This window comes from Mercurialis annua, linkage group LG5, assembly GCF_937616625.2.
Source record: "Mercurialis annua linkage group LG5, ddMerAnnu1.2, whole genome shotgun sequence".
Lineage (NCBI taxonomy): Eukaryota > Viridiplantae > Streptophyta > Magnoliopsida > Malpighiales > Euphorbiaceae > Mercurialis > Mercurialis annua.
Window position 1 is genome coordinate 53,221,004 of NC_065574.1, and position 72,089 is coordinate 53,293,092.

At 32.8% G+C, this 72,089-nt stretch overlaps 4 protein-coding genes across 5 annotated transcripts; 3 read left to right on the top strand and 1 right to left on the bottom strand.

Moving 5' to 3' along the window:
• The first annotated feature begins 448 nt into the window (after positions 1 to 448).
• LOC126680209 (glucan endo-1,3-beta-glucosidase 11) lies at positions 449 to 2,958 on the top strand. The gene is made up of 3 exons (XM_050375269.2): positions 449 to 792; positions 1,190 to 2,262; positions 2,539 to 2,958. The coding sequence occupies exons 1-3, from the start codon at positions 726 to 728 to the stop codon at positions 2,623 to 2,625; spliced, it is 1,227 nt and encodes a 408-aa protein (XP_050231226.1). The 5' UTR covers positions 449 to 725; the 3' UTR covers positions 2,626 to 2,958.
• A 29,492-nt stretch (positions 2,959 to 32,450) lies between these two features.
• LOC126683466 (uncharacterized) lies at positions 32,451 to 34,678 on the top strand. Its single transcript, XM_050379373.2, has 4 exons — positions 32,451 to 32,613; positions 32,700 to 32,887; positions 32,984 to 33,146; positions 33,560 to 34,678. Exons 1-4 carry the CDS (start codon positions 32,536 to 32,538, stop codon positions 33,797 to 33,799), a joined length of 669 nt encoding a protein of 222 aa, XP_050235330.1. The 5' UTR covers positions 32,451 to 32,535; the 3' UTR covers positions 33,800 to 34,678.
• On the top strand, positions 34,659 to 36,417 carry LOC126683467 (uncharacterized). The gene is made up of 5 exons (XM_050379374.2): positions 34,659 to 34,792; positions 35,121 to 35,258; positions 35,354 to 35,593; positions 35,685 to 35,744; positions 36,131 to 36,417. Exons 1-5 carry the CDS (start codon positions 34,682 to 34,684, stop codon positions 36,233 to 36,235), a joined length of 654 nt encoding a protein of 217 aa, XP_050235331.1. The 5' UTR covers positions 34,659 to 34,681; the 3' UTR covers positions 36,236 to 36,417.
• A 1,591-nt stretch (positions 36,418 to 38,008) lies between these two features.
• LOC126682395 (uncharacterized) lies at positions 38,009 to 43,760 on the bottom strand. 2 transcript variants are annotated; one of them, XM_050378054.2, is made up of 11 exons: positions 43,494 to 43,760; positions 43,056 to 43,205; positions 42,890 to 42,939; positions 42,139 to 42,204; positions 41,901 to 42,008; positions 41,718 to 41,784; positions 40,869 to 40,953; positions 40,184 to 40,344; positions 39,632 to 39,733; positions 38,718 to 38,940; positions 38,009 to 38,488 (listed from the first exon to the last, which is right to left on the bottom strand). In XM_050378054.2, the coding sequence occupies exons 1-11, from the start codon at positions 43,530 to 43,532 to the stop codon at positions 38,355 to 38,357; spliced, it is 1,185 nt and encodes a 394-aa protein (XP_050234011.1). In that variant the 5' UTR covers positions 43,533 to 43,760; the 3' UTR covers positions 38,009 to 38,354. The 2 variants fall into 2 exon arrangements, with proteins under 2 accessions (XP_050234011.1, XP_050234010.1); XM_050378053.2 differs by having other exon boundaries at positions 43,056 to 43,232.
• Between the last annotated feature and the right edge of the window lie 28,329 nt (positions 43,761 to 72,089).

Genomic DNA, 72,089 nt, shown 5'->3' on the forward strand with positions numbered 1-72,089 from the left:
TTAATTAGTTATTCCATTTTGGATTCCAAAGAAAAGGATTAAAACTAAAGAAATTAAGGGCCATTTGCAATTGTTGCATATAAAGGGTAATTATTGCCCTTTGACATAAAGAAATGGACTAATATTCAAAGTTTCCTCTCCCTAAAAGTATAAGAATCAATAGAGAAAGATAATAAAAACTAAAAGCAGAATCTAAATGGTAATTATTGCTAATAAATTTTCACCACCCAAATTTTTTGGATCCTCCAATTGCCTCCCCCTCTCCTCCCTACACCTACATAAATTATATTTATACATTAAACAAAATAGTGGGATTTTGCCTTTAGACTTTACTTTTGCATGAAGAAAGTGGCTGGGGGTATTTTGGTCATTTTAAAAAAATTCATGGACTTGGAGGAATGAGTTGGAAAGGGACAATGTTAGAGCAGAATAAAAGGCATTGTGAGGAAGTAAAATAAGAGAAACAAAAACCAGAGACAAACATCAAACTTGAACCCATAAAGAGGCAAGAGCTAGCCAAGCACATTAAGGCAGCTAAAACCCTAGCTAGCAGCATTTGCAAGAAATCTTAAAACTCTTGTCTCCTCCTAAATAAATAGAAAAAAAATCCTCACAACACAAGCAAAGAAAAGAATTCCACACATTAATTACATTCTCTATATCTGCAAATTCTCGATCTCTGGTTGGAAATAATTCAATTAAGCTTCTTCATCTTTTGCTCAGCCATGGCGTCAACTTTTAGCAGGATTGCCATGATTTATATCTTTCTTGGATTTTCTTTAACTTTATCAGGTACCCTTTTTATGATCTTTTGTTTTAATGGTTAAATATTTTTACGAGTATTGAACTATGATATTTTTGACTAAACGGCATGTTTAATTTATTATATTTTGGTAACTGAATTTTCATTTTTCCAACGACGGAAGCTTACATACAAATAATTGCCTATGTGGCCATGTAGGCCATCCATCAGCCACATTAGCAATTATTGACGGAATTGATTGTGTAATCTATCGTTGGAAAAATGAAAGTTCGGTTATCAAAATGTATCAGATAAAACATTAGTAACCGTTTTATAAAAAGTGTTTCAGTAACTGTAATAGTACTCAACCCTTTATTTTAATCATTTGTTTTATTTTTCTATTTTGATTTATAACGAATAATTGAATATTTATGTTAATTATTACAGATTATGGTTTTCTACAAGGGGTGAAATCTTTTGGCATCAATTACGGTCAAATAGCCAACAATTTACCACCGCCGGAGAAAGTTCTTGATCTCATGACCTCTCTTAGACTCACAAAAGCTAGAATTTACGATACTAACCCTAAAATTCTAACAGCATTTGCCAACTCCGGCGTTGAAATTATTGTCACGGTAGAAAATCAAATGCTAGCTGTTTTAATGGATCCTCAACAAGCACTTCAATGGGTCAATACTCAAATCAAGCCATATTTTCCGGCGACAAGAATCACCGGAATCGCGGTCGGAAACGAGATCTTCACCGACGATGACACATCATTATTAGCATATCTAGTTCCAGCCATAGTCAGCATTCATGGGGCATTGGTCCAATTAGGGCTAGATAGTTACGTGCACGTGTCAACGCCTAATTCGCTAGCCGTTCTAGCCGAATCATTCCCGTCTTCAGCCGGAACATTTAAGCCGGAAGTGGCCGGAGTAATGACGCAGTTTTTGCAATTTTTATCAAGCACTAAATCACCATTTTGGATCAATGCATACCCATATTTTGCCTATAAGGGTGACCCAAATAGGGTTCCATTAGACTATGTTCTATTCAACCCTAATTCAGGAATGGTTGACCCCTTCACCAAGTTACACTATGACAACATGCTTTATGCTCAAGTAGATGCTATAATCTTTGCAATGGCTAGATTAGGGTTTAATGGAATTGAAGTAAAAGTTTCCGAAACGGGGTGGCCATCGAAAGGAGATTCGGATGAAATCGGTGCAACAATTGAAAATGCAGCAGCTTATAATAGAAATTTATTGAGAAGACAAATGGAAAATGAAGGTACACCATTGAGGCCTAATATGAGATTAGAAGTTTATTTATTTGCATTATTTAATGAAGATATGAAACCTGGACCGACATCAGAAAGAAACTATGGGTTATATCAACCTGATTGTACTATGGCTTATAATGTTGGATTGTCTGCTCTTACAAGTTCTTCTTCTACTTCTACTTCTACATCATCAACTTCGTCGGCTTCAATTTCTCTCACATCCTCTGCCACTAAGGTAAAAACATAGGTTTTGTTTTTAAATATATTCAAATTTTTTATATTTTTTACATTTAGTTAGAGTGAAAAAATAATAGAAGAAAAAAAAATATAGAGAGGGAAAAAAGTGTACATATTGTGATGTCACTCATGATGAAATGAGCAATTTGTAATGATTTATATAATATAATACTATGTATTAATTAATAAAATTATTGCTTTAATGAGAATTGTCTACTAATATTTTCTTTTAAATTTCCTTTTTCTCCTTAAATGGAATTTTGTTTTGAAACAGGCTTCAAACAAGGAATATCAAAGCTTGATGTACTGGATGTTTGTCTATTTGCTGACCTTCCAAGTTTTTATGAGAAGACATTATTAAGCATGCAATTGGACTTCAAATTAATGTACATATTTTATTGCATTATTTTGGTAAGAATTAATTTACCTAGGGGTCTTTTCTTTTCTTTTCCTTTTTATTTCTTTTGTATTTTTTCAACCTTCAAAATCTATAGGGAAAGACCCCATAATTAATCAAGCCCAAATTGCTCATATTAAGCATATAATAGTTCCTAAAAAGATGTAGACAATTTCTTCACATTTAATTATTTAGCCATGGCTATTTAATTAACCTTGATTAATTGATTTGTTAGAGGAAGGAACAAAAGCTATAATGTATATCTCCATTTATTGAAATGAGTTAGAAGAAAATTTATTCCTGGATCTACTTTATCATTGTAGGACATTAATTTTTTACTTGAAATATATACATATAATTATATTGTTTTGAATGATAAAATAGAATAGCATAGAGACAATAATAATCTTGTCAATGCCACCTTATTGGTCGCAAAGAAAGGTACCTCTCTTTACTTTTTGGACGTGGATTCCATAACTGTTTCTTGATATACTAAGATTTCTTAAGTTTTGCTTTTCATCTTTTCTATTTCCCTCTTCGGAAATAGCACTAAAGAGGCATAAAAGGGATGATTCATTCACAAGCTACTCAAATTATCCCTTCATTTCAATTTCATGACCAAATTTTGATTCGTTTAATTTTAGTTACTAAATCTTAATTCCATTTCAGCGAGAAATCTCTCGGCGAAAAACACATACGTGGCAATCGGCTTTTCCTAGTTACATTTTCCGTGCGATCGATTTTTGCTTATTTTTATCATATAGTAATCGAATTTTGCTTATTTTAACATGAAAATTTATCAAATATGCATACTTGCATTTCATCGGAACGTTTTAGAGCAAGTTATACATATGTGGTAAATTTTCAGACAAAAATAAGTAAAAAACGGTTGCTATATTTGCATTTTGTATTGGAAACCCTCATATGTTGTAATGAAACTAAAGTATAATAACCAAAACGAGACGAAGTAAAATTTGATCATCGAAAAGAACTAAGGCGAAATTTCGAGTACTCTAAAAAACAATTAACTAGCATAAAAAGATAATGAATTCTCAAACTTAAATAAGATAATGTGGGGGAGAGTATAAAAGGTTAGAATTCTTTAATTATCCTGAGGAGAAAAATGGGCGGCTGAGCTTTATTGCTTTAGGCGGAAATAGCGTCAGCAATGGGTCATTTTAGGATTCTTTTTGCAAAGAAGCTTTTGGGTTAATACTTTGTGTTTATATATAGAGATGATGAAGGGGACAATGTAATGTCAGCCTTAGATCAATCTGATTAGGATTGGTCTCACTGTTTCATATCAGCTAACGTGGTGCACATGCACCCCAATTCATTGGACCCCTTGCTGACAATTTTTTTTATCTTCTCTTCTTCTTATATTTAATTTTTTTTAGTTATTTTAAGGGTATTTAAATGGAAAGAAAAACGAAAATTATGATGGAATGAATGAAGGAATCTTATTATTCAAGGTATGTGTGGAGTTCCATGTATGAAAAGAGCAACTTGATTTGTTTCGGTTACCAGTACACTCGGCAAAGAGTCAATTCGATCTCTAAATTTATAATTGAGGTCAAATAACTCATTTTAATTGTGGTCACTTAAAAATAATTTATTTTTTATTTTTAGATCAATTAAAATTATATAATATAAATTTATGTAGAGACTAAATTGATTCTTGCATTTGTAAAAAAAATGGTCCTGTAAAATAATCATAAAAAATACCCTCTTGAGAAGTATGCTTTTATTTGAAAAAATATTTTGCTCCACAGTTCCAAAGATTTCATACTTTATATTCCAAATCAAAAATAATCATAAATCCTCCGGAGAAGTACATTTCTGCTGGAAAAATCCTTTTATTCCAACAGTTCCAAAAATTCCACACTTTATATCCTAAACCGAATACCATGTATTTGAGTACGAAAAAACCAGTTATAGAGACTTTTATTAACATCTGAAATCATCAATTATTTGAAATTACACATATCGACGCAAACTTGAAAGAATCAATGCGCAAACTGATCTTGCAAAGACACAATACATGAAAATGTTTATATTTGTTCAAAAACTCTTCTTCTCATGCACCACTGAAAAACAAGTGATTAGCGATGAGATTTTTAGTCGCTAATAAGTTTTAGAGACAAATTAGCGACGGATCATGTCCATCGCTAATAAATAAGTCGCTAATAGCGACAGAAATTTATTTTTGTCTAGCGACAAACAGTTAGTCGCAATTTTTTTAAATTCGTTGTAAAGAGTCAAGCCAGGGGTCGAGAACAGAGCCTCTTTTGCAAAGGATTTTTGAATTTACAACAGATTATGTCCGTCGCTAAAAGTAGACAATTAGCGACGGACAATATTTGTCGCTAATTGTCTGGTTTGATGACGGACAATATTGTCGCTGATTGTCTGGTTTAGCGATGGACAAATCTATCGCTAAAAAAAGACTTCATCTTAGTAGCTTTACGCAGTAAAACATGCATATTCAGCTTGATGTATTATAGCAATAATAGTTGCTATATCAATTTCGTGTCAAAAATAGTAATCAGCTCTTTACAATTTCAATTATTAATTTTTAGTTGAATCCACAACCTCTCAATGTATTTAAAGTTGTTTTATATCCGACTTAGCCTTTGTTTATGTAATGGAGGGTAGTTGTATTTTGTCGAATTTTTGTTCTTGTGACACGTTAGGGTCTCATGAACATGTACATATACCATCAACATGTGAATTGCCTCCGGATGGAGAAATACTTGTGTAAACCTAGTTCGTCATGTAGTATTATGAACCATCCATTAAATATATGACACGTGGCGTAATTAAATGTTATAGCCGAATCAATAAATATAACATTAATTAGTGATCATTTAATTAGAATTAAATGCTATTTGTGATTGGCTATACATGTCATATATTTAATGGATAATTCATAATTCTACGTGGCGAATTAGGTTCACCTAAAATTTCTCCTCCGGGGTGATATTATTACACTCATTATTTAGTGAATTTGTTTAAATAATGTGAAAAGAAAATATTACCAATGATAATAAATGTAACACAAATATTGTCAATTAAATGGATACAAATAGAATATATTTTTGTTTTATGTATAACAAAACATGATCTCGAGAGAAAAGACAACCCCAATTGTCTATGCTTGCCTTTGAGAAAACATACCATTTCCTCAAATTCCCATCCTTTTTCTTTTCAGCCACAAACCAATCTTGGTGAAATGCATGAAAACTTATAACTACATCCAAATTGTCTATAGTCCATGTGACTAGACCTTAATATAATTAACCATTGAATTTGTCTTCGAAATTTTCATTTGCCTTTTTAATTGATGTATGATTGAGGCTATATCGATCAATCTAATGCATATGTGATGTCAATCTAACTCCTTGAGTTTTATAACATCAATTGTTTATAATTTTTTTTACATATAAATTAAAAAATAATTAAAATATTACAATTACAAAACTATTTAACCAAATACTCTATTAAATTTCACATAATTAGACTTAAAAGTTAAAATATATATTTATTTTTATATAATTAACATGAGGTAGAATATTTAAAATAAGTTACTAAATGATAACGTGCTTTTATTTTATTAAATTTACCTTCCAGTCATTATTGAATTTGGACTTATAGAAGGTATATTCCAAAATGATAACATGCTTTTAGGGCTGTAGTTGAAAATAATTTACCAAAGGAAATGAATTTATGCCACTAACTAAATATCGTTAAACGAATTATTAATTGATTAATCAACAAGCGGTATGATTAGAAATTTTATATTGTAAAAATTATGTAGGTATTAAATTTTGAATCCTTATAAAATCATATTCATTTATATAGATGAGAGTTTTTTTTTTGATCAAAAGGATTATGATATTAAGGTAAAAACTGCCGCATACAAACCTAAACTACTAGACTATCCCTAACTAAACAAACAAACACAAGAACGTTTACAAGATTGAGCTACATTATGAGCTTCCTTGTTGAATTGTCTAGGGATAAATTTAAACTGTGATTCTTGAAACAAAGAACGGAGATGCATAATATCCCTGCAAATGCCCCAAACCGAAGAATGACAAGGTATCTGTAGATTAAGAGTCTGAGAAATTTGTAAGGCATCTCCCTCAAAAATCACATGTTGCCAGCCATTTGATAGAGCCCATATCATTGATTGCCTAAGAGCTAAAAATTCCAATACACCCGGGTCCCAAATATATCGAAAGAAAGCTGAAAATCTTGCTTTAATAATTCCAAAATGATCTGTTACTACTACTCCTATTGTGCCAAATTTGAGGTGTTTATTGGAAGCTGCATCAAAATTCAATTTGAGAATACCTGCACCTGGAGGAGTCCATCTATGAATCTGATGCCTTGATGTTGCCAAATGATTAGAAACATGATCATTGGTAATAGCTGAAGCAGAAATATAATCAGTCATGGCTTGAACAGCTTGCTGCACTGTTTCTGTAGGATTAATCTGCACATTCTCAAAAATTGCTGCATTTCTTGATTTCCAAATTTCCCAAAGAAGAAAACAAAATAATTGAATAGCAGTACTTGGAGAATTCATTTGTTGCAATTGATGAACAATCTGAAGCCAGCTCTGTGCAAACTGCATTTGAGGTAAATCTGAAACTCGCAAAGACAGAGGACTTGCAAACCAGGTTTGAACAGCTTTGGGACATTGAAAAAGAACATGCTCAACAGATTCAGATATATCACAACAGTAACAAGGACATTCTTTCTGTAAACGTTGTTCTAAAACTTCTCCACAAGGTAATCCTCTTCTAATTGCCCTCCATAAGAAAATCTTTATCTTATTAGGAATTCTTAAATTCCAAAGATATTGCCACTGAGAAGCACTAAACTGAGGAATTGAAAATTGTTGAAATGGAACATTAACACGTAATGCCACATGATACCCAGATTTAACTGAGTATTCTCCAGTCTTTGTGTGAGCCCAAATCAACCTATCTGCAATATTGAACATAGTCAAAGGCATTGATACTATCTTATCAGCATCCTCCTTAACAAAAAACTCAGAAATTTTAGTTGAATTCCAGATTGAAGATGATGGATAAATAAGATCAGCAACTTTGAGATCCATCATTGCAGGAGTAATTGATTCCTTAATTATTGGAAGAAAAGGAAAACTGGATGGAATCCAGGGGTCTACAAAACACTTTACTTGTGATCCTGAATTTATCTGCCAATGTAGACCCTGTTTAAGCAATCTTAATCCATGAATCAAACTTCTCCAACCCCAAGAAGGTGATCGACCAATGGTAGCATTGAGAAAATCTGATTTAGGAAAATATCTAGCCTTAAGGACTTTGAACAATAAAGAGTTCTCTGATTGCACCAATCTCCAAGCTTGTTTAGCAAGTAAACTTTGGTTAAAAGAGAACAAATCTTTAAACCCTAAACCACCAGTCCACTTACTTTGACACATAGAAATCCAAGATATCCAATGAATTTTATGTTTATCACCCTGCTGTCCCCACCAATAAGATGCTATTAGCTGGTTGATTTTATGACATAGGGATTTAGGTAATTGAAAACACATCATAGTGTAAATAGGAATAGCTGTGAGAATTGCTTTAATTAAAACTTCTTTCCCTCCCAGGGAAAGGAATTTTTCCTTCCAGCCATTGATTTTATGATGAATCTTGTGTAAAATATGACTGAAGGTTTTTGTCTTAGAAGCTCCTATAAATGTTGGAGTACCCAGATACCTCTGAGTTGATATTTGCTGCTGAATATGAAGTAAATCTGAAATGTGCTCTCTCATTGGAATTGGAACATTGGCACTAAAAAACACCTCTGATTTGTTTAGATTAATTTGCTGGCCACTTGCTAAAGCATACCTCTGCAGAAGATCTTGAATTGACAAAACAGATGCAATATCAGCTTTGGAAAAAATAATTGAATCATCTGCAAAAAGTAGATGGGAGAGCAAAGGTCCAGTCCTTGTTAACTTAATGCCGGAAAGCTGTCTTGAAAGAACTGATTCTTCAATCATATGAGTTAACCCTTGTGCACATAGAACAAATAATAAGGGATATAACGGATCACCTTGTCTAATACCCCTTGTAGGTTGAAAATACCCTTGAATGTGGCCATTGATTTGAATAGAAAAAGAAACCGTAGTAACACATTGCATTATCCAGTTGATGAATAAAGCTGAAAAACCCCATTTCTTCAGAATAGTATAGAGAAAATTCCATTCAATCCTGTCATAAGCTTTACTTATGTCAAGCTTTAAAGCTAATTGATGATTGGATTTTGTCTTCTGATGTTTAAACGAGTGAAGTAATTCATGTACCACTAGAATATTTTCAGAAATGATCCTACCTTTAACAAAGGCATTTTGAGTTGGAGAAATAATCTGGGGCAGAACCTTTTGCAATCTGGTAGTTAGAATCTTAGAAATAAGTTTGTATATAACATTGCACAAACTTATTGGTATGAAATCAGAAACTAACTGTGGCCATTTGACCTTTGGTATCAAAGCTATAAGGGTATGATTCAGACTTTTCACCAATCTTCCCTTAATGAAAAAAGACTGAACAGCTTGAGTAATTTGTGTTCCAACAATTGGCCAGTACCTCTGAAAGAAAAAAGAGCTGAAACCATCTATGCCAGGAGATTTCCAGGAATTCACAGAGAGAACTGCCTTATACACATCCAAATCTGAGACAGGACCACATAAATCAACATTCATATCTTCAGTAATAACTGCTGGAAAATTAGCCAAACAACTCTCAATCCCTATAGGATGACTGGTCTGATAAAGTTGTTCAAAATGGTGAAGAATTTGAACATTGATAGCGTCTGGATCTGTTTGCCAAACTCCTTGATTATTCAATAAACCAGTTATGGTATTCCTTCGATTTCTGTCTTTATATTTGGCATGAAAATACCTGGTGTTACTATCTCCACATTGAAGCCATTGTTGTTTAGATTTCTGTGCCCAAAAAATTTCCTCCTGAAGATGAGTCTGCCTTAATTTGAACTCTAAATGTCTTATAGAATCCCAATCAATATCACTAATTGGCTTTTGTTTAAGGGAACTAAGACAATTTTGAATCAAATATTGTTCTCTGTTAGTATTTCTTTGTGTACGAAATTTCCAAGATTGAAGCCTGTGTCTGGTTTGCTTTAACTTTGTAAACACTTGAAACAATTTAGATCCAGAAACCGACCCTTGCCAAATTTGATTAATGATATCTAAAACTTCAGTATTTCCCTCCCATCTTCTATCAAATCTGAACAAATGAGATCTCCTAGGTATGAATGTTTGGGTATTAATGAGCAAAGGGCAATGATCAGACCCCAAATCTTGCAAATGAAGCACATTCACATGAGGGAACAGAGTCAACCAATTCTCAGATGCAAGGACTCTATCTAACCGAAGGCGAATTGAATGTGGATAATTTCGTCTATTTGTCCAAGTAAAATGTGATCCAGTATATCCCACATCAATTAATGAAAGATTGTGAATGAACTGCAGAAACTGGAAATGAGACAATGGAACATAAGGAAGACCTCCTTCTTTTTCAGAAGGGTACATTATATCATTAAAGTCACCACATAGTACATAATTATTTAACAACATTGCTTGTAGAGTAGTAAGCTGTTGAAACTGAGTACATCTAACAGCAGCAGTACTATGGAGATGGCAAAAAAACATATCAAACACTGATCCATTCTGCAAATGGATAGAGGCCACAACAAAAAACGAAGAAGTCATCTGAATATGTACATCAACTTCCTCTGACCATGATAGGTGCATTTTACACCTATGTTTAGGAGTTGTTTTCGCTTGTTTTTAGTATACTTTGAAGCGCTTTTTCCCCGTATTGATGTGCTTATTTTGTGTATTAGCGTTTCAGGTAAAATGAAGCAATGCGAAGTGTTTTGGGCTTAAAGAATGAAGAAATCAAGTATCGGAATAGGAGCGAGTTGAAAGAGCGAAGAAACGAGCAAGATATGGGCATTTAAAGGAGGGGCTCGATCGAGCCCTTCACTTATGAAGGAAGGCTCGATCGAGCCCTATGAACAAAGCTGTCCAGAAGTTTCTTCAAAGCATAAGGCTCGATCGAGCCCTCACTCTTAAGTGGATGGCTCGATCGAGCCCCTTAAAAAGAAGCTCAGAATTTGAATTTCGAGACAAGACAAAACTCAAGGGCTCAATTTCTATTTTAGGCCCAACACTCCTTAGAAGGGTGTCCTTTGTTTACCTCATTTGTAACCCATATAAATAGCACATTATCTTTTTTAGGGTACAACAAGTTGTAGACATTTTGGAATTATTCTCTAGTTTTTACCTCTTTTAGATTAGCCATCTTCTTCTTGGAGATTCCTCCATTGTTGGAGCTTGATGCAAGTTTTATTTGCTTTATGATAACAAGATCTTCATTTTTATTACAAGCTACTTATTGTGAATCTTCATTATCTTTATGGTTGTCTATTCTATTTATTTAATCAAGGTAATTCTTCTTACTTGAATGTTCTACTTTACTCATTCCTTGATTGTTTGTGATAATCTAAATATGAGTAGCTAAATTTCCTTTGTTAGGGGGTTAGTATGATAATTTAGGGGTTTGCTTGATTGGTTGGTCTTTAGTGTTGTATGCTTTTGTTTCTTCCCTATTACTCATTGCTTGATTAGGATTAGCTACCTTAATCATTGCCATAGTTTGATTGACGCACCGAGAGGTGGTTGATTAGATCGACCTCTAGGTTAGAAAACCTAGATTTTAGAGCTCCACGAGAGTGGGTTTGAATCTAGGTGACCTTGGAGCGGATTGATTAATCGTTTGATATTGATTTAGTTTGCCTTGTAACACGAGAGTGAGCTTGGTGTGATTGAATGACTAGATAGCGGTTTTGGCATTCCTTGAGGCTCGAGAGAGCGGGAATGACGTTTTAGGCCTCGCTCGGTCCTTAGTAGTTTACACTTGACCAATCATGATTGCATAACCTAGGTTGGATTACTAACTCCTTGACATTCCCCTTTTATTGAATTAGATTCTTGATAATTAATTCTCTTTACTTGTTTAATTGCAATTTCACGTTAGTTTAATTCTTAGTTAGTAATTGGATACTTGAACCTTCAATTGATCGTTGCTTTCCGAATTGAATTTCCATTTACGTGTTCGCTCACTTTAAACCTCTTGTCTTCGTGGGATCGATTCCGTATTTCCGGATTACTACAAGTTAGTATTTTTGCTAACAAGTTTTTGGCGCCGTTGCCGGGGACAAGGTTGCGTTTAATTGATTGAAAGTATTGTGAAATTCGGTCGAGTTAGCGTTATTTTCTGTTTTTGGTTTATTGTTATTAATTATCTTTCGTGGTTTACACTCGGTGTTCTTGTTGTTGTTTGTGTAGGGAACTTGATTTTTGTGTATGCACAATACGCGACGAGCAAATCTACCACTAGAACCGTTCCAAGATAACCTCGGTAACTACGAAAGAGGTGTAAGAAGAAGAGCCCGTATACCCGAAGTTATGAATAACGAGGGAAACAATTATGATGAAGAGGGGAGGTTCAATCCTCTAATGGATGGAGGGGAACAACAATATCCACCCGCTCCTCCATTAGGGAATGTGAACCGACCAAGGCAACAAGACCACCCAAGGGTTGATCGACCCCAAGCGCACGTACAAGTGCCAAACCAACAAAGACAAACTTTGGGTGAGTTTTTCTTGCCGGATGTGGATAATGCAACTTTTGGATGCTTCGCAATGCCGGTTCAAGCGGCAACTTTTGAGATCAAGCCGAGTACCATTCAACTTTTGGAAAATCGTTGTGCCTTCTTTGGGTTGAGTCATGAGGATCCTAATGAGCATATCGCCAAGTTTTTGGGTGTTCTAAACACATTCAAGCTTCATGGGATAACGGCGGACCAAATTAAGCTTAGGATGTTTCCTTTTTCTTTGAGGGACAAGGCTAGCATTTGGTTGCACTCTCTACCTAATGAGTCCATTCACAATTGGAGGGAGTTGGCTCAAGCCTTCCTTAACAAATATTTCCCTCATGGCAAGACTACAAAGTTGACTAAAGACATACTTGAGTTTGTCCAATTTGAAGGAGAGTCACTTCATGAGGCATGGGAGCGGTTCAAGGATTTACAACGAAGTGTACCCCATCATCGGCTCAATAGAGAGCATGTTATACAAATCTTCTATGATGGGACAAATGTCACTACCCGAGCTACTATCGATGCGGCTTCGGGGGGTTCACTTATGCAAAAGACCTATGAGGAAGCCCTTGAATTGGTGGAGAAATTGGCCGTGGTTAGTAGTACTTGGGGACCTATGGAAAGAAGAGCGCCACCTACTCAAAAGTCACTCATGACTCTTGATCAAGTGAGGGAGATGGAGTCCATAAAAGCCGCAAATGCTTCGCTTCAAGCTCAAGTGGATGCTCTCAAGAAACAAGTCGCTCCTATGCAAAGAAACGCTCCGGTGGCTTATGTTCAAGTAGGTTGTGAATTTTGTGGTGATTTTGGCCATTCGGGAGGAGAATGCCTAGTTACGGGTCAAGCCTTGAGTGAGCAAGTCAACTACATCGGAGGACAAAGGCAAGCTAATGACCCTTACTCTAACACCTACAACCCCGGATGGAGGAATCATCCAAACTTCGGATGGAGGAATCAAGAGGGCCAAGGCAATGTGCAAGCAAATCAACAAGCGGGTCCTAGTTTCCAAGGAGGAAATAGGCCCCAACAACAAGGTCCTTATCAAGGCCCTTATCCTAACCATCAAGGGCAAGGAAACAACTATGGTGGTAGACCTCAACACCCTCCGGGATTCCAACCACAAAAGAATATGGATGAGGGAAATGTGCTTTCCAAGGTGCTAGAGAAGCTAGAGAAAATGGAGCAAAGGGAGAAGAATCAAGCTTCTACCATTCATCATTTGGAAACTCAAATTTCCCAAATGGCGATTTCGCTTCAAGGAAGACAACAAGGGGGATTGCCGTCTACTACGGAGAACAATCCTAGAGAGCATGTTAAGGCGGTAGAGCTCCGAAGCGGGAGAAACCTTGAGAAAGCCAATGGAAAGAGACAAGTTGTCGAGGAGGATGAGCCTCAAGTGGTAATTGACATAGCTAGTTCAAGTCAAGAGTTGCCAAAGGATTGTGAGGAAGTGGTTGTCGAGGTTGAAGAGCCCTATGTGAGGCCGCCACCACCTCCACCATTCGTACCACCGGTTCCATTCCCAAGCCGGTTGAGGAAAGCTCAAGGGAACGAGAAATTTCACAAGTTCCTTGAGATTTTCAAGAAATTGCAAATTAATTTAAGCTTGGCGGACGCACTAAGGGAGATGCCCCAATATGCAAAATTCTTGAAAGATATAATTATGAACAAGCGTAGTTGGGAGCAAGGTGGGACAATACCGCTCACGGAGCATTGTAGTTCCATAATCCAAAGCAATTTACCGACAAAGCTTAAGGATCCAGGGAGTTTTTCTATACCTTGCACTATAGGAAATATGAATGCTATAAATTGCTTGTGTGATCTTGGGGCAAGTATTAACTTGATGCCATTGTTTCTTTTTAGGTCTTTGTTTGGTGATCAACCGGTAAAGCGCACCTCGATGGTATTGCAACTTGCCGATCACTCTCTCAAAAAGCCGTATGGGATAGTGGAAGACGTACTTGTTAAAGTGGATAAATTTATCTTTCCGGTGGATTTTGTGATCTTAGACTATGCGGTGGATAAAGAATGTCCTATGATCCTTGGTCGCCCTTTTATGAACACCGGGCGTGCTCTTATCGATGTTCATGCCGGCAAGCTCACCTTGAGAATTGATGAGGAAAGTGTAGAGTTTGATATGAAGAGAGTGATGCGGAATGCCATCGAGGAGGAGGATTGCATGAGGATAGACTTGATTGATGAGATTGTGCAAGAACAACTTCAAGAAAATGTGCAAGTGTTGAATCAAGCAAAGGAAAAAATCTCTGCTTCCTTTAACACTAAGGGCTCGATCGAGCCCTCCCTTTTAATGAAAGGCTCGATCGAGCCCCATGAGTTAAAGGGGGCAGAAATTTTTTCTCAACACATTTCTCAAGTCTCGTTTCATTCCGAGTCGGGGGATGATGAATATACTAGAGAGGATGAACCGAAGCCGGAAAGTTTAAACAAGAGCAATGGTGTGACTCCACCATCTTCGGAGTTACCCCCGAAGGTTGAAATGAAGCCGCTTCCGCCACACCTCCGGTATACTTTTGTTGGGGAGAATGAGACCTTGCCGATAATCATCTCAAACAAGCTCTCCAAGGAGCAAGAAAGGAGGGTTGTGCAAGTGGTAAAAGAACATGTGTTAGCCATGGGGTGGCAAATCTCCGACATTCGAGGAATAAGTCCTCAAATTGTGATGCATAAGATTAATCTCGAAGACGAGTCAAAGAAGTCGGCTCAAAGGCAACGAAGATTGAATCCAAATATGAAGGAGGTAGTGCACAAAGAGATCGTCAAGCTCCTCGACGCCGGTATAATTTATCCGATTTCGGATAGTGAATGGGTTAGTCCCATACAATGTGTGCCTAAAAAGGGAGGTATGACAATGGTGGAGAATGAAAAAGGAGAGCAAATCTCCACAAGAACGGTAACCGGATGGCGAGTATGCATCGATTATCGGAAGCTCAACGAGGTAACCCGAAAAGATCACTTTCCGCTTCCATTTATCGATCAAATGTTAGAAAGGGTAGCGGGACACAAGTTTTATTGTTTCCTTGATGGGTACTCGGGTTACAATCAAATCTTAATCCTCCCGGAAGATCAAGAGAAGACGACCTTCACATGCCCCTACGGTACCTTTGCATACCGGCGAATGCCTTTCGGACTATGCAACGCACCCGCCACATTTCAAAGGTGTATGACCTCAATCTTCAACGATATGATTGAAGATATTATGGAGGTGTTCATGGATGACTTCTCCGTGTTTGGCGATTCATTCGATGGTTGTCTAGCGAATCTAAGGCGGGTTTTAGCGCGATGTGTGGAGACAAATTTAGTGCTAAACTGGGAAAAGTGCCATTTTATGGTGGATGAAGGCATTGTACTCGGGCATAGGATATCGGAGGCGGGAATTGAAGTGGATAGGGCAAAAACAGCGGTTATTGAAAAATTAGTCGCTCCGACTACGGTCAAAGGAGTTCGGGCATTTTTGGGCCACGCGGGTTTTTACCGGCGCTTCATTAAAGATTTTTCGTCGATTGCTCGACCTTTGACAAGTTTGCTAGTAAAGGATGCATCGTTTGATTTCACAAAGGATTGTCAAGATGCTTTTGAGAAGCTAAAGTCGGCACTTGTGACCGCCCCCATTATTTCATCTCCGGATTGGAGTTTGCCCTTTGAGCTAATGTGTGATGCTAGTGACCAAGCATTGGGTTGCGTGTTGGGGCAAAGAAAGGACAAGCGGGTGCATGTGATCCATTACGCTAGTAGAACTATGGCGGGAGCACAACTCAACTATACCACTACCGAAAAGGAGATGTTGGCGGTAGTGTTTGCCTTGGATAAATTTCGGCAATACTTGCTCGGATCAAAGTCCATCATTTACACCGACCATGCCGCTTTGAGATACCTTTTTACTAAGCAAGACGCCAAGCCAAGACTTATTCACTGGATACTTTTGATGCAAGAGTTTGACATAGAAATCCGGGATAAAAAGGGCACGGAGAACGTGGTAGCGGACCACTTATCAAGATTTGAAAACCCGGAGCCGATTCCTATCGGTATGGAGATTAATGAGCGATTTCCGGATGAAACACTTATGATGATTCGGGAAGTAGAAACGCCGTGGTATGCCGATTTCGCCAATTATCTCTCATCGGAAGTCATGCCTCCGGACTTGACATCGCATCAACGGAAGAAGTTCTTATCCGATGTTAAAAGGTACTTGTGGGATGAACCTTTCTTGTTTAAAATATGTGGGGATGGGATGTTGAGACGATGTGTGGCTTTGGGAGAAATGATGCCCATTTTGAGTTCATGTCATGAGACCGGACATTATGGTTCGGCAAGAACCGCCGCTAGAGTGCTTGAGAGCGGGTTCTTTTGGCCAACTTTGTTTCGTGATGCCAAGGAGTTTGTTGACCATTGTGATCGGTGCCAACGTGTAGGCAACATCTCGAAGAGAGATGAGATGCCTTTGACTTCGGTTCAAGAAGTGGAAATATTTGATGTATGGGGTATAGATTTCATGGGGCCCTTTCCGGTTTCATTCAAAAATCAATACATTTTGGTATGTGTGGATTATGTTTCGAAATGGGTAGAAGCGGAGGCTTTGCCCACTAATGATGCTAGAGTGGTGTTGAGTTTTCTTAAGCGGCTAGTGAATCGGTTTGGGACTCCTAGAGTGGTTATTAGTGACGGTGGTTCGCATTTTTGCAATCGGCAATTTCAAGCTCTTATGAGGAAGTATAATGTGCATCACCGGGTCGCCACACCTTATCACCCCCAAACGAGTGGCCAAGTTGAGGTTTCGAACCGTGAGTTGAAAAGAATTCTCGAGAAGACGGTGAATGGATCCCGGAAAGATTGGTCCTTGAAGTTGGATGACGCATTGTGGGCATATCGGACGGCCTACAAGACTCCACTCGGTATGTCACCATTCCGTATTGTTTATGGGAAGGCGTGTCATCTTCCTCTAGAACTTGAGCATAGAGCATATTGGGCTATTAAGAAGTTAAACTTTGACTTCAAGAAAGCGGGGGAAAAGAGATTGCTTCAATTGAATGAGTTGGATGAATTCCGATTCATGGCATATGAAAATGCCAAGCTTTACAAAGAAAAAACGAAGCAATGGCATGACGCCCATATTGTCCCCAAGGTGCTAGAGGTTGGTTCATTTGTCCTTCTCTATAACTCTCGTTTGCGGTTGTTCCCGGGAAAGCTTAAGTCCCGTTGGAGTGGCCCGTTTAAAATCCGAAACGTGGCAAATCACGGTGCGGTAGAATTGGAGAATTCTAAGGGTGAGACCTTCAAGGTCAACGGACAAAGATGCAAGCCATATCTTGGGCCCTTGACCAATCGGGTGGAAGATGAAGTTTCTTTCACCACTCCTACTTGAATTCACCGCGAGATAGTCGAGCTTTCGACTTTAAACAAGCGCACTCGGGAGGCATTCCCGAGAGGTTCGATTTTCTACCTTTATTTTTTGTTCTTAGCTTTTAATCTTGTGTTTTTGTGTTAATCGTTTTTGTTATTTATGTTCGATTTGATGCCGGGTATGTTTCGTTTTTGGTGTGTAGGAATCAAGTGGAAAGGAAAAATTTTCTGCCCCCTTTTACACATAGGGCTCGATCGAGCCCTCCTTCTTAAGTGAAGGGCTCGATCGAGCCCCCTTTGTAAACGGAAGCAGGGAATTTTTCCCACATAGGGCTCGATCGAGCCCTTCACTAAAATTCAAGGGCTCGATCGAGCCAAGCCATTTAAAGAAGACATGGATTGTTTTAATTTGATTGGTTCAAAGGTGGAGGTTTGGATTGATGATGTGGCATGATCTCAAGCCATTAAAAGAAAACACAAATCACATGGATGGGTGAGGTGGCTTCATCTTAAGCTTTCAAATTCAAAATTCAAAAATCAAAGGTGTTTCCCCCTCATTTTTGCCATAAATGTCCACATTCATTCATCTTCTTCCTCATTCTTTTTACCCCATTTAGAAAACTCCATAGCTTTCCTCCTCTTCTTCAAAAATTCGGCCACCACCTTACCCCCACCATCCTCCGGCGAACCTTAAATCTAACCACACTTTCAAGCACCCTTTTCCTTACTCTTCTAATGGGAAAATCCGGGCAATCATCCCAGTCCGCTAAAAATCCACCACCTCAAGAACAAGCTCCACGCACCTCCACCATTCGTTCTCGCCGGAAAACTACCGCCTCCGGAGCAAGAGAAGTAGGGGTTAACACTCCGGCATCTCTCACAAGACGTTTCAACGCACCTTTTCAAATCCGTTCCGAAGAGGAAGGCTTGCTCTATGAGAAACTTAAAGCAAGAGGTATTACCAAGCCATTCCAAATTGATTGGGAAACCATGAAGAAATTAGGAATTGAAGCTATGGTGAAGAGCCTTCTTTGGCGCTTAGACTTGCTTGAATTGGCACAACTTCCTCATGACTATTGTGAAGCTCTCGTTTATGAGTTTTTCTCAACTTTGAAAACAAGTGGAGAATCGCTTACCGAGTTTGAGTTTCGATTGGGTGGAAGGCGAGCTCATTATGAATTGGATGAGTTGACATGGGATTTCAAAATGAGCAATGAAGGTTTGAAATGCATTCCGGGGGTGGGTTTTGATGAGCACGCCATTTGGAAGGAACTCTCCGGGTTGGATCATTACAACTCCAACACCTCCAAGACCAACGAAGTGATGGATACCGCACATGTGGTAGTCCTCAAATGGTACGGTCACACTTTTTGTGGTCGAAACGAATATAGCAAGTTGGCTAAGGAGGATCTTTTGGCTTTCAACGCCATGTTACACCCGGAAGTGGAAGCATACCGAGTTAATTCGGCATATAGGCTCTTGCGCAATATTGGTGAAATACCCGAGCTAAGTACGAAGAAGATTGGTTTTGGGTGGTTTGTCACTATGCTAGCTAAGAGGGAGACGTTGCAATTCGGTGACTACAAATGGGAAAAGCCGAAAATGATCAACATGGAGCACTTGCGGGCGGCTTCATATGTCAAAAAAGGGGAAATTGTGCCTTACTATCGAAGAGCCGCTTATGTGAGTCGCCATGGTGCTAGACCTCCATCACCGAGTGATGAGGAAGAAGACACCGAGCAAGAACAAGAGCAAGAAGTTGAGGCGCCGAGGCAAAGGCCTCAAAAAGAACAAGTGCGGAGGAGAGACAAGGGTGTAGCGGAGACAAGCGCTCAAGGAGAGGAGCAAGGTGCCGAATGGGGAAATTGGCCCGAAACCGAGTTCCAAGGGGCCCAAGCTAGTCATCAACAAGCTCCGAGTGACTTTGAGGCGGAACAACGCCAATTCATGAAGGAACAAAGGTATATGATGAAATACCTTCGGGCTAGGCAAAGAAGGCAAGAGGAGAAATTGAGGGATTATTTCAACGCCCAAGGCGGGCCACGTTACCCATCGCCCACACCATCTCCGGAACCCCCGACATTCGATTAGCAAGATTTGATTTCTCCAACTCTTTCTTATTCAATTTCACGCTTTATTTTTTCTCTATTTCATGCTTCGGGACTAAGCTAGAAATAGTGTGAGGAGGGTTGGTTGTGAAATTGTATCTTGCCTTTATGTTTTTTTTTTTATGCTTTATGCTTTCGTTTATTGTATTTTTTTTTTAGTTGTTTTTAGTGTTTGCGCTATTTATTTTGGGTTGTTTAGAGTCACCTTAAGCACGAAATCTTTGGCTTTAGTTTGTTGAAAGCATGATTAGTGGCCTTGGTGTATTTTTGGAATTTGTCAACTAATGTATTTCCCGATCAATGAAGTCATCAAGTGTGTTTCTAGTTTAATCAATCAAATGTTGATGCTTGCTTAATGAAATGCAATGTGTATGACATGTTTCAATGAGATTAGGGTGAATTCAATTAGTTGGTTCTTGTGATTTTGGCAATTTTCGTGATACTTAATGCGGATGCATGATATGTGCTTAAAATTGTAAAAATTGGTGCCATTTTGAAATTTGATAGCATGATTGGCATGTGTTCATAGGAATGAAGTATTTGGCATGACACCACCCTTATTTGAGTGTTTGATTGAGCCTAATTATTTTTGATGAGTGTCGTTTGCTTGCTAATTCCTAGAACTTGCTTGGTGTCCGTTCGAGACTATATGGTTGAGTGTCAATAGCTAAATGAGTATGGCATTAGGACTAACCCCATTTTCGGATAAGACCACTTTAAAAGCCTACCTTTCACCCTTTGAATTCACCATTTGAGCCTAACCCTTCCTTGATACACACCAATTATACACCATTATCCTTCAACATTTTACCTCTTAAACACCCAAATTTGATTTGAATAACTTAATTTTGAAAAAAAATTGTGACACTAGCTTGATGATTAAAAAGAAAATCAAAAGAAAGAAAGAATAAAAACAATATCAAGAAGAAAAGAAAATATAAAAAAAATATAGAAGAAAAATGAAGAAAAAGAAAAGAAAGAAAGAATAAACAAAGGTAATAGAAAAAACAAAAAAAAAAAAAAAAAATTTCACAAGTGTTGGAAATCCGAGTTAGGTCAAAAAGTGCATAATAAGTTAGTTGTTCAAGTCAAGTTTTAGCCAATTATCCAAATTTTCCTACCCTTAACCCCTAGCCAAGCTACAACCCTTACACAAGTCCATATGATAGTTGTTGATTACCGAATCAAGTAGTGGAGTTCGGGACTAAGAGCAAGCTTATGGTGAATTTTCGCATGTAGTGAGCCTAATTGTTTACCCGAAACACTTGAGTGTTGGAGTGCCATCTTGAGAGAATTAAATTGCTTTTGCTTGATGTCTATGAACAATATGCCGTGAATTGCCAATTCTTGTGGACCAATGTGTGCATGTCCCGTAGATGATTGTAACTTCGAGATTGCTTGACATGATGCCATATCGATAGTATTCTCAATGTCATTGGACTATGTCATTATAATTGCATTCCTCATTTGTTTGCATCGCTTGTGGTTGATAATACTAGATGATCGTACTTGTATCTTCATTGATTGGGAGTTCGGTTGTTGACATGAGTTCATAATTACCAAGGTTGTTAATGTTGTTTTGTTAGTAAGATTCATTTCTTGCTTGGGGACAAGCAAAGGGTAAGTGTGAGGAGGTTTGATAGGTGCATTTTACACCTATGTTTAGGAGTTGTTTTCGCTTGTTTTTAGTATACTTTGAAGCGCTTTTTCCCCGTATTGATGTGCTTATTTTGTGTATTAGCGTTTCAGGTAAAATGAAGCAATGCGAAGTGTTTTGGGCTTAAAGAATGAAGAAATCAAGTATCGGAATAGGAGCGAGTTGAAAGAGCGAAGAAACGAGCAAGATATGGGCATTTAAAGGAGGGGCTCGATCGAGCCCTTCACTTATGAAGGAAGGCTCGATCGAGCCCTATGAACAAAGCTGTCCAGAAGTTTCTTCAAAGCATAAGGCTCGATCGAGCCCTCACTCTTAAGTGGATGGCTCGATCGAGCCCCTTAAAAAGAAGCTCAGAATTTGAATTTCGAGACAAGACAAAACTCAAGGGCTCAATTTCTATTTTAGGCCCAACACTCCTTAGAAGGGTGTCCTTTGTTTACCTCATTTGTAACCCATATAAATAGCACATTATCTTTTTTAGGGTACAACAAGTTGTAGACATTTTGGAATTATTCTCTAGTTTTTACCTCTTTTAGATTAGCCATCTTCTTCTTGGAGATTCCTCCATTGTTGGAGCTTGATGCAAGTTTTATTTGCTTTATGATAACAAGATCTTCATTTTTATTACAAGCTACTTATTGTGAATCTTCATTATCTTTATGGTTGTCTATTCTATTTATTTAATCAAGGTAATTCTTCTTACTTGAATGTTCTACTTTACTCATTCCTTGATTGTTTGTGATAATCTAAATATGAGTAGCTAAATTTCCTTTGTTAGGGGGTTAGTATGATAATTTAGGGGTTTGCTTGATTGGTTGGTCTTTAGTGTTGTATGCTTTTGTTTCTTCCCTATTACTCATTGCTTGATTAGGATTAGCTACCTTAATCATTGCCATAGTTTGATTGACGCACCGAGAGGTGGTTGATTAGATCGACCTCTAGGTTAGAAAACCTAGATTTTAGAGCTCCACGAGAGTGGGTTTGAATCTAGGTGACCTTGGAGCGGATTGATTAATCGTTTGATATTGATTTAGTTTGCCTTGTAACACGAGAGTGAGCTTGGTGTGATTGAATGACTAGATAGCGGTTTTGGCATTCCTTGAGGCTCGAGAGAGCGGGAATGACGTTTTAGGCCTCGCTCGGTCCTTAGTAGTTTACACTTGACCAATCATGATTGCATAACCTAGGTTGGATTACTAACTCCTTGACATTCCCCTTTTATTGAATTAGATTCTTGATAATTAATTCTCTTTACTTGTTTAATTGCAATTTCACGTTAGTTTAATTCTTAGTTAGTAATTGGATACTTGAACCTTCAATTGATCGTTGCTTTCCGAATTGAATTTCCATTTACGTGTTCGCTCACTTTAAACCTCTTGTCTTCGTGGGATCGATTCCGTATTTCCGGATTACTACAAGTTAGTATTTTTGCTAACAGACCACAACAACACTAATCCACCAGAAGTACCCTGTGGATCCACAAAAAACTGATTTGGAAACCCTAGTCTATTCACATACTTTTTAACTTTAACTGCCTGATTCTTTGTTTCTGATAAAAACACTATAGATGGAGATAAACTAGTACATAAACCATAAAGATGGTTTCTTGTCAAGGGGTTCCCCAGCCCCTGACAATTCCAAACTAGGACCCTCATGGAAACTTGGGAGACTCAGGTAGGTGAGTCTCCACAACCTCAGCAACTGGTGAATCAGGAATGTTTCCAACCAAAACAGCATTGATTGGAGTAATCTCAGTAGGACCTGAAAAAGACCTCAGAACAACAACCTCTCTATTCTGGAAAGAAGTAAAAAAATGTTGATCATAATCAGGAAGAGACCTTGGTCTAATTTTTCCTTCTTCAGCCTCTTTATCCTGCATAATAGCCTTACCCTTGCCTTTCAGAGCTCGAGTATCCACCTTAGTCAGACCTGCTTCAGAAACAAACTTACGTTTATGAGTTGGCAAATTTTCATCAGGTTCATGAATCTTCAAGGAAGCTTGTTGAACCTCTGGGCGAACAAACTTTTTCCAATGTTGTTGTTTAGATAAAGAACGAGGCTTCACTGGAATTGGAGCTGGAAATGGTGCCATACAAGCTGCATACTTTTTAGTGACCTCAGAGTCACTTATTTCTTGCAGTAAAGCTGAAATCTCATTCCTATCCAATTCAGTACATTCCACAGCAGTAGTAGAAGTCAACACAGGATTAGGATATAAAAAATCAACAGCCAGCTCAACCTTCTGATCTAGAGTTAAAATCTCCTCTCTATCAATATGAGCATATTTTGCCTGTAAGTGTGGACTTAAGAAATGCAATAAACGTGGTGGATTTAAATTCACAGGATTAGGATCCTCCATAGGCTCTGTTTGCACTATATTATTATCAACCTCATGCAAGACTCCCTGCGTAGTAACTACCGTAGAGAACAAAGGGTCTGCTAAAAACATACTCATAGAAGAACTAAAAGAGGAAGATGGGCTATTATTTCCCACAGTGAACACCAAATTATGAGTAGTGCTAACAGTAGGTCCACAGAAAATATTACCTCCAGAAGGTCCGCCTCTTTCAATACGATGATTTGGAGGAACAGGACTAGCATGCAAAGGATTATTAAGTATTGCATGGCTAACACCAGTATTCAACTGAAATCCTGGAGGAACAAATCTAGAGGCAGGATGACCATTACGAACTTGGGAAGTGGAACCCTCTTCAGAATTTGCTTGATATTGTGGAAGAGGAGGTAATAGAGATGAATGTAAAAGAGAAGGAGCCTTCATCCAAAACCCATACTCAAAATCTTCATTAAGAACCAGACCTGCTTCTTCTTGTTCTTTCTTCATTTCACAGTCCCAATTCATATGTCCTATAATGCCACAAAAGAAGCAAAAATCTGATAATTTTTCATACTTGAAAGGCACCCACGATTTAGCTTCAGGTCTTGTGTGATTATAGAAACCCCGGGGAAGAGGTTGGAGGACATTAACCATCACTTTAATGCGAAGAAAGCGTTTCCTCCATGCAGGTACATTTGTGGCCAAATCAACTTCCAAAAATTCAGAAAAAAGAGCGCCAATATTATGTCCATTCTGAATAGTAAGTTGATTTGGTGGAAGATTAAAAGCATGAACCCAGAAAATTGTAGTGGAGAAATCAATTTGCTGAATAGTCAGATGAGGTGGCCATTCCTTCATGATTATATGTTGGTTGAAAATATGCCATGGTCTTTCAGCCAAGACAAAAGCATAATCTTGGGGAGAAGTAAATTCAAAGGTTAACAGATCCCCCTCCACTCGATCAATTTGAACATGAGCTATAAGATGCCAAGTCTGAAACACCTTATTACGGATGGTTGTCAAACTGAAAATTTTCTTCGTTAACATTTTGCCAACCAAAACATACCGTGGGTTTTCCGGAAGATCCTCTGTATTTTCATGTAGCACCAGTATTGGCTCAGAAACCACCAATTGATTTGTACGTTGGATAATTTCTGTCATGTCTTGAGAATGAGTAGACTCTACATGCAAAGGCGGATCCATGATCAGCACCACCAGAGGAGTAGAAACCACCCAAAAAAGTAGAAAACAGAGGATGATTTAGTATAGTAAGGAGTAAGATGGAGAGAGAAAGTAAAGAGAGAGAGCGAGAATAAAATTTAAGTCTGAACTGAAATCAAAAGATTTGGAAAGAAGAAGTATATAAGAAATACAATAGCACTAGCACTGATTTTGAGAAGAATAATCTAGTAAAAACAAAGTTGACTGAAGTTGACCATGGTCAGTTTATGGGGATTCGCAAGAAAAGAAAGAAGATGACTCTCTCAGAAAAAGTCCAAAAAAAATTTTTTAGTGCAATTATTCAAAATCATAAAAAAAATAGTGCAATTATAGATCGAGAGTTCATCATGACTTTTATAGTTAATGTGAGAGAATAGACTCCTACAGTCTATTGGACCTTTGATGAATTAAAAAAATGAATTATCTTAGAAATAGTAATTAGTACTATAAAACAAAAATTAAGCTTATTCATAAATAGACAATAATATCTGCCAATAATTATAAGATTTTCTATGGCGAAAAAAATTCAAAACCTTTACGATTTATTGCAATTTAAATCAAATTTTTTAATTTTTATAATAATAGTCAAATTGCACTTTTTTGTTGTAATAATAGCCAAACTTGAATTTTATTGTTACAAATTTAGCTACCAATATTTGATTATTATTGCAACAAAAAATACAATATGGCTACTATTACTAATATTTAAAGGTTTAGTTTAAATTGCAATAAGTCATACAGATTTGACTTTTTTTTTTACCATTTGACCTAATTACAATTCGCTCTTAATATGCTACATTTTAAATTTTACCTGTTGGGTTCACCATTTTTTTAGCATTGCCAAATATATTTATACTCAGTATGTAGTTTTTTTTTATAAATACTCAGTATGTAGTTGACGTGACACGATGTTATATATTCTAAATATAACAAGTTGGGTATAAGTTGGGTACATGTGGTCGTACAATATAAGCAATGTCAATACTAATCGAGTGGTGAGTATATTTAATAAATATCAAAAATATAATAGACCAACCTTATAAAATTTTAATATTATAGCTTTGGGTAGATTAATACATTTCCACCTTATAAAATGTATAATATCTTGAGTAAAATTGGATAACCGGAATCCTTGTAGACATTTGGATGTGGATATATGACGATGCTTGTCAAAAGTTATGAATGAAGGTCAAAAAGATTTGCTAAAATATAAATAAAAAGTCATGTGTTAAATCATCACTAAAAGCTTAGTTTATAATTTTCTAGGCGCACTGAATTTGACAAAAGAATCTATGGGCTCCTTCATCATAATATTATCTCATTTTCATCTTATTCAAATTGATTACACTTTAAGCTTAGTTTAGTGCATATGATCTTATAGTAAAAGCCTCACAAAAGAAAAAGGAAAAACTATCAAAGGAGCTTATCCAAGAAGACAACTTCTTTGTTTTACTAGCTGCTTCCTCGAGAATTTTCCAACAAGTTAAGTAATTTGAAAAATATTTAAACACGGTTGGAATTTTTTCTAACAGAGTTTGAATTGAAAATAAATAAAATTTATTTATTTATAAAATTTATAAATTTAAACAATTAATTATTTGATAACTTAAAAATTATGAGAATTTGTAGATTTTAAAAAAATATATATGCTCCTCTAAAATTCATTGTTTAAAAATTTATCTTTTAAATAAAAAAAGAACAAAGGGTCAATGCACCCCCTAAACTTGTGTCACGGGGTCATCTAACCCAATTTATACTTTTTTGAGCAACTAACCCCAAAACTCTTCATTTTCGGGTCAAGTAACCCATAATTGTATTTTTAAAACGCTTAAAATACAAATCGGAGGTGAGAGATGCAAAAAAGTAATTAAATACTTCCCTAATTGTTGCGATATAATTATCCTAAATCTGTTTTTAAAATAAAAATATAAATTATTGGGTTATTTGACCCAAAAATGAAGAGTTTTGGGGTTACTTGCTCAAAAAAGTATAAATTAGGCTAGATGACCCCGTGTCACAAGTTCAGGGGATGCGTTGACCCTTTGTTCAATAAAAAAATCAAGGTTCATTATTTTATCAGTGATGAATTATCTTTGTATTTTATTATTTTAAGATTATTCTTATAAATTTAATAATTTTTATTTAATTCAAATATTAATAAAATTAAATTTGTGAATTTTATATTTAAAGCTCTTACCATATTAATTACGACAAATTCTTTTAATTTTTAAAACTATACTTGTCTATAATCAGATCTAAAATTTTGAGTTATATCTTTACATTCCATACCTTTGTTTGCGACCAAACTTGCATAATAACAATAACAATTTAAACTCAACTGACTTAAACTAAATTTTAGGCGTAAGTTGATATGGTTAAAACCAAGTTAATATAGCAGGTGAATTTTAAATATTATAAGTCATTTAAATTATCTTCACACTTTTGATGTCGGATTTTACATTCACTCCCTCTAAAATTTATGATGTGTTCATTGCGACTGACCTCAAATTTAGTCCCAGGCGCACCCCAATGTTCGGTTCATCACAAATACCCAAATTTGGCTTTGATATCAACCATAACAGTACAGACTCAATTGGTTCAAATTAACTTTCAAGCTTAATCTATTAGAGCAAAATGATTAACCTAAATTAATTTAGTTGTTGAATCACAGGCATTATAAGTCAAAAAAAAGTCACTTTAATCATCCTCACACTTTCGTTGTAGGATGTTATTATAACTCTTTTTAGAAGTTAGACAATATTTTTAAAATTTGATCGTAATTGATAAAAAATACAAAAGTTTGAGTTTTAAAAATAAAATTAAAATTTTAAACATAATTGTAAAAAAAATGGACATGATTATAAATATGAAAATTTATATTTAATAACTAGTTGTGATTTGATTTTATAAATATTCTTCAGTTCTTTGCGTGTTTTACATTTTGATTGATTTTAAAATTATAAGGTTTCATAGTAAAATACTTTAATGAGGTAGGTAATTCAGCTTCTTTGATATCATTAACGATTAATGTTCTTTTGTTTCTAAAGATAGTCAAGTGAAAGTGAGAATCTTGAGTTGATGGTTGGGGTGGTTGTTTTTCTGTAGTGATGTAATTTTAAAATTATGGCTATAATGATAAGTTGAGTATGGTCTCTCACTTTATTTAGAGGTCATGATTAAGCTTTCTTTAAGAATTATTCTTTTCAAATCTTCAATTAGCATAATTTAAGGAAGATGCTTTTGCATAAAGTGGATTTTTTTATTTGTTTTAAATTCAAGAGAGGTTTACTAATCAGAAATAAATATAATTATCAAATAATTTTTAAGTGATCAAATTAATATAATTATAAAAAAAAAACATATCTTTCTAATAGAATAAATTCGAGTATAAAAATGAAATAGTTTTTTTTGTGAAAGTAAAAAAATGAAATAGGAAATTAACCATATTATAAAGGGTTAATGTTAAAAAAAATCACGAACTTTACACGTTTTCTCATTTTAATTACGTAGCTTAAATTTTCTCATTTTCATACACAAAATACCATTTTTTTTCAAATTCATGCATGGTGCTGAGGTGGCACTCATTTATTGGTGTAAAATAACCTCCACCTAAGCGAATTACACCAATCGGGCCGTGAAACCTCAGCACCGTGCATGAATTTGAGAAAAAAATGGTAGTTCGTGCATGAAAATGAGAAAATTTAAACTACGTGATTAAAATGAGAAAACGTGTAAAGTTAGTGAATTTTTATGACATTAACCCTATTATAAACAATAACATTCAAGCCTTAAATAAAATAATAATACAAACTTAATGAACTCTAAATTAGTCTAATAATGTTTTAAAATAAAATTAATTTTAAATATTCTCTAATCATAATTAAATATTCTAGCTTATATATTAGATAATTAAAAAATAAAATTATAGTACACAATAAATTTGGCATAATGTGCAAAATCAAGCATATAATAAGATTAAAAATCAACTTGGAGTGAAAAACAATCACCGGAAATAAAGAATTTAATAATAATATTGCTAGAACGGCTAAAAATTAAAATAAATTAAGAAGCAATGTGAGAGCATCTCCAATATAATGTTTAAATATAAATTTAGCATAAGTTATATTTGATATCAAATTAGGATATGCTAAATTTTAAAATTTGTTGATTACTTAAAATTTTATTATAATAGATTTATTTACAATTGTCTATTTTATTTTCTTCATTATAACCTCATTCCTTTATTCTTCGATAAAAAATTTACTTTTGTTTTTCAAAAAAAAAAACTCTATTAAAAAAAAACTCTCTTTTGATAATGTTTTTTAATGAAATAAACACTCCAATATAATAAAAAAAACGTGAAATATCTTTGAAGTTGATTAAGATTTAATTATAAATCATTCTTAACTGACAATTACTCAAGATTCGAGTATTGCTAATTTGCAATGATCAAATAATGGGATTATTTTGGAATTATTTTCGAAATACATATTTTTGGTAAAATATTTACACCATTTTGCCCCATCTTTTTCTCTTATCTTATATTACCTAATAAGCTAACTTATTTATAAAAAATACCTACTATATAAAGAAGTTTTATCTCATTTTAAGTTAAATTTTTTTATAGCCACCTTTATTTTCTCTTTATTTTCTCTCTTGTTCTCTCTTGTTCTCTATTCTTCTCTCTTCTTTTCTTATTCTTTTTTTCTTTTTTTTTTCATTTGATTTTCAGTTTATCTCCTCCGATTATTATTCCGTTCGTCTTTCCGGTCGCGCTTCCGTTCGTCTACTTCCGATGGATTTCTCGTCGTTTCCGGTCGTTTTTCCGTTCGTCTTTTCCGTTCGCGCTAGTCCGTTCGTCTTTTCCGTTCGCGCTATGGATTTCTCGACTCGTTTTTAGATTTGTGTAATTTTTTAGATTTTTTATAATAATTTAAATATTTTGTAAATAAATTATTGTAAATCTATAATTTTTTTGTTTATAAAATTGTTTTATTATTCATATAATTATTTATCTTATCTTCTCTTGTTCATAAATTTGTTTATTGCTACTGATTTTGTAAAGAAAATATTGATTTATGATGCATTTGTAATAATTTTATAATATCTTTACGTTTTAGTGTATTTTTGGTGTATTAATAGTGTATTTCTGTCGTTTTTAGTATATTTATGGTGCATTAACAGTGTTTTCTGGTGTATTTGCAGTGTTTATGGTGTATTTGCAGTGTTTCATGTTTAAACCACAAAAACACTACAAAATGTCATGAATACAATACTTATACACTATATATACACTAATTTTACACTATATATACACTACTGTTATACTATAAAAAATAAAATAAAAAATTTCAGGAAAAAATCTATAAAAAAATAAAAATTAATACTATATATACACTAATCTTACACTATATAAAAAAAATTGCCGGTCGGTTTGGTCGGTTCGGTCGACCGAACTGAAAAAAACCGAAAACCGAAATTGAAAACCGAAAAAGGTATTTATGAAATTAAAAAAAAAGGTATTTTTCGTAAATGAAAAAAGTCAAAAAAAAAAGTCAAAACTTGCAATGTAAAGTTGTAAATAAAATGCCAAAACATGTATTTTGGGAAATTACCACTCAAATAATTACTGATAATTTATAATTATCAAATACATTTTTTTGTGAGTTGAGCCACTTTAATATTTTTGTCTTCTTCATGAGAAAAGTCAATATCCATTTCAATTCTAAATTGTTTCTTTAATAGATTATTCATTGACTTTATCAAAAAAGAAAAAAAATGCACATATATTTGAAGAATGCTAAATAACAGATAAGAACATAAAGGAATAGAAAATTATCATAATAATTAATAAAAGATTACTATAATAATTATTTATACAATTTCTTTTAGCATTTTACATTAAAAATAATTTTATAATTCTATTCTAAACATTGTATATTGCTATTCTTACATACTAAATTTAGCATAAAACTAAACATATGCTAAGATAAAAAGGAAAATTTTCTACAAATAGAAATTAAATACTAAAATTATCAATTAATTTTTACTTTGGTCTTGGATTAATAGATTATATTGTTTTTAAAAAACGAGACTGAATAAGAAGTAAATAAATTTACTTTTATCAGTACGTGTTTTTCTTAATAAATTATTAATTTACGTCAAATGGAATAACACTTTTCTATAAATTAATATTTATTTTTAAAATTGTATTTATATTTTATAAATATTTGAAAAATATAAATTTTAATGTAGACAAAACTATTCAATTTAGTTATGTTTTAATTTTTTTTTAAACATTCAAAATTATAAGATATGTAATTTTTCACTACAAATTCTTTCTATGTCCGCAATGTACAATATTAAATTGTAGTATAATGAATTAAATTCAAAAAATAAGACATCTTGTTTGATTAAAAAATGTATAATCTTTAAAAAAATGTAATTTTTGGAAAGTTAATTAATTAGAAAGTTATGATTTGAATAATAATTAACTTGGGTTTGTTAGTTTTATATTTTTCAGAAAGTTGAATTATTGTTTTTAATTATTAAATATTCAAAAATAATTATTTCTTGAAAACTAACTAAGTTAATTCATTTAAATCGGAAATTAGAAATTATTAAAATGGAATAGATGTTTATTTCTCTAATTAAGAAAAGTTTAGAATCACAACTTTATAAAATAAAATGAAATCTAATTCAAATTAAAAATAGGCTAATCCTCTGAAAAATCTCTTATCTTTTAAATTAATTTGTTTTCACCCTCACTAAAATTACCAATTTATTCAAATTATGACCTTTCGGTTTTAATTGCACCCTCAATTATTAAAATCCAATGATATATAGCTTAAATGTTACAAGCGATGGGCAGCAATCTGCTACGTCGTGAGATCGATTCCTCCTACAAGCGTCTCCCTCCCCATTTATATATAAAAAAAGATTTACAGATCATTTCACTGCACTTTATTATATAGTAATTTAAAATAGTTCATAAAATGTTTTTAAAATTACTTTTAATATTGATATTGTCATAATTCATTATTTACTATTGTTATCCTAGTCATAACAAATTGATTTAGCTAACTAAAATCAGTTTAATTATAAATATTATAAAAATATTTGTCTTATTGACTAATTTCAATAAAATAAAATGAACTTATGTAATTTGAAATACTTGAAACTTGAAATGGTGATCTATCAACTATGGACGAATTTTAAGAAAATAATGAGTTGATAAATATCAAAGAATTTTTCTAAAAGTTAACCAAAAAATCACTTTATTTTTACAAATATACTCCATCTCCAAAGCAGTGATGATGGGCTTGATTGAGTTCTGAGCCTTTAGCCCAATATTATATAAAACCCCCAATTCAAAACTTCTCTAAACAAAATTAAAATTTGATTTCAGTTCTAAATTTGGAGCGAAATCAATCAATCAATCTTCATCATCATCATCATCATCAACAATGGCGCTATCATCTGCGTTTCGAGAGAGGTTAGAGCACATGGATTACACCAGAATTCAACGTCTTTCCCTTCTCCAGGTCTCCAATTTCATCTACAAACCCTAAAATTGTATTAAATCTCTCTGTTAATTGAGAATTAAATTAATTAATTAACGTGTTTACAGGCAGAGAAAGAATTACAAGTAAACAAGTCACAGATTTTAGCTTCAAAGTTAAGGGATGTTACTTCAATGGAGCAACGGTGCTTGATTCTCGAGCGTAATATTGCGTTTCAAAACTATAAAATTTTAGCTTTAAAATCTGAGATTCAGAGACTTGATGCTAAATATGAGGCTGATTCACAGCAGTTGAGGTTTACATTTACATTTATTTAATTTTTAGTGTTTTAGTTAAATTTTTAGAAATGGATTTGGATATTTGATTGATGATTTTGGTTTTTTTTGGATAGGGTTTTGAAGAGTGAAGTGGAGGAGGTGGAGGAATTGGAGAAGGAAAAAGAGAGGTTTTACGAGATAAAATGCGATGAGATGAAGGAATTTCAGAAAAATGTGGAGGAATTCGTGCTCAAATATCGAATTCAAGTATATGAATTGAGGAATAAAGTGAATGAGGTAACAAATGATTTTTGATTTTTGTTTTCTCAATTAATTATAGGAATAACTAATTTTTTTTAAAAACAATTGTGTATGATGTTTATGATTCTAAATGAGTGAAATTACTGCTGTTATTTGTTTAGAAGGGGATTTTATTAGTTGTGAAGAAGTGAAACAGTTAAAAATCCTGATAACATATCATGTAAATCATAAGGATAACCTATAGCTACGTTGTCGGAGTCTTATGTTTCGGCATTCCATTTATATTTTCGGAAATACTTTTAAAACTCTGAAATTCTACAGTTATAACAAATTCCTATAAATATTGTTGTATTCTGAGTTCTTATTTTTCCATTTGAGCATTTTTGTTTCCGTGCTATTTATATTGGTGTATGGTGAAAATCAGCTATATTGTTTGATATGTGTTTCAGCTAAAGGGTACCTTTAATGATCTCCAAGGCAAGAATGGACATTTGAGCAACTCCGAGATAGCTGCAGCAGAGACGAGAAGGGCGGAATTGACTGTTGGGAAGGAGAATCTGCAGAAAAAATTGGCTTCTAATTACCAAATAAGATCACAATTGCAAAATCAGCTAAAGGGTAGTATATTGAGCACACACCATCAAGACTATAGGAAACCATCTCAATCTCAATTCACTTCATTCAACTAAACTCCTTGTCAGATACGAGGCAATGAGTTGCTGAAATGAAGCCTCTTTGTATATATTGCACAACACATAACATCCCTTTGAGATGTCTCTCTTTAATCAAATGATTCTGATGCTACATTTTCATCAATTTTTACATTAGACTAGAGAGAGCACAAATGGTCAGGTTTTGTGGTGTTCGTTTCTGTGGCTCTGTTGGACTGCAATGAGTCTAATGGAATGAGTTATCCGCAGCGGGCGGATCCAAGATTTCATTTCAGTCCGCCTTAATCTTTAGTCGACCTCTGTTTTTTTAATGCTCCAGATTTAACCTTCTTTAATCCTGAATTACTTCTATTTCTTAAACAAAATAGACGTGAGGTCGGACTAAAGTCTACTCTAGTCTTAAAGTAGTTCCTCGCTGGTAATCTAGATCGGTCCCCGCTCATGATCAGGTGATATTTTTTTAACTGTATTGATATTTTTTTTATTAGTTTTATTGTATATGTAAATATTTGAACGGTTCGAGTCGGACTGACTCGGGGGGCAATAACATGAACCAACTCAAATCCGAATCAGAATAGTCATGATTCATAAATACTTGACCCATGACCAGGCCTAATGGGCTATAAATGGACTCTTGAGGTCCAGTAATGATATCATTAGCAAAGCTCGTACAAGGCTCTAGAACCTTCTTTGTGAAAAGCCCTAAATTACATTAATTTATACACAATTCCCGATTTGCCCTTTATAGCTCCCAAAAGCAGAGGAGGTTTCTAGTATACTCCACACTTGATTTTCCCATTTCAAAAACCAAATTCTTTCTCACCAGAGCAAAACAGTAACCCAAAATTGCAGCAAATATAGCAAACAAGAACACCAAGCTATCATCTTCAACAAAAACTAATGGCAGACGAATTGGCGTTAGATTTGGCAGAGCTTAAGCAGCTTCAAACCATAGCCAAGAGACCCAAAGTTCAGTCTCTCATCTCTTCTGAAATACTCAACTTGGAGAAGGTAAAACCTTTTTTTTATTTAGAAACTGAAGAAATCTGACTCTTTTTTTTAGTTAAAATGGGTTCTGTTTATTGTAAAGATAATTCTAGTTTTTATTTTTTATATATAAAGGTCAATTCTTTACCAATTTCTAATTGAAACCTGTAATGTCTACGTTAACATTTTTTTTTTGTGATTTTCAAGCGGACACTGACACCATTGTTTACTAGTTTGCATTTGTAAATTTTGAATATTTCTTTAATAGTTTAGTTTTTAGGCATGTGGGTTGTTTTTTATTTCTCCAATTTCATGTGCAATTTCTGATATGCTCTTAATGTCGAATTTGCAGATGGCTGTTTCTGTGCCGGCTGCGACTCCGAATCCGACTCCGACTCCGATTGCAACTGTTAAAGTGCCTTCTACCCCTGCATTGAATTATGTTGCCCTTGGAACTTTCAGCTATGATCAGGACAATGACAAAGTCAAGGTAATCCAAATTATTTTCCGAAATTTTAATCGATTGAATAGATTTTCACACACGATAATGTGTAATGTTGATTGCTTATAAACTTAATTTTGCAGATATATGTCTCTTTAGAGGGTGTTGAGCAAGAGAAAATTGAGACGGAGTTTAAACCTATGTCATTTGATGTCAAATTTCATGATGTTCACGGGAAGAACTACCGTTGTGCCATACCGAAATTGAACAAGGAGATTGTACCTGAGAAATGTAAAGTGTTGGTTAAGCCTACCAGGGTTATAATTACGTTGTTTAAAGCTTCAAAAGGGAATTGGTTAGACTTGCACTTCAAAGAGGACAAGGTAGTATTTTGATTCAATGAAGAAGCGTTTGATTGTTTTTGTAGCGAAATTGCTGATTGATAATGTTTTTTTTTGCTTCTTTATTTGACAGCTGAATCCAAAAATGGATAAGGAGCGGGATCCCATGGCTGGAATTATGGATCTAATGAAGGTAATGTGTTTGAGTTTATATTAGAGGTGTGCAAAAACCGAGGAATGACAAATTCAGTTTGATATTATATAAATTGGTTCAGTTGTAGACAAAAATGATTTAGTTAAGTAACTTAAGTTTTAGTGTAATCTAATCAAATTAAAAAAATCATCCGAAGGTTGAAGAAATCTAATTCTAGAATTTCTGTTTGGTCTTACAAAATTGCACAATTGTAGTTCGGTCTGTTTGAACGAAAGCTTACCCCTAGTTATATGTTACACCAGCACATACAACTCGAGCATTTTTCTGCGCGTGCAGCATACGTTAGATGAATGATTCGAGCTGATGCTGCACATTGGGGAACTTTAAACTTCATTAGTAATACTGACATTTGATCTCAATTACAGAATATGTACGAGGAAGGGGATGATGACATGAAACGAACAATTGCAAAAGCATGGACAGATGCGAGATCAGGCAAATCTGCTGATCCTTTGAAGGGCTATCGCTGAACCCAGTTAGAATTTTTTTGATATTGTGAAGATAATTTTGGTAGATGTGTCGGTTCCCATGATTTTGCTGCTATATATTCAGCATATTGTGTCTTTAAGATTGTAGAAAGAATGTTGGTTTATTTTATTTCCAAAAAACCTTGTGGTGCAGTTAAGCTATTTTATCCTTATTTCACCATCTAGTTTTGCTTATTGTTTTACGATTGTACAAAAGAGCAGTGTGATGTTGTCCATAGGAAAACAAAATGCCCTTAACAAATAATAATTTCTAGTTAACCATGTTCCCAGAAAAAAATACTTTCGAGAAACGACGAGCACGACTGGCTATACATACAAATCTATTTACGGATCTATATGCTTCGATTGGAACTTCCAGTTCCAAAATAAGCGGTTGATAGTTAAAATGACAATTATAAAATAGGGTTATATGTTATATATTCTCATTTTTGAGTGTGTTTTTAGCCTTTTTCGATTAAGTACAATCTAAAAATATATCTCACCTTGCATTCTAATTTTCTCAAATTTTTCATTTTTTTGTGGTTTATATGTTATTTTTCATAAAAATAATGTCATTTTTGGCTTGTGAATGATCCAAACAGTTCACTTAAAGCACTTAGACTATATGTGCCATAAAATTAAAGGTTGGAATATATAGTGTCATATCTTTTAAATTTTATTTATATAAAAAAAAAGAATATGAAAAGTGGGAATGAAGTAGTAACAATAGTTCTAGAAAATACTAGTACATTTTTCTTTACGATAATTCTATTTCTGGCCTTATAAAGGTGCAAATAAATTATACAAAATTGACTGAAATTAAAATTGCTTCACATTACTTCATATTTTAATTTCATTAAAAACAAAATAAATAATTCGTATTAAAATTGTGACTCCTAATAAAATCAATTGAAGAAAATCTAGGCGGCCAAAATAAATTTAAGAAAAAGATCTTCTAACCCTATTTGTTTTTACTATTTTATAATGTTTTTCAAATAGAATCAAATCAAATTGTAATTAGAAAAAGTAAATGGATAATTCATTATTTGATATCTAATTTTTCGGTTTGGTTTGATTTGGATAAATAGAAAATTTCACTAGTTAATTTTAGCGCAAATTAAACAAAAAACTTGAGTGAAATTAGTACTGTTTAATTTAAAAAATTTGAATTTTTTTTGAATAAATTTTGAAAAAAAAAGTTTAACTCAATTCAGTTTAAATTTGATGCACAGTATAATGATCTCCATGCCCCACTAAGAAGTACGGAAACTTCAACGAAGTTGTGTGTCTTGTTTCGGAAACGTTTCGAAAACTGAAAACTTTCGTAAACTCTCGGAAACTCATAAGGAAACGTTATGGGCCATTTTTATATATATAAAAAATTATATAGCTATAAAAAAATCTAAAAAATTCTCAATCGATAATTTTTTTGAATGAATTACCCACGATTTTTATTATTTATCTTATCTACAATAAAACTTATCTTTTTATTTTTATTGAATTTAATTATGTTTGATTTATTTTATTAATTGGCATAAATAGATAAATAAAATTTAATATATATAATAATTTATAATTTTTAATATTACGTTTCCCCTACGTCTCGTGTCCTTCATTTTAAAAAGTTGTCATTTCCCCCAGTTTCGTGTCGTTTCCGTTTCTCGTTTCCGTGCTACCCAGATGCCCTAAGGTACTGAAGAAATTTGGTCGTAAACCTAAAGGGATTGGATTTCTTGCATAAATTGATAAATCACATTTGTACGTTAAAACTGTCAGTGGAGAATTAAGTTGATTAAATCACATTTAGACATAAATATTACACAGGAACAATCAGACTTTTATTTTGAGCTAACACTGAAACAGCAGCCCCCACTGATCTTGCACATCTATAAATAAGTGATCTCAATGAATGCGCTGGTCAGCTTTAGACACTACAGCTCCTAAATACTAGAGCTTAAAAAATATATCTGAGTGCTAACGTACGGATTAACTACGGGTTCTTGCATACCGGTCTAGACTCGAGTTATAGTGAAAAAACAAAATAAACACCATTAACTGAACAAAATGTTTTGACTTGAAACATAATATAAAAAGAAATTGAGCGATCCGAAGTTGTGTGCCTTCACTGGAGTATTTGGCTACCGTAATCAGCATTGAACTTCTCGTAACGGTGGGCATGGAGATGAGCAGATGGCCTGGTGTTCTTTAAAGCTGTCTCTATGTCCTCCGGTGTGATTGGCCCAACTTTTGGCAACTCTACAGGATAACCGATAAATCCCAAGTTACATAAAAATACAACTTAAATAATTTAGAGGGTATTTAAAATTAAAGTTAAAACCAAAATCAATGAAACAAATCAAATTTTGGCCACCAAAATAGAATAAGATGATAGTTTAGTAACTCCGAGAATTAACTAACCATACTTTTGTAGATGCTATTTTGGTCTTATCACTAAGAATTTATGCATAGTTTAGAAATTGCTTACCATCCTCAGGCACTATTTCCGGTCTGTCTTCAAGAAGAGCCATTACTCGTCGTAATGGCTGCATAGCAGCTTCTTTGGACAGCAATCTAATATCTGAACCTGAATAACCTTCGGTCTTTTCCACCAATAAGTCATAGGGAAGTTCATCTACATCAGGCTGTGGTGGCAAGAGCTCCTCATACATGGCTCTTCTGGCTTCTGCTTCTGGAAGAGGAACCAAGATCTTGAGATTTATAGTTAAAGGAGATCAATCTGATAAACAAACTCACCAGATCTTTGGCAGCAAATAATGTAAAGTGCATGAACAACTTTTATAACTAGGGACGTATAAGAATAAAACCGAACTGAATAGTCGAACCAACAAATTCAGTTAGGTTCAATTTGACACTACAAAAAAATCGGTTTTACGGTTCAAAAATTCAGTTAAATTTTAATACAAACCGACCAGAACTGAAAAAGTCAACTGAACCAGCGGATTCAGTTCTGTTCAGTTTAATACTATTTTAATCCTTACAAATTCGGCTTGGTTCGATTAAAAATAAAATAAATTCCCATGTGGTTCACTTTGAACCAAATGCACACCCCTAACTGTAATAGACAAGAGCCAAAAGGTCAGACACCAAAATTTCCAGCCTGTCATGCTCATCAAAATTAAAGGCCAAGGGATAATGAACTTCAAACGTTTTTCTTTAACCTCTCTCGATTGTTTTTACAAGTAATGCAAATATAATAATTTAGGAGCCTCAGGGCACAGTTGCGCAAACTATATTCAAGGTGCATTTACACATATCATCACAGATCATGGCAACTAGAACTTCATAGTAATTTTAGCAGCTTATGCAAGTTATAAACCATTGCCACTACTTAGCTCTTTAAGCTTCCCAAAAAAAAAAAATATCGAAATCAAAGGATACTCGCTTCTCCAAGCGCCTGAGCATGGCTCCATCTAACTCCCAGGGGAGATTAGTTGCTGCCAAAACAAAAACAAGCTCCTCCGTCCGTTGCAAACCATCCATCTGCAATCTAATCCAAGCATTACATTCTGAGAAAGTAGATCTAAACAGCAAATGTATTCTATTCCAATCAACATATATTGCATTCAGAAGTAGAGATAGATGGCAAAATATGCAGCTATTTGAAGAGCTGAAAATATTATATTGCTGCATCTGATGATGCCAACAAAGAGGGAAAAAATAAAGCATGTGGTTTTGAATAGTATCTCAGTAAAAAAGGGTGCTGTTTAAAGACGTAATTAGCTCAAAAAGCCGTGAGCTACAACATCAACAGTCGCTCTTGCAGAGATTTACTGCTCGGGCAAATATTTTAAACTAGATGTAAAAAGAACACCTCCATAAGCAACTTAGCAACTTCAATTTAACTATCATGCATAAAGGACATACTGCTTACAGATAAACTAGTAAACTAAGATGCACAAAACAAACACTCTTTAAAGAAACAAACATCACCTGTACGAGTAACTCAGTTTTCAAACGCCTACTAGCTTCATGTTCACTGCGACCTTCACCCCGCTGACTAATAATTGCATCTATTTCATCAATAAATATTGTTGATGGTGCATGGTGCCTAGCAAGCTCAAATAACACCTTAATTAACTTCTCCGAATCACCTGCAATGTTGCATAAACTTTGGTATAAAATGCAACTCAGGCAGTTTATGTCAGGAAAGGGTATAGCCAAAAGAGGAGGAACTGTGCCATTTTTTAAAAAGTATAGGCCCAAAAAATTGGCAACCTATGATTCATGTGAACTAAACATTGACAAAGAAAATGACAGTCAAAGCCTGAAAAACTTGCATATTACCGCTGTTATAGAAATCATAAACAATGAAAAGAAATCATTTGCTAAACTTTAAGAGGTTACACTTCCTAAGGAATAACAAATACTAAAGATCCCCCTAGTATGCTGTATTAGTGGCTTCAGTAAAACCTAGTACACAATTTTAGAACTCCATTAAACTGAACAACCCCGTAGCAATATGTCAACTTTATGTGAGGTCCATGACGAAATATAAACAAATCCTTTTGCCTCTTCTTCCTTTCCCCCTTTTAATAGACTCAATTTATGCATCTTTACATAATTAGAGATAGAATAACAAATGACATGGCATCAAAAAGGTAAGCCTATAACATACCACGCCACTTGCTAACAACAGAAGATGCTGAAATGTTGAAAAAGGTGGTCTTGCATTCTGTAGCTACAGCCTTTGCAAGCATTGTCTGAAACATCAAAACAGTAGCAATCATGATATCAGAATAAGAGTTAGCACAAGTAGCAGTATGATACTAAAGACTCTGAACTCTTTTCTCTCAACATTAATGGAGATATAATACTTGTGTAAACACAAAATTAAGTAATATTGAAAAAGTAATCTGTAACATTTTGAAAGCAAATGGTTTCACAGACAGTATAGCTACATATGATCTTTGACAGAAAAAAACATATAATAAAAAGCCAAAAATATTCATCTTAGATGACCACTCAGAGTTTCATATAGATATCTCTTCCCCCAGTCCATGGGACTTTACATCATGTTCTCTTCCTGAATCTCAATGAAATAGAATAATAATCATCAAACATTCTCTTTCAAAAGATTATTTAAATGCCATGAAAAATACTTCTTGAAACACTGCAAGAGACCAGGCACATTAGCAAAAGAAGCAACATCACATGTTGTTATTCTATGCCAAGCGAACAAGTCTTTGAGTTAAAGGTATTGTTAGAAGTGGTACATTTAAAATGTTTTTATTGTACATCAAAATCATTTAGACTTATATGAAACTCATGGCACGGTTTAAAGAAGAAAACTCTTTTAAATAAGCAAATAAATTCCCAAGACTATTAAGAGTCTGATATAAACATACTCAAAAATATCATCTGATGAGGTTTAATACATGAGTACAAAAGTATGCAATAAAGGACGTATTATTACATAAACAAAATAGAAGAAACGGAAAATATCATTGTGCGTTATAAAGAGTACCTTTCCTGTCCCTGGAGGGCCAAAAAGAAGAATGCCTTTCCATGGTGATAGAAGACCAGTAAAGTATCTAGAAGTGGGAATGAACATTTCAATAGTAAAAAGGACATTAAAATCTCATGCGACTGCACTAGGTTATAGTTAAACATAATGAAAGTATATTACGATCAGGCCAAAAAGACATACGTGGGATACTTTATTGGCATGACAACTGCTTCTTTCAGTAACTTTTTGGCATTCTCTAACCCTTTAATGTTTTCCCACTTGACATCAGGGTTTCCACGGACAATGTCCCTATGGAAGAAGAATGGCACAGACATCATTCATAAATAAGTTATGAAGAATCAAAGAATAAACAGATAGTGCGACTGTTATCTGATGTGATACTCGCAACAGGAAATGAACATATCCAATGACCAGTTACCTGCATAAACCCTCTGCTAATGTTCGAGTTTCAGCAGAATCAAAGGAAGGGAGCAATGACCTCTGCCTGGAACAGTAAACAAAACACAAATTAGCATATCTTTAAGGCAGGGATACTAAAGAAAGACAACAAAAACAAATAATTATATTTATCAAATGCGAAAATAGAAAATAAAATATGCTAGCTCTTAGTAAGTACAGATTTCAATGCTCACTGCAACTCTTAAAATCACAATGCTAGAGTAGAACCAACAAAGAGCAGCAAAAAGATACCAATCAACTTCTTATCTACTCCCTCCATTTTTTTTAAATGTCCTTTAGCCAAAATTGTACATAACAATGTCCTTTTTGTCTTAAATTAATAGTATAAACACTAACGTAGCACTATTAGTTAATAAATGCTTTGTAAATTAAATCGTAGAGTCATTTATTAGGAATGGCAAAAATTTGGAAAATAATGATTAAAATTATCTCGAAAATCTAAATGGACAAGTAATCATAGATAAATACATTGACAATTAAAAAAAACGGAGGGAGTAACTAAGAATGCAGAAGCTGTGAAATGCTCGTTAAAAATGGTCTGATAATCACATTCTCAGCATTAATTACTACATAAAAAAACTTAAAGTGTCCTGCAAATTTAAGTATTATAACAAGGTTTTCATAATTTCAAAACCAAAAGAGGAATTCAAATGTCACCACACAAAAAAATTGAACAATTTAAAATATAACTAATAACAACAGAATCATACGGTCTATCGATAATTCCATTAGACAAGGCTCCATTTGCTTGACTCCTGTCCTGAAAACATAAAAAAAACAAACACACAAAGCAAACAAATCAGCTTCATAATTTCAAAAAAAAAAAAAAACACCTGAAAAACAAAAACAAAACGCAACACGAAAATGTACAATTACTTGAGTATTTCGATACTGCTCGTAAATCGCCATATCAGAACTGTTCTTAACATGACCATTTCCATTAGAAGTAACCTCAGACGAACTTCCGTTAGCAGCCGCAGTATCAGTATGACCGTTTTGCGTCTCTGAAACCTTCTTCCTCCCAAACTTCGCATCATAATTCAATTTAAAATCCTAAAAACGCACATTAGTAACTTCAAAACGACATGCAAAATCACGAAAATAACCGTCACAGTCAAATCACTTGTCAGTCACCGTCTAAATCAAAAAAAAAAAAAACATGCAAGCAATAATTCTGAAAGCTCCGATCCAATTCACAAACACTAATTAAACTAAAACAAACATAATGTGTGACTAATTATATCAGATTCGGAATCGAAAACAAATTAAATTGAACTGAATTGAATTGAAAACAATAGGAATGAGATTAGCTACCGGAAAAGTCCAGCGAGTGAGCGAAGGTTCGTCGGCCATTGGTCGGTGATAATGAGGAAGGAGACAGAGAGGTCACTCTAACAGAATTACCTCCCTTGTTCGCTGCCGATTTGGATCGTTTTTAACTAATTTTACTACAATTTAGCTGTGTTGTGTGAGAGTGAGTCAATTATTCAAAGAAGAGTGCTGTAGAACAGTAGAAGACGAAGAGAGAGAGTGGAGTGAGCGAGCATGTGCTTATTAGTTGGAAATTTGCTACTTTTATTTTATTTTCTTTTAGATTTAACAATTAATAAACTTACAGAACGGTCCACAGATATGAACACATTAGTATGATATATAATTCTAAAAAATTAAAAATACCACACATGCAAGATATATATGTGTATAGTTTTTTTACTCATGCATTAAACCTATATCTATAAATTAAAATGATATTTTAAAGTAAATTATTATAGAACTAAATAATTATTAAATAAATTTATATTTAGTTTTAAATTATATTTTAAAAAGTACTTATATTGTGATTTGGAAATATTTTTTTTTATTTTTTTTAATATAGATACTTAAAGAATTGATAGTAGTTACTAAGTAGGGCGTAATTCCGATAACGGCTCCCAAATTTAAACCTCGGCTTAATATTATTTAGATTATTGATTCTTTTTCTCATCGAATTAACAAGTTAAAAGCAGTTCTTAATTATTGATACTAAAAATAAAAGAAACCACCTAGTTAAATAGAGTATATAAAGCACGATCAACTATGAAAATATAAACCTAAATCGTGGGTTCAAATTCTCAGACAACTCTCTCTACTCAATTACTAAAAAAAAGTTATGAATATGCAACATTAAACTATAGTTGAACTAGCCAATCGAATTAAACTGAAAGTTTAGTATGTTTCGATTTTCATTTAATTTGATTTAGTTATAGTTTAATTTTTAAAAAAGATTGATACAATTCAATTTAATTTTTAGTTTGGAGTTATTATATTAATCAAACCGGTCAAATTAATCAAAATTAAAAATAAAATTGTTTTGTTTGAATGTACTTCTTCCTCAAAAATTTAAAATGTTTTATAATTTTTTACAGTGTGAAAATTATACAAATGTTAATAGAAAAACAATCATTTAGTTAATTAAACTGATTGTCAGTAAAACCTAGTCCAAGTGGCTAGATCCTCCAGGTGCATTACTAAGGTCTCGGTTTCGAATTTTGATAGGGGCAAGTGGTTTAAGTCCAATTCAACATCTAACAACTAACTACTAACTACTAACAACAGATGTAATTAGATTTTATCTATCGATAAAAATTGTTAATTAAACCGATTAAAACTAAATTATTTTTATTTGGTTATAAATCGATGTTATATTTGTAACTTATTATTGGAACATATGCAAACCCTTACAATCAGCATTCACCCTTTTTACTAGTTCTAACAACTTAGCTAGAATAAGATTTGGATCTGATACTAATTCTGAAGTATGATCCAACGATACTTCATTATTTTAAAATTGTTTGCTTTTTCTATAGTATATAAAAATGATTCTCTTAGAAAGAACATTTGATATTTTTCCTTTTCTTGCTGAAGTTGTTTGCTGTCGTTATTATTAGGTAATTGATTTTCATGTTAGCTAAAAGGGTGGAGATTTTTACACTCCCTCCATTTATAATTGCACTCCAAAATTTAACAGATAGACTAATATATCCCTACTCTAGTGTCTACCATTTTTTGTTCCACCCCTTTAAGTTCTAGTATTATTTATTTCTTCAAGCTGCATATTCTTTAGGAATTTTGCATCACAATTTTATAATCTTTCCTTAAAGGTGTATATAATTATTTCTTAATAATGAATTATACTTCAATTTTTTATATATATGTTATACTTTTAAATGAAATTTTCATCATACAATTTTCATTGTTTTAAATATAATTTTTTTACATATATAAATTATTTAATGTTATCGTTATTTATTCAAAAAATAAAACTAATTTACATTCATCAATGGACATATTTTATTTTATTTTTCATATTAAAATTTAATTACCTACCGATAATTCATCAGTAATATATTCCATTACCAACAGATCGAGTTCATTGATAATCTATCTCTAATTGATGACGGTACGATTTGTCGCTGTTTTCTGACATATGTTATATGTTGGTAAATATCGTTAGTAATATGCGCGTAATTATTTACTGACAGAAAATTATCAACGACCTTTAGTTTCCTGATAATTTGTTGGTACACACAATTACTGACAAAACTTTATGAATTATCAGCGAATATGTTTGCCGATAATTATATTGTTTCTAGTAGTGCCACCTAAAAAGCAAATGAAAATTATTTGTAATCAATAGAGTTAAATAATAATTGTTTTTATTGTATAATAATAAATTATTTTTATACATTTGAAAATGTAAGTTATTTTTTTTAAAAAAATTACTTACAATTTTTTTTTTTGAAAATATGTATCCTCAATGTTAATTATATGAAATATTATTAAATATTAAAATATAGTCAACTTATTTTAATTAAAACATCATAATAAAAATTTACCATTTAATTATTAAAATATATATGTTATTAATATGAATAATTAACTATTGTAGAATGGTGAGAGTAATACATAATTAAAATTTAAGTAACAATAAAAAATTTGTAATTAATAGAAACAAGTAATATAATCTCTTAGAAAAAAAAAACTAATAGAAAAGATATGGGTCCTTTATGAAGCTCAAATTCTAGAATTGGTAATTATTGCATACTGTATTCTTAAGGGGAATGGTATGTTGTGTGTAAAAATGAACAAAAGAAATGCTTCCGTAATTTTATGATTATGTTAGTTGTTATTCAATTTCGTTTTTCAACTATAGCTGGCAAATACTGCCAACGCTTATTTAGTATTAATAGCGGAGAGTGTAACTGAATGATTCATACGGAAAATATGAATGAAATATGAATTTTTCTTCTTAGAATTCTTCTTCTATGCTCTATGAATCCCTTCTCATTTCGATTCTGCTTCTTCTTGTGATTTTTACACGGTTCAAAACAATAATAGACCTGAAAAATTCCCATATTATTATTCTTTAAAGTTACAAAGAAATTCAAGGATCTAAAATGTTGGGCTTTTCATTTCATCCAACGTTTAAGTTGGCCTTTGCAGTTGCTGTAGAAACCGAACCTATGTCGAGTCCAACGTAGAGACTTGGACCCTTAAAATGATATAAATGGGCTTCTGGGATATTGAAATACATTTACTCTTTTATTTTTGGAAGGGTTGGGTGGAAATGGATACCAATATGAATATAATAAAGGATAATACCTTATTACTTATGAAAAGAATGATACACAATTAAATTTTTATATACTCCCTCCGTTCTTTTTTAATTGTCCATTTAGCCAAAATTGCACATATTAAGATAGTGAAATTTTTATCTTAAATAATAGGAGCAAATACTAATATAACCCTACTTATGTAATGAATGCTTTGTAAATTAAGTTATAGAGTCATTTATTAGGGAGGGTTAAATTTGAAAGATAATAGCTAATGTTATCTTGAAATTTTAAATGGACAACTAAATATAGATAAATCCATTTGACTAAATGGACAACTAAAAAAGAACGGAGGGAGTAGTACTTAGAGCATCCCCAATGGACTCTTTAAAATTGTCAAACTCTTTAAATTAAAGAGTTTACCAAAAAATTAGGAGTTCAATGAACTCTCTATTCTTTATATTTAGAGTAGAGGGTGAAAATGACTCTCCATATGTAGAGAGCCATTTTCACTCTCTACTTCATTTTTCAAATAGTAAAATTTTAAATTTTAAAAAATAAGGTGGTTATTTTTACTTTTAAATATTATATTTTTACTTTTAGTAAAAAAACTGAATAAATAAATGAATAAAAAATTAAATAATTTTTTTTATGAAAATAAAATAAAATAAAATTTAATATTAGAAAGGCAATTAATTTAATATTATTATTATTTAATATTTTTATTTTATTATTAATTATTAAAATTATATACAATAAAAAACTGATATTAAAGAGTCCATTAGAGTAAAATTTTAAATATCACACTTTATCTTCAAGGTGCTCTTTATTTTACAAAACATGCTCTTTATTTTAAAGAATACCACTAGGGATGCTCTTATAAGACTTTTTATATATAAAAAATATGAATTTTATATGCTTGCTATAATTAGAAAACCATTAAGTACTTTATTTCAAAATTAATTTTAATTATTTATATATAAAAAGAATTATAACATATAACATAATATTTAAATATGCAAATAATATTATATTAATAATGTTTTTGAACTTTGTAAGTATACAATTTTAATGTGTGAATTTTTATTTTTATCTAAATAAATATTTAAAAATATTTTAAATAAGTGACTTTTAGCTAATTTTTTATCGCCAGACTATTAATAAAAGTTTTATATTTAATGATATAAATTTTATTTTTATTTCATACAAGTGTCATTTGTTTTTGACTTTTTATATTTATCATTTAAACTTTTGAAACGTCAATTTTAGTCAATTTTTTAAATTTTTAGTTTCAATTATAGATGTTTGTTTAAATTAAAATACAAAAAATATAATATGTCTTTATATTGCTTTATATAGTTTTGTTTTTTTATCATTAAAAATTCCAAATATGGAAGATTTATTTAATTTTTTTTATCATTAAATGAGTTAAAATTGATGATTTTAAAAATTTAACTAAAAAAATAAAAAATATTAAAAACTGTTTTTAAGGAACTTGTTTTTACTATGATAATAAAACTCAAATAAAACAGCATATATAATATTAAAAAATTGAAAAATAATTATTTAATATTATTTTATGAAAACCAAAAAAATTAATTAAAAATTAAAGAAAATAAATATTAAAACTGTATATCATAAAATCAGAAATTCCTATTTTTCTAAAATATAAGGACAGATGTAGGGGGAATGTGTGTGGTACGTTATTAGGACAGATGTACGTTCTGAAATTAAATCCAACATTTGATTTTTATTGATGCATACCTAACAGCAGAAGGACCACCCTCCCATTTTTGCCTCCCCGTCCCTCATTTTGCTTCAAATCATTCACTTCTTCCTCAGATTCCTTTTTTATTCTTATGATTTAAATTTTTTAATTTTTTTTAATTGCCTCACTGTATAATTGAGATCAACTCATTTCTTTACATTTAAAAGATAGGGTCATAAACACAAAAAAAATAAAAAATGCTATATATTCTGAATGATTAAATTTTTTCATTTCATTTCTCAAAATAAAATAAAATTGGATGAACAAATAAAACATTAATTCATCAAAAAAAAAATATTACAATTAGGCGACAAGTTAGTGTATTTATGTTTACACCGGCCCAAAAATAGACTTTAAGACAATGGGCTGCCAGTTAGAATGGAGCATAGCGGGCTGAATTGGGATTGGGCCCATAATGACCATTTTATTATTGTTTTTTTTATTAGCTGAGTCAAAGACTTTTAGTCTTATTAGGTTAGAATTTAGTTTAGTCATTGAGTCTTAGTTGTTTTCTTTTTCCTATTATTAGGGGATTTGTCCCTATAAATAGTTATTTTTTGCAAATTAATAAGGACTATACAATTTCATCAAAAAACACAAATCAGAGCTTAGGCTTTTCTATCTTAATCTCCAGATTAAACCCTTAACTTAGGAGTAGATGGAAATCAATCCCGCTTAGGTTTTTGAACCTCCGGAGCGATACTAGTAATTTTAGTTTAATTGGTTACTATTGTTCTTTTGTGTGACTTGATTGAAATTCGAGTTTCCGATTAAAGCATCAAACCGAAACAGTTCCCATTATCAAATTCAAAGATTTGAGTTTGGAAGTTTTTCCTGCGAACATCTTTTGGCGACTCCACTGGGGACACGTTTATGGTTAGCACAAAAATCGGTACTAAAGAGCTAAAAGATATGCACGCTCACTGAGTCGATCAAATCTATTTGAAGGAAGCGAGACGTCATGAGATTCAGACTCAGATTTGGAAGCGATCATGACCAAGAGAGACAAGAACTAACTGTCGCACGAGGGAACTACTATACCTCCCACAGAAGGGAAATCGGTCGATCTCAGAGTCAAAAATTTCAACCAATTCGAAGATGACGATTCGAGTGACGATAATCGTTTTCTATCCTCAAATCCTTCAACATTATCAATGGCCGATTCCGTAACCATGAAGGAATAAGATCATGCATGAAAATCGGCTTGAATATTATGGAGGAGACCAATTGGCGAGAGCCATGAAGACCATGCTTGACGAACAAAAGACTGTTCAAAGAGAGATCACGTCGGATATAAGAAGAAGCCTATTAAGCATAAACGATACTATGTAAAAAGTCATGGCTCAACAAAACATCGCCGAGACTACCATCAAGATGGTTAATCTTGGCTACACACCAGCACAGATCGGCTCGCAAAGAGGGAATGCCGATCAGACGCAACCGATGAATCGATCTTGTATGAAGTACGGTGTTACATATCACAAAAATAATGTGAAACACATAGAGTATTGTGAGGCCAATCACAATAATGCTTCAAGCCGTATACATTATGGTGCAGTTGATCACAATTATGCTTCAAAACACATGAAGTATGGTGTGACCGATCATTTGGCCAATCTGATCAAAACACTGGAGATCACCTCGTCGTGGTATTTGGCCGATCTGATCCAAATGTCGGAGGAGATCACCTCGCCGAATCATTTGGTCGATCTGATAAAAAAGCCGGAGGAAATCACCTCTTTGAATCATTTGGCCGATTTGATCAAAACACCAGAGATCACCTCGACGAATCATTCGGTCGATCTAATGAAAACGCCGGAGGAAATCATCTCTCTGGATCATTTGGCCGATCTGATCCAAAACGGAGGAGGAGATCAGCATTCGAGTTCATTGGCGGGACGACTGCTTGAAGATCGGTCTGATATAATGTTGATCAGCTTTAAAAAGGTGATCAGATTATCAAGAATATTTTATCTCGCCTTTATGTGAGATCAGATTGTCAAAACGCGATAAGGCATATGACTCATTTTTAAGAAGGAATCAAGACGCTGGGGGGCAAGGCCGACTTGGTTTTTATGGATGTCACGGAACACATTATTTGATATCGCCGATCGAAAAGATAAAGAATGGAGTAAGTTCATTCGCCGTTCTGCTAGTGAGACATGACCATTTTGGTTCGCTAGTGAGATCTGATCACTTTGTTCCGCTAGTAAGTAGGTTGCACATCGTCACGCGATTCAGACACAGACTTGGAGTAGATCATGACAAAAGGCGACAAGTCAGGGTTACAACTGCAAAAGGGGACCAACGTACCCTCCGTTGTAACAACGACCGTCGAGTTTCAGCTACAAAAGGGGACCGACGCACCCCTGCTGGGACGACGACCGCATAGTCAAGCATCTAAACCAAGTACATGAGGAGGAGACAAATGATTATGTCTGCGACCTACCTCCCACTCGCCTCTCACTATCACGTGTTGATTTCATAACTGTACATGATTTGGCCGATCACAATGTTTTATATGGAAATCAACACGGTTTATCCATATTTTGAACGAGTTTCAGGGAGCGTGCGTGTCATAGAAAGATGGGATCAAAAAAGCTTTAATACCGAGTTGAAGATCAGCCTAAGAAAGCTTCAGTTCCTAGAAGAAAAAAAACACACCTGCCATGGTCGCACACAAGGTTACACCTACTGCGATCTTCAAAAAATGGTAAGACGACCATGATCGCCAATAATGGTTTACCCATCACGGCTGTCAAGAACGGTAAACACAGAAGAGCAGTGTTTGAAAGAATTTCTAAAGTACGTTGCCCAACGTGCAAAACATGCTTCAAGACGCAGCAATATGTGTGTCGTCAACATCCGAAAACTTTCAAGCCAAAATCTGATCTGCTAGTGACAGTCACACTGGGGGGCAAGAGCTAATCATCCATAATGCAAAAATTTGATGATTAGTAAAATACAAGTCGATCAGGGAGAAAGTTTGCATACTTCCTGAAAATGGTGCGATACGATCAGCAGAATGCATTCACGAGCAAGACCCTACAAGAGTGTTTCATGCAAAGATCGACATATTTACTTAATAATGTTGTGAGCATAATCTTGTTGATCGATCGGCGGCCGATCATTAGTTGTTCACACTTGTGGTAAAACACAATGATCGGCCAAATAAGAGTGCTTTGCGCAAACCTCGACATCTTTACTTAAGATTGTTGTGAGCATAATCTTGTAGATCGATTGGCGGCCGATCATTGGTTGTTCACACTTGTGGTAAAACGCAATAATCGGACAAACAAGAGTGTTTCGTGCAAAAATCTGCATCTTTACTTAAGATTGTTGTGAGCATAATCTTGTTGATCGATCGGCAGCCGATCATTAGTTGTTCACACTTCTGGTAAAACACAATGATCGGCCAAACAAGAATGTTTTGTGCAAAGATCGGCATCTTTACTTAAGATTGTTGTGACCATAATCTTGTTGATCGATCGGCGGACGATCATTAGTTGTTCACACTTGTGGTAAAATGCAATGATCGGCCAAACAAGAGTGTTTCGTGCAAAGATCGACATCTTTACTTAAGATTGTTGTGAGCATAATCTTGTTAGTAGCTGTTTTGAACAGGAAAATTAAACAAACTTCGGCAAAACATGTCGATAAAAAAAAACAGAAATAGTGTTTATGCCGATCCACAAGCCATAAAATAAGTCTAAACATGCCGATCTCGCCGAGACATAAAAATGTCTCACTAAAAATTACGTCTCTTCACCTTACTTGACATTTAGCTAAAAAGACGTGGGGGGCATTATTTACACTTGGCCCAAAAATAGACTTTAAGACAATGGGCTGCCAGTTAGAATGGAGCATAGCGGGCTGAATTGGGATTGGGCCCATAATGGCCATTTTATTATTGTTTTTTTATTAGCTGAGTCAAAGACTTTTAGTCTTATTAGGTTAGAATTTAGTTAAGTCATTGAGTCTTAGTTGTTTTCTTTTTCCTATTATTAGGGGATTTGTCCCTATAAATAGTTATTTTTTGCAAATTAATAAGGACTACACAATTTCATCAAAAAACACAAATCAAAGCTCGGCTTTTCTATCTTAATCTCCGGATTAAACCTTTAACTTAGGAGTAGTTGGAAATCAATGCCGCTTAAGTTTCAGAACCTCCGGAGCGATACTAGTAATTTTAGTTTAATTGGTTACTATTGTTCTTTTATGTGACTTGATTGAAATTCGAGTTTCCGATTAAAGCATTAAACCGAAACAGTTCCCATTATCAAATTTAAAGATTTGAGTTTGGAAGTTTTTCCTGCGAACAATTTAATGCTTATGATAACAGTTTAATAATTTTATTTTGAATTAACTTAAATGTGGTAATTTTTTTCTATTGTTAGAGACAAACAAATATTACATTTTTCTATCATTTATTGAATGTTTTAGAAAACCCATTCTTTGAATATCATACCCACGTGCTATATTTATGATATTCTATAAATTGTGAGGGAATATAATGTAGATATAATTAAATAATTAAATAAAGCTCATATGGAAATATAAAGAGAGAGGAGAAAATGAAATAGTAATAATTGGGCAAAAAGATTTATATACCTTTAAGAATTCAATGAACTTAGCAACCGAAAGAGACTTAAAATAAATTCAAAGTTTAAAATGAGAGTGACACCCAATATTAGTACACAAATAGACATATAAAGTTTGAGTGTTGTTGATTTTTGATGAGTCAATCAAAATCATTAAAAAATATGTTAACTGACCTAATAATTTAAATTATTTTTGCAAAAAATATCAGAATAAATGTATTCTACTTCATTCATTAAATTCTTGAGTCTCAAGGAATTAATGTTATGTTCCTTAGTTAGACAGCTATAATTTTTTTCTCAAGGAATTAATGTTATGTTCCTTAGTTAGACAGCTATAATGTTTTAACATAATATGAACATCATTTCATTAGTGATTATAGTAATGTACAGTACGTAGATCCGTAACTACAATTCATAAAATAAAGAATTACAATCAATAATAAAAAAATTAATCATTCAAACTATATAGCCTCTTCGATATATTTTGTGTGTTTATGACCCCATATTTTAAAATCTTCAATTTTAACCCATTTATTAATTTTCAGTTTTAATTATAGCAGTTTGTTTAAATGGTATTGAAAAAAATCCGAATATGTCATTTAAATTTTTTCATATTGTTTCAATTTATATTTTTATCAAAAAAAATTTCGAACATGCATGAAATAATATGAAGGTTATATTTGAGTTTTTTTTCACTACAAGTTAAATAAAATAATTTAATTGAAACTGAAAATTTGAAATAAACTAATTGAAGACTTTGAAAATTGGAACCACAAAAAAAAAAATTGAAAGTGAAATATTTGTGGATGTTGATTTTGTGTTGAATATTTAAAGAGCTAAGTGCCTTGAGGAATTCTCACATTGCTCGACAGAACCAAGGATCAATTCACCCGTTCAGTTTGGTGCAAAATATCAAAATAGTCATTTTTAGAGGATTTTGGATCAATTAGCTCACAACTTGCGTTTTCGTATTAAAAAACACGCAATTTTCGTTTTCGTATCAAAAAGACCATTTGAACTCAAAAAACATAGTGGATTGACTAATTACAAATTCTAAACCTAATTAATCATAACTTAATACTAACTAAACACAATTGAAACTATATCTAACACTAATTAAACCTAAGTAACTCAATTGGAAACCGCCACCACTGCCACCCTACTGACCGCCGTTGTTCATCCCTAGAAGAAATGAACGATGATCGGTTCATCCCTTTTGAAAGTGATGGATAGCTCTGTTCATTTCAAAAAGGATAAATGGCGGTGGGGGTTAGGAGGGAGTGGAGGCGTACGGCGGTGGGTGGAGGCGGATGATGGGTGGAGAATGAATGGTGGCCGGAGAAAGAAGAAGAATAGAAGAAAAAGAAAAGATCCAATCGGTGGAAAAAGTAGAAGTTTTAAGGCCCAATTGCTGAAAAAAATAAAAGTTTAAGGATCCAATTGCTAAAAAATAGGAATTTAGGGACTAGGAAGGCAAAATTAAAAATAGAGGACCATATAATTACAAATCGTATAATTTAAGAATTCAAAGATAGGTTTAGCCATTTTTAAGGCTTAAATGCACTAAAAATCACAAAATTTCGCGTGTTTTTAGTATTTAATATAATTTTTAATTTTGACATATTTGACATGAAGTTTTCAATTTTTTGCAATTAAGAACATGTGTGCATTTACATTGAAAAATAGTATCATTTACATCCAAAACGACGTCGGTGTTTTTAATTGCAAAATTTTAAAAGTTCATATATATTTTTACCACAATTAAAAAATTATATTAAATATTAAAAATATGTAAAAGTCGGTAATTTGTGGTATTTAAACCATTTTTTAATAACAGTTGATAATTATACTGGAAAACTGAATTGAACATCCGCTAAATACAGGAGATAGGTTTGGCAATGATTTTCTACAACCGCCCACATCATATACATATGCTCCACCATAAATCTCTTTAAATTTCATAAATAAACAAATAAATTAAATTAAATGAATTTAAATGAATTCTTTTTAATAAAATGAATTATTAATTAATTCAAATTTAAATTGAAAATATAGCTTTTAACCAATAATAAGCTGCCCAAGCCAATGGGATATTATCTTCATACTTATCGAAACTTAAGGCTGCTGCCATAGAAACTTCTTGTCTTTGATGATTGACATATCTTCTTTTTGATGTGGTCTTTTTACTTATTTTTAGGTGGTCGCACTTCTTGGTATGTAAAGTTGCCGTTTCTTTGAAACATAAGTCATAAAAATAAAAGGGTTATTCCATAGTACTACAATTTTTATTGTTTTTTACAATTTGAGCATATATTATTATTTATCTCAAATATTAACATAATTTTTTTTATATTTTTAAATTTTAGCATATATCCTGTTTCCGGCCATTGGAATGCAACGTGGCTCGCCGGATTGTCTCGCAAGCGCCAGTATGGCCTTCTCCCTACGACGTTGTTTTGAATTATTCCTACTAAATAACACGAACTACCATTTTTTTTCAAATATTAGCATAATCTTTTAAATATTTTTACATTTTAGCCTAAAATCTATTTCCAGCCATTAGAATCACAGCTAACTCTAACATAACAGCCACAAAATCACAATCATAAGTTCGCAAACTCTAACATCATAGTCGGAAATTCACACCTTAATATCAATACCGTAACATTAGAAGTATAAAATCTTTCAATCAAAACATCCAACAAAATTTTAGAAAAAGATGTCGGAATTAAAAGTCTGATCCACATCAAAACTCTAAATTTAAAAACAAAAAATCAAAATAAGTAAAATAATTAAATTAATTTAGTATTCGATAATTTTTATTATATAAGTGATGTACCTCTGAATTATACGCTTGTTCATAATACCTAACAAATTTTTATAACATAAATTCACAATCCTGCATATGTTATTTTATGATAAATGTGCGTTTATTATTATTAAATGTGCATATTGGATTTCAATAGCCGCAAACGAATTTTAGGCTAAAATTTAAAAATATTTGAAAGGTTATACTAATATTTGAGACAAAATGATGATTCGTGCTATATGGTAGAAATAATTCAAAACGGCGTCGCATAAAGAAGACTATGCTGACACTGACGAGGCAATCCGGCGAGTCATGTTGGATTCCAATGGCCGAAAACGGAACATAAGCTAATAAATAAAAACATTTGAAGAGTTGTGTTAATATTTGAGGCAAATGGTAGTATGTGCTTAAATTGAAAAAAACATTAAAGATTGTGCTATATGGTAGGAATAACCCTAAATAAAATAGGTCTTTTTTTTGAATCTACAAAATTTATTGATATTTTTAAAGTTATTCCCTTTCTAAATTTTTTTTAAGTAATAGAATTATATGAATCTTTTATACTTATATTTAAACCAAATTAGTTATTTCTCTAATATTCAATTTTTCTTCTAAAATATCATGAAAAAACTAAAATAATATTATGATATTAAAAAAATTAAAATTTATTTATTTATTTTCCTGGCCCTTGTGCAGAACAGAACTTATCCATTACCAGATTACCTAACAAAACAGAAGTCATAAATTAGAGGCAGTCGAGAGGGAACACAGAATTGACGGATGCTTCTATCTAATAGTATTAATGCCTGAGTCAGAAGACTGCCAAAATCTTAGCTAGCAAAGATTAATATAACAAAAATTCCTCAACTCCCAATTCTGAATTCCTTGAATTGTCAATATCTACTAAAACAATAATTTAACATAGCAAAAATCTGCTTAAAATATGAAATACATGTAGTAAAAAGTTAATTATTGTTCTATTTTGGTAAATGTAACAACTAAAATAAAATTGATAATATGTACAATTCTTATTAAAAAAATTAACAATAATGTTACTTTGTAAGTCATATATAGTCAAATAGAAAATAAAAAAGATGAACGGTGTAATTTAATTATATAACTCAGTATCATATATTATATTTACGATAGATTAATTTTGGCCGAAAAAAAAGTTATATTTGATTTATAATAACATAAAAAATCGTAAAATTTGATAGAAAATTTCATAAGTTAATGAGTTTTCATCAGTTTGTGGATTAATTTATTATAAAAATAAATAAATAAAAGTTTTATTGTTTTCTACTAATTTTTTCATCTTTTATTTGTTAATTAAATATGAAATAAATTATGAAATTGCTGAAAGTATTGATAATATCACATAATAATGACCAAACAAGATTGACATGGAAATAGGAACTATAAAAAAATGAATTCTAACCATTGCATCTCATATTTAAAATGTGAATATGGATTGAATAATAATTTATAATGCTTAGAATTCAACTGTCAAAATAATTTGGATTAATTATTTCGGACTAATAAATTAATTTGAGTGCTATTATAAAAATTTGACACCTCTGGTCAGCGCAGAACTAAAACTTCATTCCACTCCGGAGTTAATCTTTGATTCACCTCTGACTTTTCAACTTTATGAGCCTAAATTTTCTCTACTCCTATTCCGTTTTTAATTTCCAACGCAAGTTCGGAATAGAGCCTATCCTAGACGTTTAGTGGTTCCGCCACTCCCGTTATCATAATTTTAAATAATAAAATAATACATTTATTAAAATTCAGACACCACTCAATATTTTGTTTTGCTACATGAAAAATAGAGGGACCTCGAGGGCAGTGGGAGCAAGTGCATGGTTGCCCCATATACCCTAGACCCGAACGTCCCTGCATGGAACAGAGTAAACACTTTCAACAAACGAAAACTCAAGCTCTCTCTACTCCTAGTCGACACTAAAATTTGGGATCAAAGATTCGTGAGTTTTCATATCAAATAATTAAATTTTACAAGATTTTATTGTTTAAATGTCATATTATTGTCTCCATAGATAAAGGATTTAAATCCAAATTTCAACATCTGTGGACACCATTATATATCTAAACAAGATAAGATAGATCCTATATAAACTGTACGTGCAGAGAATTTGTCTGCATGTTCCAAATTTTAGGGTTCCTGTTTTCAAACCATTAGCTAACTGTCTCATTACGGGGTCCTCCACATGGAACCTCGCATTGAAATCTGACCAAAACCACACACTCAACTAGCCTAAAATGTGTTAGAATTTGGGACAAAAATCAAAGGATATGGGGATTGGTTTGCCCTAAACATATGGGATTGAGAATTACGTAAAACTAGGGCAAACATGAGTGGACTGATAAACTTTAGCTGTTTATGGTTAAAACATGATAATATGTACGTACTAGTGGCTGGGCTCCTTTTACGTGAAAGAGGGGTCGATGTAGAGATAAGATAGAACTACTTTTAATCCAATTTATTTGTTGGCTGTTAGAGTAGATGTTGGTCAGACTAGATGTTGATGTTGTGACTATCATTATTGGAAAAGGATTTGAATTCCCTCAAGTTCATTTTGAACTTCGGAAGATTATGTTCACGATCTATAACATTTATTATAAAATGAACAGTATAAATCAAAAAAAATATAATTTTAATCAAATTAATTTACAACGTTCATTTTATAATGAACGTTATATATCATGAACATGACCCCTTCAAGTTCAAATGAACTTGAAGGAGTCTCAATTCATTGAAAAATTTATACAACACAACCGGGCATGTTATTCATATAACAAATCAATGGTGTGATAACTATATAGAGAATTAAATGATAAAAAAAAGTAAATATTTAAAAAAATTCTATCGCGAATACTCATTGATTTGTCGTAGAAATGACGTGCCTCAACGGGTTATATGAGATAAATATTCATCATAATTATATATCTTTGTTCAATTGTATTTTAATGATGGAGTGAGACTTTTAAACTTTAAAATATTGATATTTTGGTCCAGCAATTTCATATTTTTAGTTAATCTTTATCAAATAAATAAATAAATAATGATTTTTTATAATTTAAAAATAAACTTTTAATTAAAATCTTAACTTAGTTTAATACTAGTAAAAACATTTATATTTTTATATTTATCAAAAATAAACATTTATATTTTTATTACGGAAGTTCCACGTTTAAAAAAGGAGAATATAACATTGTAAAAAGGATCTATATGGTTAAAAGGACAGTATTAATAATGGAAATTTAGATTAAATTGGTACGTATACCAACCAAAACCGCGGGTCAATCAATCCTGTCTTCTTAATTGCCTCCTAACTCTCATACTGATCGAAGTTGATGTACAATATTGCAAACGACCAAGATATAAAAAAGTTGTTGCATTCTACCCCATTGGCTCTTGCTCTTTGTACCCCAACATTTGTATTATTGTTCAATTTGATCCAAGTCACCGCATATGTATTTCTTTCACATTTAATTGCGAAAGATTGGGGCAATTTTCATGGGTTAAAATTATATTTTTCTAGGAACAATGTCAGAGTAGAGTATTATCGGGTAATTTATGCTAATTGTCATTAAATTATCGCGTCTCTTCTGAAATCGTTTTTAAATTTTAATTTATATTTTAATTGTTTTTAAACTTTTTTTATATTTATAATTGAAAAGGAAGAGCATTTATGGGAGAATTTAAACTCATAACCTTAGTAAAATGTTGTCTAATATTTATATCAATTATTCTTAAATTTTTATTTAATAACTTGACTATCACTGTTATTACTCATATGATGTTTGTCGATTTTAAGGATGTGGTGTGTCAATTAAAATATTATATAAATGCATAAACGTGGCAAACATTAAAAGTTATACGTTTATATAGAGCTTCAGTTATCATACACTACAAGAAATTTTGTTTTTGGCTACAAATACTTTTGCAACTAATTTTTTTTTTCCTGCTAAAATGCCACAATTTTTTGTTGTTGCTATATGTCAATAGTAACAATTTTAGCAATATTAGTAGTAAAAATATCTGCTGCTAATTCTAGTATTTTTTGTAGTAATACCACGTCATTAAAATTAATAGTAATAGTGCATAAATAACTAAAAGAACAGATAAGTTATTAAACATTTAAGAACAACTGGAGTATGAATTAAGATTTGGAAAAGCTTCAAAAAGAAAAAGATGATAGATCAGAGACAATTTGTTTAAGTTATATATCCTAGAAAAACAAAAGAACTGGACTAGCAGTTGAGAATGTTAATAAAATTGTACCCAAAATATAGGTCAAAGAATATTTAAGATGCAAGAATTGTTCATCCGTATAAAATAAATGACAACAAATATAAATTTAGTTGTATTTATCTATATCGCATGTGCTTGTGTCATTTATTTAAGGCTAAATTTTTAAAAATACCAAACTTTTATAATTTTTATCAGTTATAATCAAAACTTTTAAAATTTATAAATATAATCTATTTTGACAAATTATATTTTTTTATAGCCATTTTTGAATCAATTTGATTTTTTATTGTGACTAAACATTTTACTATGACACAAAATGCAAATATTTAATATTTTATTATGATTAAATCTTATATACATGGTTGACATGTTTGCAAAAAAATTGGTTTGATTCGAATTGGCTATAAAAAGAAACATAATTTTTAAAACGGATTATATTTATAAATTTTGAAAGGATGGTCACAATTGACAAAAATAGCAAAAATTTGGTATTTTTTGAAAATTTAACTTTTATTTAATAAGAAAAACTAACACATGCGAAAACAAGGTATGACGTGGATCTTTGCAAATTGAAAGAGAATATGCATGTCTGGTAGTGTTGATCATATTTTTTCATTTTATTTTGATATGAATACAACCGGAGATTAAAAGGATTTGCAAAAATCAAACCAAATTAAACTAGAAAAATCAAACTAAATTAAAATTATAAGAATAAAATGGTCATTGAAAAAGAATAGTCTGACTAGGTTGATATTCTTTAAATATTTAGTTTGATTCACTGGAGATAATTTAAAAATAAAAAAACTAAAAAATCGAACAAATAATAAAAATTTAACTTTTTCAACATAAATGAATGCATGTAAGTATATTCAATTAATAGTTATTTGTCCTCTCAAAAAAATCAATAGTTATTTTAAAAAATATGATTTATGACTGAATTATCTTCTAAAAGTTTTTATAATTTTTATTGATTATTGATTACACATTATTTATAATTTCAAATTTAATTTATATTCTTTAATTATAGCTAAAATAAGTCAATATATTATATTTAGATGAAAAATATGTTAAGTTATTTATTAAATTTGTCCGATGATATTTTTTTAAAACTTTAACGATATAAAATAAAAAATTATCAATCAAATCAAACCGAATTGAATAAATAATTTGGTTGAGCTATAGCTCAATTGAATATTCAACCAATTTTGATTTGTTCGGTCTTACTCCTATTGATTTTATAACGAACCAAACCGACCAATGCACAGGCGACAGCCCTATCCACCATAGATCTGAGAGTATCAATCAAGTCATCTTCTTTTTAATTACATGTTTAAGGCCGACCAAGTAATATTCATATTCCTTATCAACTTTTAAAAGCAATCAATATTGCGGCTATTAATGTAGTATGAACGCAATTCCATCGGTGGAAAAACCAAGTATTACTGTGAAGTATGAACAAGCTCATAGTTTTCACATTTTGTAAAAGGAAGCAGCCCATATAATTCATACGAATACAACCATACTAATTAAGTTATTACTTAATAAATTATTTATAAATTAAATCATGGAGTTAACTTTTTATATCACTAAGCAGAGAATTTATTTTTGATAAATAATAATTAAATTAGGCACAATCATAAATAAATGGAAGGCAAACCCCTTTCTAAAAATAGACAAAAAGGTGCAAAAAAAAAAACGTGAATTGCGGAAAACATCATTTTTCGTATATTCAAAACTCGAAAGCAAGTCTTTATAAAATGTCATCGCCTCTACAAACTCATTCTTGAAAATTATTTCGTTACTTGCCTTTCAAAATTTTCAAATAAGAAAGAAACAAATAGTTTTCCACGAACTATAATATCACTTAACCATCAAAGAACATCAATAACCAAAAAAATGAAAAGATGGAGGCACTTCCCAACTAATCTAACAATGACGAAGAATCAAACACCAAGTTTGAGAAGTAAAACGACAATAAAGAACAATGTGAATACTAAATTCCACCTCCAAAGCAAAACAAACAACCAGAAAAAGATTGATCATTATTTGTCACGACCCATTTTCATGAATCGTGACCGGCGCTAGGGTATGGGTATGGTTGTACCAAAACCCGTAGCAAGTCTTGCGGATAACAACTTAATTATATTTAAAACAATAAACCTGCAGAAAATCACATGCTCGGGGGCAGCCGAGACTTCAGCCTAATCTAGCAGTACATATAAACAGCATATATTTAAAGTACGCTTATCTCAAATAATGTCAATAGCATGGCAAACCATAAACACTGTAATCATGCCATAGCTGATAATATAATAGATGGACCAATCCAACAATCAATAGTCTAAAATATAAACGTATAAGACTAAGACATAAATACTGATACTACTACTGCGGTCTAAGAGTTCAAAAACAGTTTGACTCATTTATTCTGAAATAAAATAAAGAACCTCCGAGAAATGAAGAAACGGAGATCGACCAAACGCTCAAATCATAAACCTGGAAAATTTGGGAAAACAACGGGGTCAGATTTACTGAGTAGAGTTTATATAACCATTTACATTTATTAAGTTAAAAACCTTTAAAACGTTTAATAAAACATTTTCATTATGGATTATCAATGAAACCCTAAACCACAATTCTAAATCCATTGTCGTGTCGGTGAGACGTATCTCAAGAACCGATCCCCGACTATCACTTAATAAATAGTGAGCCCAGGAGACGTATCTTCCACCGGTGCCCTCACTAAGGTGAGACGTATCTCAAACCTACCTCAATACCATAATCATTACCGGTGCGCACGCAGTCCCGATGATGCCCATCGAGTAGCACGTTCCAAATCAAATCCACAATGCCGAAAACAATTCAAAAGCTGCTTATACATATATATTTACAAAATATAACATTTGCTTAATAAAGAGGTAAATAGAGATATAAACTCACTGCTTGCTATTCCACGTGAAACCAGACAAGTTATCTAACTCTGGTTTGCCTCTGAAGTACGAACAGTCGACGAGTCTAAACAAATACAAATAGTTATTAAAAACGGACCCTAACTCTATAGAGTACTAGACACCACATAGGACTAGCACAAACAACAAGTTAAGGTAAAGTCCATCAGAGTAAACGCAATACAAAAACAATTATAACGTCAACAACAAGTCAAGTCTATTGAGTTCCTGCTTTAAACATAACCCGGAAGGGTACAAATAAATAAAAATATTATATCCAATTTAATACTTCCAACGTAGTGAGTCAACTGAGTCATTACATCGCTCGGTTTCTTCTCATATGTCGGGCGACCAATGTCTAACCCGACCCAACCATTTTATCAAAAATATAAACCACATAATATAATTTTCAAAACTATTAATTTTGATAAAATAGCAATCACGGTCAAAACGGAACTCAATAGCTTTAGAAGCAAGTAAAAACAAACGCTTTAAAACTTAAAACATAAATTTAAGAGTTAAAACGTAATTTAGTCAAATTGGCACGTTAAGCCAATAATTAAATTATATTATATTATAAAAATATAAATTATTATTAGATTTTAATTATCAAACAATTCAAATTAAATAAATCAAACAATTTAGGTTAGATTAATCAAATAAAATTTAATACTGTTTTTAAAATTTGAAGGGATCAAATCTGTTTAGGAGTATTATTACTTTTGAAAGAATAAAACAATTGCACCGTGAATTAAGAAAAGAAGGCAAATATTATTTGCGTCTTTTATGCAAAGTGAACAGATTAAGTACTAACCCTATAATAAAAAGGGAAAAATTAACCAGATTGCTAGACTAATATTTAAACAAATTATGACAAGAGAATTGTTAAAATGCGTGCCATGACAAGAATTCATTTAGCCAAAGCCATAAATCATAAAATCAAATGAACCCAACTAATTCTGCAAATCATAATCAGCCCAAGGAAATATAATCTTAATATAACTAGTGGAAAAGTTTATACCTACGGATGACAAATCGATTATGAATAGCACAGCCAAAATTTTGTCTCTTCTTCTTCTTCTTCTTCTTTTTTCGTATTTGTTGTTTGTTTATACATACATAAAAATTAAGAGTCTTTTATATACACTTAGTTAAATTAGGGTTTTATTTAAAATAGATAAAATTCCAACTTTAGCCCTTATTTTGTTATTCTCCTCATTTTATTATTATTTTTATTATTAATGTTATTTTTAATCTAAAAACAAATACAAGCTTACCCTTCATAATTATTTTATTAATAAAGTTATTTTTATAAAAACAAATTAATTATTTTTAAATACATATTATTAGAATTAGAATTCCTCTAGGCATGCCCAACCCCTCTAACGCATATAGCGATTTTTATTTCAAGGCCCAAAGTTGATCCCTTGAAAAATGACATACCGAAAGTCACACAAGCCAAAATACGAATCCGTGAAATCAAAATAACATCAGAAAATTCATCGGAACCAATCAGAAAAAAATACGGGGTGTTACATTATTCAAGGTCCCCTTCTAATCTATAAAGCATTTGAAGAGATTCTATCTTTAGCCAACAACAACATAAAAAAGAGAATTCGAGGAGAAATTTTAAAATGCCAAAAATGCCTAATCACGCTTGGATTAATAGAACTGTTTGCATAAGACAGCTACCTGACCAAATAAGCAGGTCTGTAAATCGATTTTCCAAGCCAACAACATCTATCAGGTTCAATGCCACGACCCAAAATCTCGGGTCGAGACTGGCGTTAGGGATGGGAGTGATAGCTCCAAAACCCGTAGTAAGTCTAAAACCATTATGAATTTTTCGCGTTCAAAGCTATATAATATACATAATACGTTTCCAAAATATCCCGTTAAAAACATTTCTTAACATAAACACATTTTTGAAAACTGTTATTCTAACACTGAAAACTAGGATGTATCTTACTTATCTTATAACATAAGTGGCCCTGTTTCAAACACAATACCAAAACCTTTTATATAATTTTAAACCACTAAAAAACATATGATACTGGTAAACAGTTGTCTTTTATAAAATATCACAACTTTTCAAATATATACATATACATTAGTTCAAATCAGAGTTTATAAGAATAACATGAACTATTGAAACCAAAAAGACAAACTTTTTGATATACCCAATTACTTGCAGCTTTATAGTTAAAGATGATGAATTTCAGAATTATTATGGAAGTCTGACCACGTTGTAACTCTATGAACTTCAGAGGAAAAAAATAGAAATATTTCTGAGTGAGTCTACATGTTTACAAGTGAATATTAAAATCACACATAAGAAATCAGTTATAATAAAAAGTATTACCAAATAATTAATCCAGATGAAACCCTAATCCTCGATTTCCTAATAGACAAACTATAATATGAACCAAAATACAAACACTATAGTTTGATACAGAATATGGACTGTGAATAATGTTACCGACGTCACAATTCTGTATTTGGTATCTAGGCCGTGAATTATGTTACTAACACCTCAGGGTTACCCTTTAAGTCTAGGTCATGAACTATCCATTGCCATTTGACTTAACATAATCATTTTTATTTCTATGACAATCACAAGCTTAATCTAATATCAGTACTAGTGATCACGTAGTCATATTGCCATTCAATAGGAAACATGTTCCAATGGATCTTTATTGGTTCAATTTCATACATAATGCGATTTATCATTTAAATCAATTGAAATTTTACTATTTAAAAGTAAAAAACGTGAACTCATAGAACCAATATTTTCAAAAATATATGTATTGGCAAGTCTGTTAGACACCCTAATGTCCTGATCCGTCAACTTGTCGACTAGCCGAATCTATTACATAATAAAAACGTCATGATATACTTCTAGTATTGACTTTCAGGACTAGAATCGAACTCTAAACATAGCACACAATCAGACATATAGACATATTCCCGATAAATTACTTTAGAAATCTCATGAAAACAATCGCTTATTTTAAAATACTATTCATAACTCTTGATAGTTATGACTTTCTTTCTTTTTTTCTCGTTTTTGAGATATATACTTAACACATCTTTTCTCTAATTGGTTTGAATATCTTATCATTAGGTCGAAGTATCAATTTATTTTTAATAAACGCTACATTCTAGACAATATTAATTCTTCTAATTCGTTAAAACGTCCGTACGCCCGTGTTTATAGCCCATTTAAATAATTTTCGAATAGTTTAGGACGTATCGAACCAAACTAAGGCGAAAGCCCAAAAATTATCCCCTCCCCCGGTTAACCTACTATGCGTGCGCACAACCCCCGAATCTTCATTTCGGGCCTTCTCAGCCTACTTCCGACACTCGAACACGTTCCGAACACTAAAACAACACTCAATCCAATTCAAATTCACGATTAAAATGTTAAACTGCTGCGAATTCGACAATTCGATACGATTAATGTAATTTAATCGAATGTAAACCAATTGGTTTAAAATCGGATCCAAATTATCGATTATTACCTCGTATACGTGCGGATTATCAAAGAAATCATAATCAGAACGCGAGAATCAGCTGAGAATCGACAAAACAACGAAGTTAGGGCTTTGTTTCCTCTATTCATGTGTGAAACAGAGAAGAAAGGAACATGCTATTCATTTGAATGCAAACGGCTAACTTATATTAAGATCATGCCACATTTGTGAAGTGCCATGTCAACTTCTCATTCTCCATGCATGTGAAATTCTATTCTATTAATAATAAAATGACAATTATTTTTACTTTTGAGCTATTTTTTTTGTATAAATAAAAAGTTAAGGCTTCTCTTTTCTGTAATCTTCAGTAATGAAAATTAAGTTTCACAATTCAATATAGTATTAGAGCCTTTGAGCTCTCATTCCTTTTTTCTCTCAAAACAATAATTATTATTTTTCTCAACAAAAAAACAATCATTTTCTAAGTAACCAAACATAAACGTACTTTATGATATCAATGACAAACAACACCAAGTGAAAAAGACATTGTCAAATCTTTTTTCTTGCATCCAAAAGTTGATTTTTATCATAATTTTTTAAATTATAGCAATTACCATATAAGGTAAAAATCTATGAGAATGAATTTAATTTTGAAAAACGAATTCATGTTTGTTGATGGATTAATTCATGTGCCAAATGTCAACGAACCTCTATTATCTGCTCGAAAGAGATGCAACACCATGGTCTTGACATGGTTGTACATGTGAGTCACTCCTACCATATCTGAAAGGCTTAATCACCAAAAAATACCAAACCTATACGTTTTGCGTCAATTATAGCCAAAACTTTAAAAATCACCAGATTTAGCCAAACCTTATATGTTCTGTTTCTTTTTTAGCCATTTTTGAATCGAACCGGTTTTTCTGACACCGTGTCGTCCACGTCACCGCCAACTAAGCAATTGGCTGGCATGACAGCTGAAATATTTAAATAAAGTTTGGCTATAACTGACACAAAAAAATAGGTTTGGTATTTTTTGGGTGAATAAACCTAATTTTAAATTTAAGCCAATTATTAAATTTAATAATTAGTAAATTAATTATATCATTTATGAAATTTATATATATTTAAAAATAATTAATATTTCCTATTTAATACTAATTAAAATTAATTTTAATTTTTATTAAACCTAATTAAATCTAATAAATTTATATTATAATATATTTTAATGAATATGTAATTAAAAAAATGAATTAATGTATTACTTAGAAATTAATATTGAATTGAATTTGGTGAAAAGGTTTAATGTTCATGATGATTTTGAACTTGATTTATTATTTTTTATGTTGTTGAGATCTTTTTATGACTTGATTTAGATAATAAATAAAAGGCTTAATCACATTAAAATGCCAAACGTTTGCGGGAGGGATCAGTTATAGCCAAACGTTTAAAAATCGGCAGATATAGCCAATTTTGACATATTATGATTCTTTTGTAGCCATTCTCGAACCAGACCAATTTTTTTGCCACGGGAGCTGCTTTGTCAGCGCTTATTCATCAAAACGGCGCCGGTTTGCATCATACGTGGCACATTTCAAACCCAGACCGAGCTGGGTGAGATTACAAATGAAATCAAACCTTCATTCCAACCCAGAAGTGAAACAGCGTCGTTTTTGCTGTGTAACTTTATCTTTTATTTACCCTAACATAACTCACCCTCATTCTCAATCTACTTCTCCATTCGCAATCAAACAAAACCCTAACTTTCCTTTTTGATTACTTTTAAAATGTCATCCGTTTCTGAATCTGCTCGTATGGAAAATGTGAACGAAGAGTTTTTCAATCACCCTCCTACTAAAGCCCGCGGCAATTGCAAGCATGGAAGACTTTATCTTTACACCTCTTGGACGAAAGTCAATCCTGGGAGAAGGTTTTGGAGATGCAGCAAGTCTAAAGTAAGTCTGTTAACAAGTTTGTCCTATTAATTGAATTAACCTTCTGAAAATTTGTCCTATAAATTAGGGTAAAATTAGGGTATATTTGTAATTAGGGTTGTGTAGTTATGCTTCATGCTAAGAATTAGGGCTCTTTGAAATATTTGTCAACATTAGGGTTTACTTTGTAATTAGGACTTTTGGTAGTTTGTAATTATGGTTGCTTTTGTAAATTGAAATAGGAATGGTAGGAATTGTAATTCTGTGTTAGATGCTTAATTTGTTTGTCATTTTATGGTACAGACTGCTGATCACTGTGGTGCGTTTCGATGGTACGATGAAGAGGTTTCGATGGAGCATTTATTCAAGTATGGATTTTTACTGGATAAACTCAAAATGATGAGTGATGAGGTGGCTGAAAAGGATATGAAAATTAGAAAGATGGAAGAGGTACGGGATTCTACTGCAAAAATGTTTGAGAAGTTACTTGATGAACGAGATATGCTTATAGAAGAGAATCGAAGGATCAAGGCTAATAATGAAGGTTCGAAAGATTGTGGCAGTTTTTGCAGGATGATAATAAAGTTATTTTGTGTTTATGCTTTATATTTGTTTGTGTTTTCAAGTTCAAACCATGGAACTCGGTTCTTATACTTGCCTTAGTGAAGGTTTTGGTTTGTGTCTTTGTTGTAGGTGAAGTATCTCTGGAATGACAATTGAAGTATTGGCACTAGAAGTGTAGGAAGTATGTAGGATTGTAGGAAGTATGTAGTGCTGTAGGAAGTATGTAGGATTGTAGGAAGTATTTTGTGAAATCTTATATTTGTTTACAAGATGATATGTAATATTTTGTTGACTGTTAAGAATTTTGAATTGTGACCCATCATGTATTGGGGTGTAGGTATTTTGTATTGGTACCAATCTTGTATTGATTGTGGCCAAAACTTTGTACTCGTATTGTGATAATTGCATTATGTATTTTGTCAATTATACTTACTGATCATACTAATTAGTGATAAACCTCATTCTTATCAATAAATAGGCAGGAATGCAGTTGGTGTATTGCAGTTATATTGAAGGCGTTAGTATAGATTTTATTCTTAGAATTTTTGATCATAAACCTCATTATTATCAACAGGTCATTTTTACTGATGTATTGCACATAAGGCTAATGACACTTTACATTCTGCTTTATGGTTGAAAATGCTTGTAATTATTTCAGTTTTTCATTTTTATTAGAAAAATTAACATCATTTTTATCCAGTTTCAAAATAAGTTAATTTTTAACAATTGTATATAAAAAATACCAAAATAAAGTGAAAATACATGTACAAATGGAAACATGACTTATACAAATGGAAACATGAAACTCAAAAGATATGGTTCATTTAAATTTCATACTGCAGCAAACCTGAATTTGAAGAGTTTATGTAGCTTAAAATGCAGAGAAATATTTTTACTACATCGAGTAAGTAAACCTACATATGCCTGTTTCTATATAATTACAAGCATTTACACTATCATACTTGGTGTATGAGTTAGTGATCCCAAAAAATTAAACCTACACATGCTTGTTAGTGTATAATTACAAGCATTTTCAAAAGCAAAAAACCAGCTGCAACCTAGTACATTTAATCTTCATCTTGGAGCTGCAACCCTTTGGAAGTGGAGCCTTTAGGCCTGCCTCTTCCTCTTCTTCCATTGCTGGCCTTAAGTGCAGCAGTCGTAGCACTTGACCCGTAAACAAAATTGACTTTGCCCTTATCAACGGACTGGAGACAAAAAAATAAGGGTCAAATTAAGTAAACAAATTACAACCACAATCAAATAAACAAATCAACTTACCCTACTGTATATACTGCCAGACTCAGTCATGATCCTTAAACCAACACCCTTTCTAACCTGTTTTTGAAAGCAGCCATATCAATAGATTTAAGTTGAAGTCATTCTTTTCTAAAACTACACATCACAGCAAAGATACATAACAACAACCTAAGATCGAACTACACATAATAGATATGACTTGTAATGCTAACCTGACGCTTGTCCCTTTCTATCTGTGCTTTTAGGATAGCATTCGATACTATTTCCTCATTACTCAGACTTGCATACTTGTCTTGTGTAGTAGTATCTCTGGGTTCTCCTGGGGCTGCCTTTCCTTGTTTCTTTAAAGCTGTTTTAGGTGCCTTTCCTTGTTTCTTTGAAGAAGTGGCAGATGCCTTTCCTTTTTTCTTTGAAGCTGTTTCATCCCTTCCCCTAGTCTTGGAAGAAGACGCAATATCATTTCCTTTGGTATTGGTAGAAGCTTTCCCATTCTTCGCTACCCGTGATGGTCTACCCGGTCGACGCTTCAAAAATCATAGCAATAAATCAGTTAACAGGAAGCCCAAACATAAGCATATATTAAAAGAGAACTATAAAACTGTAAGAGTACTATACCTTGGGTGGTATTGGAGCTGGATCTTTGTTAATATTAGGACACGCCCGTATGTTGTGCCCCTCACCACGACAATGTTTACAAGTCATTGCCATTCCGAGCCTTCGATTTGGGTCCTCATCGGCATCTCTCTTTCGCTTCTTTTTTGGTCGGCCCGGCATTTTTCGATATGGTGGGGGTATTATAGGATATCCTTGCACACTTGGCCACATGTTCGAACCATTGATAGGCGGAATAGAAAACTCATATGCCTTCAAGTACATATCTCTCTTGTAACAGTCATCGACATACTCGTCAATGTTATATCGCATGAAATTTATGCAAGAAATTGCATGACTACACGGTATACCGGTTAACTCCCAAGCTCTGCAGGTGCATGTTTTTTCCCTGAGGTCAACCACAAACTGGTATTCACCACACTTCACTTGAAATGATCCTTTTGCTGGTGTTGCACTGCAGAATCTTGTAGCTTTCTGATTCTTGTCTATCTTGCCTCTAATTCTTGGACAAAGATCCTCATGATGTTGCACCATCAACTCATTCTTCTTGTACATTCTTTCCATTAATGAAGTACGAATATCTTCGAGCATATGGATGGCTTGCAGCTGGCGAGCCTTGCAGATGTATCCGTTAAAGGTCTCGACTAAATTGCTGGTTATTGCATCACACAACGGCCTTATTCTTATAAATGCCTTGCAAAAGACAACTGGACTTTGACGAATAAAATCCACATGTGCCTGTCCACTTTCCTTTTCTAACAAATCCAAGTGCTTTTTGTACTCCGTCTCATTCGTAGCATTCACAGCATTCCAGAATATCCTCTTCAACTCGGGACCCTTATGATTCTTTTTCCAATTTGCGTAAATGTGGCGCGCACAGTTTCTATGCTCAGCATTCGGAACTCGGCTGGAAATAGCATTACTCAAGCCCTGTTAATCAGCCATTTGATAAGTTAATAAGTTACTCAAGCTCTAAATGGCAAAAATTTCACACCAGCAGTACTTCCAGCAAATAGAACCATGTCATTCGAGCATCTTATGATCACAAGATTCATTGGGCGTCTAATTGA

Coding starts and splice junctions, on each gene's coding strand:
- LOC126683467 (XM_050379374.2), top strand. CDS start 34,682: ATGGCAGACGAATTGGCGTTAGATTTGGCAGAGCTTAAGCAGCTTCAA. Junction 34,793..35,120: donor AAATACTCAACTTGGAGAAG/GTAAAACCTTTT, acceptor TCGAATTTGCAG/ATGGCTGTTTCTGTGCCGGC. Junction 35,745..36,130: donor GAATTATGGATCTAATGAAG/GTAATGTGTTTG, acceptor TCTCAATTACAG/AATATGTACGAGGAAGGGGA.
- LOC126680209 (XM_050375269.2), top strand. CDS start 726: ATGGCGTCAACTTTTAGCAGGATTGCCATGATTTATATCTTTCTTGGA. Junction 793..1,189: donor ATTTTCTTTAACTTTATCAG/GTACCCTTTTTA, acceptor TAATTATTACAG/ATTATGGTTTTCTACAAGGG. Junction 2,263..2,538: donor TCACATCCTCTGCCACTAAG/GTAAAAACATAG, acceptor GTTTTGAAACAG/GCTTCAAACAAGGAATATCA.
- LOC126683466 (XM_050379373.2), top strand. CDS start 32,536: ATGGCGCTATCATCTGCGTTTCGAGAGAGGTTAGAGCACATGGATTAC. Junction 32,614..32,699: donor AACGTCTTTCCCTTCTCCAG/GTCTCCAATTTC, acceptor ACGTGTTTACAG/GCAGAGAAAGAATTACAAGT. Junction 33,147..33,559: donor TGAGGAATAAAGTGAATGAG/GTAACAAATGAT, acceptor TATGTGTTTCAG/CTAAAGGGTACCTTTAATGA.
- LOC126682395 (XM_050378053.2), bottom strand. CDS start 43,532: ATGGCCGACGAACCTTCGCTCACTCGCTGGACTTTTCCG. Junction 42,205..42,889: donor AATGGAATTATCGATAGACC/GTATGATTCTGT, acceptor TTACTGTTCCAG/GCAGAGGTCATTGCTCCCTT. Junction 40,345..40,868: donor TGTTGTTAGCAAGTGGCGTG/GTATGTTATAGG, acceptor GCAACATTGCAG/GTGATTCGGAGAAGTTAATT.